At 41.6% G+C, this 62,485-nt stretch overlaps 2 protein-coding genes across 3 annotated transcripts; one reads left to right on the forward strand and one right to left on the reverse strand.

Moving 5' to 3' along the window:
* Positions 1-581: 581 nt before the first annotated feature.
* Positions 582-10,758, forward strand: LOC130111153 (gonadotropin-releasing hormone II receptor-like). 2 transcript variants are annotated; one of them, XM_056278205.1, is made up of 4 exons: positions 582-874; positions 5,104-5,700; positions 8,735-8,939; positions 9,650-10,758. In XM_056278205.1, exons 2-4 carry the CDS (start codon positions 5,152-5,154, stop codon positions 10,171-10,173), a joined length of 1,278 nt encoding a protein of 425 aa, XP_056134180.1. In that variant the 5' UTR covers positions 582-874; positions 5,104-5,151; the 3' UTR covers positions 10,174-10,758. The 2 variants fall into 2 exon arrangements, with proteins under 2 accessions (XP_056134180.1, XP_056134181.1); XM_056278206.1 differs by having other exon boundaries at positions 582-870.
* Positions 10,759-18,403: 7,645 nt separating this feature from the next.
* Positions 18,404-59,399, reverse strand: wdr93 (WD repeat domain 93). Its single transcript, XM_056279291.1, has 15 exons — positions 59,166-59,399; positions 58,757-58,976; positions 56,334-56,398; positions 54,271-54,349; positions 54,086-54,171; positions 53,721-53,805; positions 26,703-26,889; positions 26,185-26,255; positions 25,524-25,610; positions 25,203-25,334; positions 20,001-20,217; positions 19,611-19,671; positions 19,235-19,391; positions 18,750-18,936; positions 18,404-18,530 (listed from the first exon to the last, which is right to left on the reverse strand). The coding sequence occupies exons 1-15, from the start codon at positions 59,397-59,399 to the stop codon at positions 18,404-18,406; spliced, it is 1,995 nt and encodes a 664-aa protein (XP_056135266.1).
* Between the last annotated feature and the right edge of the window lie 3,086 nt (positions 59,400-62,485).

Consider the following 62,485-nt stretch of genomic DNA (forward strand, 5'->3'; position numbering starts at 1 on the left):
TTTGGTCGTCGTGAGTGTAAATGAAAACACACACACACACACACACACACACACACACATCTTCGACAACAGCGGTTGTGGCAATACATGTGCAGGTGAGCGCGCAGGAAAAGCATGCCAACGGGCGCGGGACCACACGGCAACGCGTCTGGATTCAGACACGTCGCTGGAGTCCGTCAGCCAATTAAAGCAATTAGGCCTGCCCGGAGGCGGAATGATCCAGTTACAGAGAAGCCGCGGGAACAACGGATCTTTAGAGTTACTTAGCAGCCCGGGTTAGGCTTTCCTGCCTACAGACTGCCAGAGGTACAGCATTTTAAAACACGCAACCCATCAGTGTGCGGGGCTACAGCACAGCCTCGCGTGTCAGTCGATCAAATTCATATGCAGCTCAAAGCGCCACGCGTGCAGCTGCAGATGGATGTTATACGCGTCACGGGAGACACCAATGCGTAAAAATTGGAAAAATGGGGGGGCGCAGCGGTCATATTTTCAGAAAGTATGATTCCGTCGGAAAGCCACACCCCGAGGGGTTTATATTGCGCAGTTCCGGACCATCAGCAGAGGCTCGGACGCGCACACAGGACGCACAGCGCAGCCGGAGGGGAGGGGGCACCGGCGGGATGGAGAGCCCCGCTAACACCGCTCCTCTCTCTCTCTCTACACGCGTTACCCCGCAGCCGCCCCCGAGCGCACGAGTCATCCGCGCTTGCCATAAGAAAACAAACAAACAAACAAACAAACAAACAAGCGCGCAGCTCCGGCGGACCGTCGCTATTCTCGTGACTTTGAGAGACTTGACTTTCCCGGACTTGTCGGTGCGCAAACGGCGCAACTACTTGTGATCTCCTTCTCCAACTCCATCCTATTGTAGGTAGGTACAGTACAGTGTTTATTTGTATTCATATATATATATATATATATATATATATATATATATATATATATATAATACATACATATTTGACAGGGTGTTGTGTTGCTGTAAATCCCACTGAGGCAAATTTGTAATTTGTGAAATTGGGCTATACAAATAAAATTGACTTGACTTGACTTGACTTTAAAGTCTTGGTCAGAGAAACCTAAATAGAGGCTTGTTCAGGCAAACATAGAAGATGGTGTCCTGTCCATTTTTCTCTATAATTTCCTACTTTAGCCCAAACGTACAGCACACACAGCCCAAGCCCTCGTGCTAAGCCTGACCGGCGCCTTGACAGGCAGGAAGACGTGTCACAACGGATCAACACACTTCCTCCCTCTTAAGACTGCATTTTGTTTGTTGGGGTTAGTTATTTGGAGTATTTAGTCCTATACTGAAATGTTGGAATATATCTGGCACTCTGGGGATGTTTGATCATGAACTTCTCCACTCTGGACGCTGTATTTTTTATTTTCTTTCTCTTTATTTTAATTTTTTGCCTACCAAAATAACCAGACTAACTGTGATCTGAACCTGAGCATAGGCAAAATAACCAGACAAACTGTGATCTGAACCTGAGCATAGGCAAAATAACCAGACTACCTGTGATCTGAACCTGAGCATAGGCAAAATAACCAGACAAACTGTGATCTGAACCTGAGCATAGGCGAAATAACCAGACTAACTGTGATCTGAACCTGAGCATAAGCAAAATAACCAGACTACCTGTGATCTGAACCTGAGCACAAGCAAAATAACCAGACTACCTGTGATCTGAACCTGAGCAAAGGCAATAGACTTAAACGGGGCATCAGCATGGTGCTCTCTCCCTGCATAACACCATATCACGTCATGTGTTTTGCTTGTATGCTCTTGGGGTTATGGTTACAGTGTGAGTGTGTGTGTGTATGTGGGGGGGAAACATGATGTTGGCCCTTGGTGGCACATGAGAAAAACGTGGTGCAGGCTAAGAAAGAAACCCTATAGGCATAGATTTACGTGTAGTGCGTTTGCAGACCGTGTGCACCGGAATGCCTTTAAAGCGCCACCGACTACCGCTATGCAGTCAAAGACTCACAACGACAAGCAAGCGTCTCCGACGTCTGTTTGTAATTCTGCCTCGACAATAACGCAGTTCTGGTTGAAAACTGCCTTAAATGTAGCACGTTGCCCCGAACTTCTACAGAGGCCGCATGATCATTACAACCATGTGGCACTGAGTTCATCATGGGGGACATGAGGGCTTGTCTTCCGGCAGAGAGAAGGGCAAAGGGTGTCCACTGTTGTGGGATATGCCTGTTAGGTGACCTATTTGTAATATTCATTAAAAGAAAAGAGGGGGGCTTCAGTAAAATTACCCTGAAAAGCCTTATTCATAAACTAGAAGAGTACACACTCAGTAGAGTGCAAATCCCCGCCAGGCGTATCTCCCCTTATCCAGGGCTCGAATTAAGGCACCAAAAAAACAAAAAACAAAAAACAGACAGACGAGGATTTAGCACTCAATTGTGGTATAAAACAGGGTTTTCAAATGTTTTGAATCACCGCAACCACGAGAGGTCCTTGACCTTACAGTCACAACTGTGCAACATTGTATTAGGCTGACAGGCTCAGCAGTACGCGAGATTAGCTCCGGACAGATGCACGCGCACACACGGACAGAAACACCGGTGCTTTTCTTGCCATTATAAGACTTTTGCACAGCGCCCAGGTCGATTGATCAGGAAATATGGAAAAGAGTTTTTAAATATGCAGCACTCAAGCTAAAACATTTACCTAATAAAACGTTTTGCCTGTCAGTCTGTGGATGTGCAGCCCCCTAGACGGACCGTCTCACGCATGCGACCAAGTCTAACATGAACTTGCACTTTCCAAAAAGAAAAGGTTTCCTATGCCACTATTTTGGTCTAACCCTAACTCTGTCTTTATTTTCATAATATAATAAAGCTGGAGAAACTGTTTACGCTGGCTCATGCCGGACTCACATCTACAGTTGACTCAGATCGGGCAGCGACAAGAACGTGCAACACTTCCTGTTTTGACTGCAACCCAGAGGAAGTTGTTCCTTTATGACTTAAACATTTTTTTTGTGGATTGTCAGCATTATTTTATTAACTTTTTTTAATCATGTCGCTGGCCGATCCGAGTACGCCGTACATGTGCGTCGCGCATGCGCACCTTTGACAACGCAGCGACAGAGAGCAGCGTTGGTCGAGCGAGAGAGAGAGAGAGAGAGAGAGAGAGAGAGAGAGAGAGAGAGAGAGAGAGAGAGAGAGAATGAAGAGGGGGAGCGGCGATAGCGAGAACAAACGATTCGATGATTTTGAATCATCGCAACCACGAGAGGTTCTTCATCATACACTCATAACTGCACAAATTTTTAGGTTGATAGGTCCAGCAGTTTGTGAGATTACACACACACACACACACACACACACACACACACACACACACACACACACACACACACACACACGACCAAACGTATAATACAAGTTTATAGGTGAAACAGTGGTCTTCTGTGAGTAAATGTGAAGGAATGAGCACTGCTGGGCACTTTTACAGTAAATTATAGATGACCAACATGCAAGGCCAGGATGACGTTTTGAAATGTAATCCATCAATGGTTATTGATCACCTGACTAAAACTGTTATTTAGTAACCAAATCTGTTAGGCAGCAGCATCCATTTTACTCTGATTTAAATTACACCGAGTTACACTTAAATTATTTCCTCTTCAGCTGTTGGACCGGATTACAGTATACATGCCTTCGGGAGATAAAGAAAAAAGGGGCCAATTATTACGCTTTGCAAGCCCCAATTTGATCATCGCCTCGTTGTCAACAGTAATAACCATTAAGTGCAATTACCTCGAATTAACCAATAAGACGTTTGTGCCTATCAAAATCATAATAAGGTTATTCAGTTTAAACGTGTTCCGTACCAACTGACCGACCCACCCATTAAAAATGATCCATATTCTGATGACTGCAACATGTGATCTACTCGCCAACTACTGACAACAACTAGCCCAACATGTGTTTTGTGAGGATACAAACATGACAAAAACCAATTTAGCATCTTAAATTTAGCAGCAACCAGGCCTCTAATAGGTTGAATGTGAAGCAGTTTAGTATGCGAAGCTGAACTTGAGTCATTTCCTGTCTGATGAAGAGCACTTCATTCAAATTCTCCCTCATCTGCTGTGGAGGGATGACGCATGCCCCATTAGCCGCTGTCATAACTATCATTGACTGTCAGTAGGAAGACTGCAGCTCCTCTTCTATGGAAATCAGTCGCTTCGACTGGGATCTTATGAAAATGACCATTCTTCCCATGCATACCTGTAATCAAAAATAGCTTATTTCACAACAGTTTATCCTTGTCAATCAACCCCCCCCATTGTTCTCATCTCATGTGTCTTGTTTGTGAAGTATCTTTGTAGTATTCATCTTAGAAAACTGTTACAGAATTTAGATATTAATACACAGTTATAAATGTAGTTAGCTGAAATTACTGTTATAATTGATTTGGCGTAATGGACAAAAATTAACTATTGGAAAACACATTGTGTGAACTATTTACCACAAACATAGACTACTGAGTAAAGAGGCTGAATATGTATGTATGTATGTATATATATATATATATATACACACACACACACACATATATGTGTGTGTGTGTGTGTGTGTGTGTGTAAATAAATAAATAAATAAATAACACACACACACACACACACATATATATATATAGTGTCGTCCCCCATATTTCCTTGTAGTTATAGCTATCAAGTAAATTATTCATTCAATAGCTTTTATTTAACAAATTACTATATTATTACAATATTACAATAATAATTATAAGCACTACAAATACAACAGCCTGCAGACACTGAATTAGTTTGCTTATTGTCATATAATTAAAATGGTTTGTGCATCTCCCAAGTTTTCACACACTGTTGGAAACTGTTCCTTCTTTTCGCCTCACCGCTCAGTGAGGTGAAAAAGAAAGGCGTATACACATGCTGTACGCTTATTACTTCCTCATGATAGGCAATTATACTATTCATTCCTGCCATGTATTTCAGTGGTATGTGTGCGTATACATGTAGATGTGCGTCCACTTTTTGACATGACTCACATTTTTCTTCTTCTCTCTTTATGCTTCGCCACTGCAAACAGCATCGGCCTTCATGAGGAGAATGCTACCTTCCGTACAACAGCTGTAAAATGAATGCCACTCTCCATCAACCCGTCGTGACCATGTATCTCCAGACAAAAGCATCTGTCATGAATTCCAGCTGCAACTGGTCATGGCCTCAAAGCAACGTAACATCAGGGGGCAGTGCTATGCAGCTGCCCACATTCTCCACGGCCGCCAAGGCCAGAGTGATCATCACCTTTGTTCTGTGCGGCATATCTACCTTTTGCAATCTGGCTGTATTATGGGCAGCAAACAGCAACGGCAAGCGTAAATCCCATGTCCGGGTGCTGATAATCAACCTGACGGTGGCTGATCTACTGGTGACCTTCGTTGTGATGCCCGTGGATGCAGTGTGGAACATCACAGTCCAGTGGCTTGCCGGGGACTTTGCCTGCAGGCTTCTGATGTTTCTTAAGCTGCAGGCGATGTACTCTTGTGCCTTCATCACCGTGGTGATCAGTTTGGATAGGCAGTCGGCCATCCTCAACCCTCTGGCTATCAACAAGGCTAGGAGGAGGAACAGAATTATGTTGACTGTGGCATGGTGTATGAGCGCTGTGCTGTCAGTCCCTCAGGTAAGGTCAGGCAGCTCAGCTGGCAACCGAGGCAGGGGGGTCAAAGCACTGCGTGGCTTGTCTGGTTCAATTAGAATAAGGGTTTAGTGTTAATGTGCCGTAGAATTCCTTTAGCTTGGCAAACTTTTCACGAAACGGGGAAAAAAGTTGTATTTTTCATATCAAGATCGACACAGTACTGACTTTTCATGATGCATTTTTCAAAGCGTTGCTCTGGTCATAGGGTCCAGACCCATTTTCCCCATATGGGGGACAATGCCGGCAGTTCATGACAAAAGAAGAAGAAAAAAAGGGGCAAAAGTGGATGTACAAGCTTTGTAGAGGTCACCAAAGTTATGCTGAAGCAGAGCTCCCTGTCAAGAAGGTATAGCAGATATGAAGAAAATAACGTAAGCCTCAAACTGGTGTTTTGATTGTAGCGGAGACCTTTGACCCTACCTGAAAAGCCCAATTTCAGTATATGATTTGCACATGGGTGCCACGAGCAGTCCTTGGTTTATCTGCCAAATTGGTTCGTATAAGTGCACTCATTATGTCCTTCATGTGAAGGTTGAAAAGCTCAAGAGACTGATTCTTAACACATAGTGGGAAAAAGGTTACATAAATCTCTATACAGTGTGTTCTGTGTATTATTATTAGCCTTTCTTTTGGATGTGGCCCCAATGCCTGTCCTCCACAGAAGAATCAAACGTCTTCATGCTACATGATGAGTAGAGATGAATTCTCATCTCACAAACTGTTGGACTTCCTCAAAGCAAAGTCCCACCACGTGAACCATTCATATGATTCTCTGAAGGCAGCTTTATATTTATGAACACCACCAAATCGCATTTAGAGATAAAATACTTTGCTGAAAACAGAAATAGGTGAATTTGATGCAAACTTATATCAGTAACCGTTTATTACCTTAACTTTTCAGTTATTTGTGTTTTGTTTACACTTCCAGATGTATTGGTAGTCACTGTTTTTATTTATTTTTATTCCCAATTGTACCTGGCCAGTCACGCCGCTCTCTGAGCTGTCCCGGTCGCTACTCCACCCCCTCTGTTGATCCGGGGAGGGCTGCAGACTACCACATGCATCCGCCGATACGTGTGGAGTCGCCAGCCGCTTCTTTTCACCTGACAGTGGGGAGTTTCGCCAGGGGGATGTAACACATGGGAGGATCATGCTACTCCCCCCAGTTCCCCCTCCCCCCTGAACAGGTGCCCCGACCGACCACAGCAGGCGCTAGTGCAGCGACCAGGACACATACCCACATCCGGCTTCCCACCCGCAGACACGGACAATTGTGTCGGTAGGGACGCCCAACCAAACCGGAGGTAACACGGGGAGATTCGAACCAGTGATGTCCATGTTGGTAGGCAACGAAATAGACTACTATGCTACCCGGACGCCCAGTCATTCTTTGTGTGTGTGTGTGTGTGTGTGTGTGTGTGTGTGTGTGTGTGTGTGTGTGTGTGTGTGTGTGTGTGTGTGTGTGCGTGTGTATTTCCAATTACTAAAGAAGCTGTCCCCTGATTGTAGAGACAAATAGATGCCACCGTTCTCTAACAGAAATACTTTGTGGTATATTTTACACTTTTGCTAGGCGTAAGTCTCCTACATCCTTTCCGATCATTTTACCCTGGAACATACGTATGTACCTGCTGCTACTACTACTACTTTCAGCTGCTCCCATTAGGGGGCGCCACAGCGGATCATCCATTTCCATCTCTTCCTGTCCTCTGCATCTTCCTCTATCACACCATCCACCTGCATGTCCTCTATCACCACATCCATAAACCTCCTCTTTGGCCTCCCTCTTTTCCTCTTTCCTGGCAGCTCCATCTTCAGCATCCTTCTCCCAATATACTCAGCATCTCTCCTCCACACATGTCCAAGCCATCTCAATCTCGCCTCTCTTGCTTTGTCTCCAAACCATCCAACCTGAGTTGTCCCTCTAATGTAATCGTTCCTAATCCTGTCCTTCTCCATCACTCTCAATAAAAATCTTAGCATCTTCAACTCTTCCACCTCCAGCTCTGCCTCCTGTCTTTTCATCAGTGCCACTGTCTCCAAACCATATACTAACATAGCTGGTCTCACAACCATCTTGTAAACCTTCCCTTTAACTCTTGCTGGTACCCTTCTGTCACAAATCACTCCTGACTCTCTTCTCCACCCACTCCACCCTGCCTGTACTCTCTTCTTCACCTCTCTCCTGCACTCCCCGTTACTTTGGACAGTTGACCCCAAGCATTTGAACTCATACGCCTTCGTCACCTCTACTCCTTGCCTCCTCACCATTCCACTGTCCTCCCTCTCATTCACGCATAGGTATTCCATCTTGCTCCTACTGACTTTCATCCCTTTTCTCTCCAGTGCATACCTCCACCTCTCCAGGCTCTCCTCAACCTGCACCCTACTCTCACTATAGATCAAAATGTGATCCGCAAACATCATAGTCCACAAAGACTCCTGCCTGATCTGGTCCGTCAAGCTGTCCATCACCATTGCAAAGAAGAAAGGGCTCAGAGCCGATCCTTGATGTAATCCCACCTCCACCTTGAACCCATCTGTCATTCCATCCACACACCTCACCACTGTCACACTTCCCTCATACGTATCCTGCACCACTCCTACACACTTCTCTGCAACTTCCTCATACTACAATACCACGGCTCCTCTCTGGGCACCCTGTCATATGCTTTCTTTAAATCCACAAAGACACAATGTAACATATGTACCTGCTGCTAATAGGTAGAAATTATATTAAAAAAAAGCCTTGTTTAAAAAAAATCATAGAGAATAAAAATTAATCTTGAATTACCTCAGGATTTTTTTTTTAAACTTTAAAATTCCTTCCAGACTTGCAGGTTCTTAGCCAACCAATTTTGATAGCAGTAGATTACTTAGCAGAAGCAGAACATGAGAGGCTAAGATCTTTAACTTGATGGACAGTAAACACCGTATGACATCATGACCCACACACGCAAGGTATGACCGGTGGCGGTGAACATGTTTTCTGAGTATAATTCATTCCCGTCCTCAGATTTTCCTCTTCCGTAACGTGACCATCACCCATCCAGAGGACTTCACTCAGTGCACCACGCGCGGGGGTTTTGTCGCCCACTGGCAAGAGACGGCCTACAATATGTTCACGTTCTCCTGCCTGTTCATGCTGCCCTTGGTGATCATGATCATCTGTTACACCAGGATCTTCTGCGAAATCTCAAAGCGGATGACGAAGAACAACTGTAAGTTTGCACTAAAGTTGACGTGTCAGGGATTTGATCTCAGTATTGTCTTTTTTCCATGTATGGCCGCTGTTTTAAATGTGTCTGAATGGAAACTTTAAAAGGAAAGCATGTTGTTGTTCTTTGCTTTTTTAATTCGCAGCTACAAACACAAAAGATGGACTAGCAAGTATCTACAGACTGTATTGGATTGTGAGAGATAAAAGAAAAAAAATAAATGTAATGTTTAAGAAGCTTACTCTAAAATAAACAAGCATAAAAGCATCCCCAAACGTTTCTCCTCTTTTCAAAATATCCCGGTCATCATAAAGAAAAGCTTGTTTCCACACTTGATAAGACTACGGGGAAACAAATCCCATCATATCCGAACGACTTTCCCTCAAAGGCCTGGGATGAAGGGGGGGGGGGCATAGCCTTACCTAATTTTATCTATCACTTGGTCTACTGTAGTCAGAAGCTTCTTAATTGGACAAAACCCACATCAGATGAAGGCCTTAACTGGGCTGACATAGTCATTCCTCAATTAGCTCACAGCTTCCTCTTTTTCTGTGTTGTGTCCTTGTTTTTTAAAAATAAAAATTGTCGATCACAAAAAAACCAAGTACATTTGCCACATCATACACTATCTGGGGGGCAGGACATAAATAAGTGATTTATTTTGTTTTGTTTTGCTGTGAGCCATCGATAATAGATATCTCTCATTCTTTTAGTGTCTTCAAATGAAGTGCATCTGCGGCGTTCGAAGAACAACATCCCCAAAGCGCGGATGAGAACTCTGAAAATGAGCATCGTCATAGTCATATCTTTCATCGTCTGCTGGACTCCATACTACCTACTGGGCCTGTGGTACTGGTTCTTTCCTGAGAACCTGGAAGGCAAGGTCTCTCATTCATTGACCCACATCCTGTTCATCTTCGGGCTTTTCAATGCCTGCCTGGATCCAATCATCTATGGCCTGTTCACCATTCATTTCCAAAAGGGGCTCAAAAGATACTACCGCAATGCCACCAGGATGTCGGATCTGGAGAGTAGCACGGCTATAACGGGATCTTTCAGATTTAATGCCAATTCAGTGGTCTTGAAAAGACAGTTGCCTACTGCTGGCCAGAGCAGGATGGGACCGTGCAGTGATTGCACTGAACCAGAGTCCAAGTCACCCCAAAGCAGCCACCCAACAGAATGCAGGGATGCTAACAGGGACCCTAACCAGTCCAGTATGGACAATATACTGTAATACGATGGGTAGAAATCAGGGCAGATCTGAGCCAAGAAATGTCGATCCTGATTATGTTACTGTGTAATTTATTACGTGTTTTTGATGTAGGGTCGTTTCTTTCTTGAATAATGTTCACCTGTTGGTTTATATTAGACACCAAATTGGTATGTGTACAATCGTGTTGTATGTGAAAAACTGAAATCATAACCACCTACGGTTGGAACCTACATTCTTTGTCTTAACTGTAAAGGGGGGAACTGTTCAAATTACTATATTTAAATATTGCATAAAAGCAACATAATGTCACAACATCACGTAACTGCAATTTCAAAACAAATGTGTTGATGCTTTCTAAATGCTAAATTTCGGTTACCTTGAATTTAGTGTAATTCGTGGTGTTCTTAGTGTTGCCAGTTTCAGAGTACTAGATTGTTTTAGGAGCTGTTGAAGTCAGCCATATCATGGTTGACTCATAACGAATGACTAAAATGTAATTTGTGTGCCCTGGCTACCTGGAGCAGGATGAACTGACACCTCCATGAGAAATGAATAAAAGCCCGCTCTTCAAATGGGCTTGAAATGTAATAAATCCTACATAAAAGACCTGAATTCTAAGGCTGTAGGCTCTGATTCAGATGTGGGTATATATCAGGGATCTCAATTTATCCAAGTCCTTGAAGACCTAAATTACTGCCAAGCAGGAGATGGAGAGCAAATGTCATTTTCACTGGATTTCTGTTAGATAAGAAGGATTAGATCAAAACCTAAAGAAAACATTTAGTAAACATATGCCTCTTGACATTTGACTTTCTGGGATTTGCCTCTTGAGTAAGATTTGGTTTGAGTTATGTTAAAGATATCAACCAAGGTGTTTGTGTTTCTTTCATATGTCTTATCAAAGTGGAGACTAACTATAGTAAGTATAGTAAGAGCGGCACGGTGGCCCAGTGGTTAGCATTGTTACCTCACAGCAAGAAGGTCCTGGATTCGAACCCCAGCCCATCCCTGGTCCTTTCTGTGTGGAGTTGGCATGTTCTCCTCGTGTCTGTGTGGGTTTCCTCCAGGTGCTCCGGTTTCCTCCCACCATCAAAAAGACATGCATGTTAGGGTTAATACTCCTGTCTGTGCCCCTGAGCAAGGCAATGGAAAGAAGAACTGGAGTTGGTCCCCAGGCGCTGCAGCTGCCCACTGCTCCTATACAATAGGATGGGTTAAATGCAGAGAACAAATTTCATTGTATGTTAAGCACAGTGATAATAAAGTATCTTCATCTTCATCATCATCTAGATGAAAAACACCAAATATGAAACCCAGTGGCTTGTGAAATGCAGCTGTAATAAGTGTCAGATAACCCTTCTGGCTTTGTATGGAGGACTATCTGAGTCACATGCTAGTGCGTCCACATGCCAGAGCCAAAGTGGACTGGAATGAGAAAATGCCAGTACGAAATCTATCATCTGTTTCAATTGTCAAATCATCTCTCGTTCACTGCCTTCTTTCCAGTGTGAGAAATAATCCCATGGCGTGCCACGATCTCAGCAGACATCTGTAGGACAGGTCATCAAAGTCCAGATGAAGCCACTGAGAATTAATCTTAGACAATTAGACAAAAACATTTGCAATTCATATGTGTGAGCTGCCAGTCATGGATGTAACCTATGAGTGTCTCAGTTGAAGACACACTAATCGAGCTTCTATTTGCAGCAGACTCGACCCAGCCAAAGAAAGCGTTGCAACAGTCAATCATCTCCTGTTCCTCCTCTCCCTCTGCCTTCGCATGTATATTGATGTAAATTTGTTTGTGTTATTTTTTCCCCCAATGGAGCTGAGGAATAGTCATTTTAAATTACATTGACTAGTATCTTTTATATATATATATATATATATATATATATATATATATATATATAAAGGGGGAGGGGAAAAAAGGGGGAGGGAAAAAAGGTATATATATATATATATATATATATATATATATATATATATATATATACCTTTTTTCCCTCCCCAATTGCACTTGGCCAAATACCCCACTCTCCGAGCTGTCCTGCTTGCAGTGCCACCCCCTCCGGCGAGCCAGGGAGGGCTGCAGACTACCACATGCCTCCTCCGATACACGTGGAGTCGCCAGCTGCTTCTTTTCACCTGACAGTGAGGAGTTTCACCAGGGGGACGTAGTGCATGAGAGGATCACGATATTCCCCCCAATTCCCCATCCTCACCCCCAAACAGGGGCCCCGAATGACCAGGGGAGGCGCTAGTGCAGCAACCAGGACACATACCCACATCCAGCTTCCCACCCGCAGACACGGCCAAATGTGTCTATAGGGATGCCCGACCGAGCCGGAGGTAACACGGGGATTCGAACCGGCGATCCTCATGTTGGTAGGCAACGGAACAGACCGCCATGGTACCCGAATGTACCACTGACTAGTATCTTTTACATAATTACTTGTAGTATACTGTGTGAGTTGATATGTGAATGATACAAACATTAAAAGCCTATGATGACTTTTTCTTTGTGTATTGGGTCTTCATATGGAACAAATAATTTGACATCTACAAATGGGCAAGATGTCAACACCAAATTAAAAAGGCGGTAGATGAGCAGATGCAGACTTGGTTTATTCCTTTCCCTTGATTATTCGAGACGAATTACATTTTGACAATATTATATGACGTGGCTCTGTGCAATACAAATGGCCTGCCTGTGCTACAGAGCTTCTGAGTGGTGTGAGGTATTTGTCGAATTTAAAAAAAAAGAAACAAAAACAAAAGCAAAAAACAAAGCCTTTTAGAAATGATTGGTTCCAGGTGCATATCAAACACAGGTTCTCTTCCATACAGAGGCACCCATCAGTGGTCAGACGTGATCAGTAAACAATGACTCACCCACCAGCCTCATAACGCCAACCAATCTCTCTCGCTCGCTTGTTCCCTATTCTCCGTCTTCGCCTTCTCCTCCATGGCTCCTATAAGAGATGACTCAAAAGCCCAGAAGAGGAGCACTGGTACTGTGGGACACCTGGGTCGCTTCCACCACAAGTGCCCACTTAACGGAAGTGGGCCACTCCATCAGAAATACTACCTCAGTTGATGTTTCTGCTTGCAGTTTATGATCTCTCCTGCTTCGGCCTGGGGCATCGATGGAGGCATTATGGGAGTCTGTTCTGTGTGTACAAGGGGAATGAATATTAATCAGTATCCGACAGTGCCAGAGAAATGTAAAGTCCAGAGTAAAAGGCATACGGGCTCTTGCCTTTTCCACTCATTTGCATTGTAGGTGTTTATTGGCTAGGGCTTACAATGGCTGAGGACAGGAAAGGCAGTATAAGGTTTTTGTGGTGTTCCGTGGTGATGTGGTTTCATCTTGGACTAGCTGAGAGGAGCAGGGTAAGGCCAGGAATAGCTGGCAGTGTGCCTCTTCTCCTCAAAAGGAGGCAACGTGGCTCCCTGAAGAAATTCCTGCAAGCTTACTGATCTTGCTCATGGGGAATTTTCGACTTTTAAAAATCTTGTGGTTTGCATACAAACAGGTGGCAAAGATTAGTGGCCAAACCATGTGCTCTGAAAATGCATAAACTTACCCATGCTTCTGTGTTTTTTCTTCTAAGATAGAAACGGCCCGGCTGATGAATTCTCGGAAGTTCATCATTCCCAGATGTGATTTGATTGTGATGAGATATTTAATGAGGAAATGACCCTTCGTCCATGGCCAAGCATTCGACATGCTGCCTGATGTGAATATCAATAGGTTAACCCCTGTCGCCGAGATTATTTTCAAAAGAGTAAGCATCAAACTAAATAGGCCATGGGACTGTAGGGCACAGAGATATTGCTGTGTTCAGTTAAAATGCTAGATTATCTCTTTTATGCAGTGCAGGTTTCCTTTCTCCTTTTACATAGCTGGAGACTTAGAGGAGCGGTTTTGGGCCTGATTAAAAAAAAAGAAAGCAAAAAACTGCAAGGCTGGTCCAAGCATAAAAAATACAAATGAATGAATAAATACTTCCTGGAATCTGCTTGCAAAATTCCACTTGGCAAATTGCATGTCAGCATTTGTTTCGGGCGCAGGAACATCCACCATGACTGTATTACAGCAGTATTCAGATGAGACAATTTTCAACAGGAAACAAACAAGTGCTCATATTACTAGGAACCATTTCCAGGTCAAAATTGCTCAAGTGGCACAGGCTATTTATTGTCACACAGAGAGAGGGGGAGAATAGATTCAATGCCCATTTTCCACTTCAGCCTCTTAAATACTTAAGAGCCAGGTGGTCCTGCTTGCACTGACAACATTAATACCGGAGAAATTAGTTATGACGCAAGGTTTCAAAATCTACCTACCAGAATCCATCCTTTTTTGATACGTCTAGAATACATCTATTTAATTTCCACAACATCACAAATGTTTCTTGATGAATGCCAGGGTCACCTGTGACATGTTTTTCCTTGCACTGATGAGTAAATGTATGTGTTTATCAAACACAGTAAGAAGGTACTTAATGAGGCTTGCTCGAACCAATTGCTTAGTTTATCCATGAAGAATATCAGGATTACTTTACTAAGTAAAGGATTACTAAGGATTACTAAGTAAACCCCAGATACAGAACACTAGTTCATTGTGGAGGCTTGGTCCTAATTCATCTATGCTGATACAGAGGTGTTGAATCCATACTCTTTAATCCGTAATCTGCAATCTCTCCTAAACTGTAATTCTAGCATCAAAATCAAAATTTTCTTCCCTGTAAAGTGACTTCCACAAATCAATAACCATGCCATGAATATGAGATGAACTTTAACGCAACAAAGCAGCTTTTCCTTGACTTATAGTTCATTGTCTTTTTATAATACCTGAATATAAGGTATTGTGGGCTGTTATACCAATGATTGTGTATCCCATTTTGAATCTGTGCAGATTATTACATTTGCAGATGACAGAACAGTGGCAGGCATGATAATGCATGGTGATGAATCAGCCTACAAGGCTAAGGTGGGAGCCTTAGTGGCGGGGTGTAAGGCAAATAACCTGGTTTTAGGCGGCATGGTGGCCCAGTGGTTAGCGCTGTCGCCTAACAGCAAGAAGGTCCTGGATTCGAACCCCGGGGTTGTCCAACCTTGGGGGTCACCCCAAGTCGTCCTCTGTGTGGAATTTGCATGTTCTCCCTGTGTCTGCGGTGGGTTTTCTCCAGGTGCTCCGGTTTCCCCCCCACCATCAAAAAGAAACATGCATGTTAGGGTTTATACTCCTGTCTGTGTCCCTGACCAAGGCAATGGGAAAAGAAGTGGAGTTGGTCCCCAGGTGCAGCATGAAGGCGGAAGCCCACTGCTCCTAGCTACACACATCACAGCTCGGATGGGTTAATTTGCTGTAAATTAATTTCCCAAGAAGATTAATAAAGGAAACTTAACTTAAGTTAAACATCGCTAAGACAAAAGAAACGATAGTTGATTTCCAGAGGGGTAATGAGGTCCTCCCTCCATTGGTCATCAATGACCAGATAGTGAAGAGGGTTGACACTTTTAAATGCCTTGGCACCACCATATGCCACACACTGAAGTAAGTGAGAGGTCAATGTCAGCCACAAGGCCCGCCAGAGGATTCACTTTCTGTGCCAGCTTAAAAATTTGGTGTGCCTGAGGAGGCAATGCTGTACTTTTACAGGGCTACTGTGGAGTGTCCTCACTTTCTCAGTCACAGTGTGGTACGGTAACACAACTGCCCTTGAGAGGGTGCAATTGGAAGGAGTGCTACGTTTAGCATCTAAGATTGGCTGTGACCTTCCCCGCGGTCTCCTCTGTATGTGAATAACATACCAGATGCAAGGCGCAGAAGGTGATGGCGGACCCCTCTCACCCTGCCAGGTCCCTCTTCAAACCCCTCTGCGCGGGAAGGAGTCTTAAGTGTTGGACATCTCGCCTCAGGAACAGCACATATCCTGAGGCTGTTTGATACTTAAACTCTGACACACAAGCACCTGTAGTAGCAAAGCAAGCATTAACCAACAAGTACCTGCACAAAGCACTTTAGGACTATTGAACTTGATCATCCTTGAGAAATACAGTGCTTTTTTACATGCTCTACCATGAGATACAGAAATACTTTTGCAATACTTCTTCATCAGCACCACACCATTTCCACATCTGTGGCAAGACACCTCTGACATAATCATCTAACTCATCAGTTTAAATCACGTATCACTTGTTAGGATACTTAACCATTCCATCCATTATCCGAACCACTTATCCTGCTCTAAGGGATGCTGGAGCCTATCCCAGCAGTCATTGGGCGGCAGGCAGGGAGACACCCTGGACAGGCCGCCAGGCCATCACACGGGGCCGACACACACACACACACACACACACACACACACACACACACACACACACACACACACACACACACACACACACGTTCATACCTAGGGGCAATTTAGTATGGCCTTTTCACCTGACCTGCATGTCTTTGGACTGTGGGAGAAAACCCATGCAGACATGGGGAGAACATGCAAACTCCACACAGAGGATGACCCGGGACGACTCCCTAGGTTGGACTTCCCTGGGGCTCAAACACAGAACCTTCTTGCTGTGAGGCGAAAGTGCTAACCACTGCGCCACCGCACCTCCCAGGATACTTAACCTGGTGAGCAAATTCCATAGATGGTACCAAGCTAGTTTTTAATGTGTATTTACCCACAGACATTGAACCTACAATGTTAAAACAAATGGACCAATTAAGTTGCATCTGAGGGTCAAGACAAACCAAACAATTACGCCTGATATCCACCATCCCATTGTGTGCTCAAAATGCAGTGTCATTCTCGGTCAGAGGTTCACAGCTTTTGGTCAGGCAAATACTTCTTGTTGTCATGAGTGCTGAGTATACTTTGAGGTGGGTGTTTTATTTGGATTTCCCCCATTTTTCTTCCCAGTTCTACCCAGCCAATTACCCCACTCCATTCCGGTTGCTGCTCCACCCCCTTTGCCAATTCGGGGAGGGCTGCAGACTACCACATGTCTCCTCCGATAAATGTGAAGTCGCCAGCTGCTTCTTTTCACCTGACAGTGAGGAGTTTCACCAGGGGGACGTAACGTGTGGGAGGATCACGCTACTCCCCCCAGTTCCCCCTTCCCCCGGCCTGATCAGAGGAGGTGCTAGTGAAGTGACTGGGACACATACCCACATCTGGCTTCCCACCCGCAGACAGCGCCAATTGTGTCTGTAGGGACGTTCGACCAAGCCGGAGGTAATACGGGGATTTAAACCGGCAATCCCCGTGTTGGTAGGCAATGGACTAGACCGCCACGCTTACCCAGACCCCCGGTGTTGTGTAATATTAATGGAGTCTGACATCTCAGAGACTGTAGCTATAAACAAAAAAAACACAGGAAGCTTTTTATGTGTCTGATCCCACATTTTACTGAGCAGGGTAAAAGGGTTTTCGGGTACTCTGGTCTCTCCACAAGGGACTCACTGCAGAGTGACTTAAAACTGACAGATCGGATTTCAATTAGGAAATTACTTTCTGCTCTTATAAGGAATCTGGAAATTACTCTATTGGGTACTGGATCCGCACTAATTGAATCATGTCTTTTGATTATATTTGATCTTAATGGATTCTATTTTTACACAAATTCTGTTGTTAGTGCATGTGACTATTTAAGTACACTTTTTAAATAAACTATTATGTGGGCTTTTGTCAGTGACATTGATGTGTGTTTGTAATTCCTGCCTTCTTGGCATTGTCGCTTGCAAAAGAAATTGCTAATCTTAATTAGAATGTTTGATAAGAATATAAAAAGAAAATTTAAAGTAATATACACTATATGTATAATATTCTTCACATTAAAACAAAATATATTATATATTTTAAAGAGAGACGTACCAAAAGATGTTATCCTGCTTTGAGGCCAGTTAATTTAATGCAGAAGAAACACACTGATTGACAGAGGAGCCAGGGTGCATTTCATATGCTTTAGTCCCAACAGCAAATAGTACAAATGATTTGCGAGGACTGACTAGAGAGAATGTTCAGTAAATACAGAGAACACCATGGGGCTGAGAAACACTGTGGCGACATTGTGAAGGAAATGATGAAGTCTTTGTGTGGTGGATCCAAGGCAATCAAAAAGTAGATCACCTTCACTTGCATTGAATCTATCATTCATCCTCTCCAGTCTCTAAAAAGAAACCCATTTTTCTTTGAAATGAAGCTTTTTTTGCACAGATGTAGTCTCTGGAAACTTATGCATCTTGGCTGGCAGTGTTGCTGTCGTGTTTCTTTCTGGCCCGTTGGACCGTCACAGTGTGCTCCTGGAGCTGGCTCCATGTATGAGTCACCGCTTTGTTCCTTTCATCCCCAGACAACACTCTTCACATTATACAAAAACAACAACAAAAAAAGATGTGAGCACTTCATACATTTCTATAGCTGTTGTTTGTGGTTTGCCAGTTTGAGCTAGGAATCAACAGACAGGGAAAAATCACGAAACCCATCTGTTGTGCATTGTAGATAAATATGGACATCAGTTGGCAAACATAACATTTTCAAATGGAGAGGTGAGGGAATAAAGTCACTGAGAATGCAAACCTTTGCTGGAGGTAGAGATTGCAAGCTTCCTCTAATGTGGCAAAACTCATCCCTTTTTGTTGGCTTGGGAGGCCTGGAAGTTCAGCTATGTACGGCTTAGTGATGGGATGCTCTCCAAAATGGAAAGCGAAGAGTTGATTCTGGCAGTCCGCTACCATAGTGGCGTTGTTGCTGGGGAGCTCATCACCTGAAGAAAAAATGCAAATTAAGGAATTGATTACTTGTTGGCCTAATTTGGGCATTTAACTCATGTACTTACAAATTCAACTCATGTAAACTTTAAAAAAAAATGTATGAATGAATAAATTAATCCTAAATAAACGAATCCAGTCAGACTCTCAACAGACACCCTAGTATCATTGATATGTCTATCAGTGGTTTGTTCACAAAATTTTGATCTGAGTATCAAAATGCCTCTTGGTCTATTTCTAAGATCAGTTCTCTGTATGCGAGCATGAGTTAAGAGTAATGTGTTGTGAATTAACCTTGTATGAATAGACATTGCTGTTTAGTGTCCAGGGTGTAAACAGGATCCCAGGGAGTTGCAAGCTGATGAGTAATGGGAGGACTCAAATAGCACACAGTTGTTTTGTTGAGGACATCTTGGAGGAAGATTTTTCCATTTTTTTGTATCACAAGAATCTGATAAACCAAAAAGACAAATAGGACAGCAGAGACCAAATGGACAGAATAGACTTTTTTTTTTGCAATACTGGAACTTATAGACAGCATTTTCTTTTTGTGCTATATTAAACCACCTATTGCACGAGTGACTGCTGAAACACACAGCAACATAAATAGGCAAGAACATCATCCAATGAAAAGCCAATTTTGAGAAGCAACAACATGATTGTCTCTTACCAAGCCCTGCAGGAAAGGCACTGATGCAATGACTGTGGGGAGACCTCCAGAGTCACGTGGCCTGCGAGGTAAAGAATACAGGATGTGTGAATCTATTTGTAGGAAAAATGCAGGTGTTTCTAACTACACTTGTGAAAAATAGCTGCCATGAACTGATTTGGTCCAATTTGTTCTCCATGATTTTATTTTCCACGAAAAATCCTCTCTTGAAGATGAGATTGGTAATGTATGCATTAAAAACAACGGGGAGGAGAAATAATGAAATACTGAGGACTGTTGAATATGTTTGCAGATGATAGTGATAAAAATGATTTTACAATGACAAATTCGGTCTGCAAACAGTACAATAATGGCAATGTGATACAGGCTTTCATGTAATAATCTGGTGACCTTTCAGTGAGCTGCACAGCACTAGACCCTGCTCGGCGACCCGTGGTGAGAATGTGGATTGCTCCACTCTTACATGTCACCAAAAGGTGGACTTGAGCTGCTGTGAGAAGCTGAGAGCATAGGGACTCCTCATCTGACACAGGCTTGCAATCAACAAACAGCATCCTGGTGAACGTGCTGTCAGCTTCTGACACTAAGACAGCAGACAGCGGGAGCCCTTAAGGAAAAAGAGAGAGTGATAAAAAGAGTCATTCCAACAACTGAAAACTCGCCCATATCAGAAAACTTCAATGAACACAGATGGCTGCAATACTTCTGGCAGCTTTTCAACTCAAGTGTCTGCGTGGGTGGGGAGGTGTATCTGTGTGGCTTTTCAGAAATTAGATCTAGCCTCATTATTGCTTATCAGCTGAGTTTCTCTCAAAGGGATCCTAAAAATACCTCATTGCTAATTGAAAGTGGAAACTAGACAGAATTCAGTGAGCCGTGCTTTGATGTGCACGCAAGTGTTGGTGTGGTATTTAATAAATAATAATACAGGCACAACTCCCTATGTTATTATATATAGATACTGGGAATTGGATGACTGGCTCTGCAGCGTTTGTCTGGTTTGCTAGATGGCAATGTTAATTGAGAAAATTTCGCGCTGCTGTTATAATTGGAAGTAAACTGAAAAGCAACAATGGCTTGTTAGCAGTTTACCAAGAATAGCAGGAATCCCAGAGAATGTAAAAATCAGGTGGATACAACAGTGAAAAATGGACAGCACCTTTCATCCTTAGACCCTCAATTTGTATGAAGGAAAAATGCTACACGAAAAAAAAAGCCTTTTCTGAAAAAAAAGAAAAAAAAAAGAAAAAAGGAGCTGTCCATCTATCTGCTGGGGGTTTAGAGCTAACTAGAAAGACTACCTTAACTTTGTACTGAGATTGAGATCCTCCCAGGGAGAAGGTATTGCAATTAAGCATCAACAAAGCTAGTCAAACCATAATGAGAATAGGTAGGTTTTTAATTTAGATCTGAAGAAACCTAATGAAGAAATCAACCCCTTTGATGTCAGAGGATTATTTATTCAAAGAAAAGGGGCGTGGTAAGAAGATGTTCCGCAACCTGTTGAGTTCTTTTCTGGCTCTGGTACCTGCTTTGCTTTGTCTTTATATAGCCTCAATAAAAAACACTCACGCTTAGTTGAATAATTTAGTATATTATTTTTAATATATTGATTGTATAGTGAAATACTAAATACTAACTTATTGTAGAGCGAAATCAAAAAGCATAGTCCTAAACTAATTATGAGCTCGCCAACAACTATTTCTAAATTGACCTGAGACAAAGTAATATTTCTACAGCGTCTAGACAATATTGTAATCATATGGAACTTAGTTTACAGGCAAACCATGAACAGACTACTATTCTGTAGGGTGGATGACAAACATGACAAACAAGCCTGATAAACAAGCGGACAACATTTTGTGAAACTAAGATGTAAATACAATAGACTAGAATAAACTAGCCTAGACTTGACCAGAATAGATAAAACTTTACTGTCCAACCAAGTCTGGAAATTTGTCTTTGGTCTCATCTCAGGCAAACCCCAACAATAAAGGCAGTAAACACAATTTTAAACCTTATCAAAAACATATAGACAGTGAATAGCATTTAAAAAAAAAAAATTCCCCCTTTGTTCTCCGCAGTTATACCCAGCCAATTACCCCACTCTTCCGAGTCGTCCTGGTCGTTGCTTTACCCCCTCTGCTGATCCTGGGAGGGCTGCAGACTACCACATGCCTCCTCCGATACATGTGGAGTCGCCAGCTGCTTCTTTTCACCTGACAGTGAGGAGTTTCGCCAGGGGGACGTAGCGCGTGGGAGGATCACTCTATTCCCCCCAGTTCCCCTCCCCCCTGAACAGGCACGTCGACTGGCCTGAGGTGCTAGTGCAGTGACCAGGACACATACCCACATCCGGCTTCTGACCCCCCGACATGGCCAATTGTGTAAATAGCATTATTAAAACCATACATAACACACATAGATATACACAGTTCATATGACGTTTGTTCATTAAACTTCCTGTGTTGGGGGACACAAGATCTCTTACAGATGTTGTCTTATCAATGTACTACTGTAAAGCATCTGGCGTTGCATCGTTATAGCCAGCTTATATTAGTAGAACAAAAAGTTGTTGAAATACCATAATGTGATATTAATGCCTACTCTCAAAAGAAAGTATCATTAAGCACGGGCCCGGAGATAACGTCTGTCTGCACCACAGCCGGGGCTCTCCAGTACAGAGACACGATGATAACAATGGTAATTGAGGGGAACAACCCATTTATTAAAAACAAGCACTTGTTAAAAAAAACAAAGACAAGATGTCTTGCAGAGTCTTTGTTGAGAGCTAGGCGGGTCCTTCGTCACTACGGCTTTAGCTCTCTCCCTGTCCCTGGTGTGTCTTTGTTTTGGGTGTGAAGACATTTTATCTGCCCTGAGTTAATTAGACTAACTCAGTATGGCTGGTTCATACCCCGCTCCTCCACAATGCCATTTCCATCTTCAGAATGCAGGTCTCATAGCCCACTTTAGTCAAACACTAATACAATAAAACGTGTTTTCTTAGGTCTGCAGCTCCTTTGTATAGTCGGTTTAGTCCTAAAATTCATTATTTGCAAATTGTCCAAGCAAAACCGAGCACAACTGCTCCTACCAGGTGAGATTGGGGGTGTGTATTTTTACTTGGAAGGTGATGGTGGTGGTGGTGGGGTTTAATTGAGTCTGGAGGTTGGAGGGAGCGTCTGCTTGTCCGTGCGTGTGTTATCCATGCAGTATAATTTCTATGCTCACAATTACACATATTTCATGTACTAAGGGCTTCCAAAGACTTGCATTTGGTATTCATACAGACCTGTGAAGAAATAGCAGTAGAAAGAGTAGTACAGGAGAATAAAAATGCAAACAGGAACTGACAGCTCGGACAAATCAGTTTAATGCCAAAATGTCCAGTTGAAACAAATGCCTTGGAAACGTGTAGAGTTTAGCTGCCAAGCAGCTCCTTCCCAAAGGACCCTTAGATTTGCTTATGTTTGCCATAGCTGTACGGTGACCATAAGCAAACATATCCTCTGATGTAAGTACTCTGAGACAGAACACAACTTTAAGAGGCGAAGCTTCACTAAAACCAACAGCCAAATAAGGCTTTTTAAATGTAGCAGATATTATACTGGTTTGACCAAAAAAAACAAGCATATAAGGACAATAGTTATATGCTTCATTAAAGGAAACCCTCAATGGCAGGGAAAGTGCTCAACAAACAAGGAGCAAAATAATCCAGTGATTCAAGTAACTCTTTAATAGACAGTACAAGCATGTTTCATGCTATATACAATCATCAGCTGTCACTAGTCACTACTTGGGAATTTTGCCAGGACATATTCCCAAAACCATCAATGGTGTTATAAGTGCTCAACTAATGAGGAGCGGAGCGGAATATTCCGCTGCTCATTAGTATTGATTTATATATATATATATATATATATATATATATATATATATATATATATATATATATATATATATATATATATAAAGATAGATGTAGGAAAAAAACAAGCCTGTTTTGTGCGTCATGCACTCATCAGCTGCCAAGTTGGCTATACAACAAAGAAAAGGAAAAAAAACAGCGAATAAATGCTATGTTGCCTCGCACCACGCCCCTAGTTGTGGTACACAGCAACCAATGGGAGGATAGGAAACATTTGAAAAATAACACCAGGAACATTACAACCAATGAGGGAGGGACTGGGGCTCGTTTTGAAAAAGTAAAGGCTTAAAAGGCCGGTGCAATGCACACACGTTGAAGTGAGTTACCCCCTTCAATGTGAAGTGCTTTGGATGCCTAGAAAAGTGCTATATAAATGTAATGATGATGATGATGATTATTATTATTATCGAATGCGGAATAGATATTATATTTCACATTCTATTTTTCTTAAATGAACGGCAGAACAGGAGAGCCGAGCACATAATTCTCTCCCTGCCAGTACATAGCCTCTCCAACAGCAAGCCCTGTGTAGTGCCTCCTCGTGGCAACACATGGTAACTGGGTACACCTCGGACCCTGGCTGAACTACAAGGGACTCGGAGGAGGTCTGGGCCCCTAGACATGTGGTACACATGCCCACCGGTGTGTGGATATTCCCTGATGCCCACCAACCAGCCCCCAGCTATGGGTTAAATAGTGCCACTGCCTAGTGGATACCTCGGGAGTGGAATAGGCTAGGTAAACCCCTACAGAAAATCACTGTCTACAGTGGTGTTGTTTTTTGTTTTTCTTGCCCTTTTGTATCTGTTTAAGTGGGAGAGTACTGCTGGCATCGTGTTTGGCTGCCGTTTCTCCCTCTTGTAGCCCCCCTCCACCTTCCTATCCATCCCTGTATGTTTGTGGTATGTTTATCTGTTTCACCCCATTTATGGTAAAGTGACTTTGAGTGTTAGAAAAGCACTGTATAAGATTGATTTATTATTGCTATTATTATAAATAATTACTCCTTTTGGCTCTTCGGATTGTAATTATTTAAGATAATTAGATTATAGGCAATTTTTGCCATAGATATGAAGATGACTATGTATTGGAAATCACTTTCATGGCTCCTTCACTTTTTTCTTGGACGTTCACCATTTTCCTGGACAGAATACGGCAAAAAGCAACAAGACAGATGGGAAAAGGATGACATATGGCTCAGATCAGAGATGAAACTCAAATGATCCTCTTGGGAAGATTAACCATAGTCATGACAAATAAATGCATTGGAACTATGACAAATCTAAATCAAATAATCCTTTACAGACTTAAAACTAAATGTTGATGTGCTACTTCACATTGCTGCCTGTTCCCAATAAGAAAAAAGAACAAATTTAGAGAGAAAATGAAGTTGCTAAGACGGATTTGAAACCAACTTCCTTTAAATTGATGGTATGCACTTTGACCCACCAAACCAAAGCGCCAACCAATTATATTTTCTGAACCCAATCCAAACTTTGTAAATAGCTTAAATGTTTAATGAGATCTGGGTTTTTAAAAAAAAAACTGAATCCATCCTTTAAACTACAATGGGAGTCAGAGTTAATAAATTCTCAGTATTATCTAACCCATACAGCAGACTGGTAAGAGTTGTGCAGATTGCATACTCACTGACAGCTCACCTAGTAGCCTGTCCCAAACGGTCACCAGAGCATCGTCAAGACCCAGAGCTATGTATCGGGTGCAACTACTAACAGCAGAACAGAGGATTTCCTGCGCATTTGGCCACAACACATCTGGTTTAGGAGCTGCATCTAAAGAAAGAAAAGAGAAAGCACATTGTAAGATGCTAACCACTTATGTGTGTGTGTGTGTGGGGGAAGGAACACAACAACTATTAACAACAGACTGCTGATAATTTACCCCCCAAACTGGTTACTTTTTTGAGATGCGAGAGAACCTCCCACAAAATAACCCTTCAGGAAATACTTTTTTTTTTTTACCAGGTTTATCCTTCTGTACTCTGCACAGCGAATATTGGAAAAGATTATGGCTGCCACTCCACCATACACAGAGGGCAACAGCTATACCTGCTGAGGAAAGGTTGAGAAAAAAGAAGACATTCAGAAGACCACCACCACTCACTACAGGTGGATAAATACATTTAGAATTAATGAATAGTGGTTCATAAAATAGATCAGGGAATTTAATAAGCAGGGCTATACCTTGCAATCACAGTGGTATCAATGAAAAAAAGCAAAACCTATTTTCTATCTTCGAAATGCATAAACCTTCATGCAAGTAGAAACAGTACTGATGAAGTTCTATGAGACTCAGGGGGCAGTGTGTTGTTGGGAATAGGAATGTTAGCAAAAAACTTGGCCGCTTGGCACCAGCTGACACCAAAGGTCATCTAGCTTCATGGGTGCTGTACTGTAATTATCTTCTCGTTGAAGGGGGACAAACAAAATGAGTGCTTCTGAACAGCAGAAAATAATTTACTAAAGTGGATACAATGCAAATTACATGTAGGGAAGGAGGCAGTTAGTATACACAGAATGACAGCCCTATTATAAATGATAACATGTCCACTTAATTCAGCATTAAAATTTTAAACACTGGGACACCATTACCCCATCCCACCAACTCTGACCCATGACAAACCTGGTTGGGGTTTGGCTTCGCTGAGACCAGCAGATAAACCACACGGCAGAAGGAAGTGCTTAGTGCAATGACTAGAAAAGACAAAAGAGTTCAAGTTGTGGGAGAAATATTCAGTTAAAATTATATTCCATAAAACCTGTACAAGTAAAAAAGTCTGTAAAAGTCATTTTACATGTAATAGTTTTAGGGACATATTTAACGTGAGACCAATTTAATAGTTGAAGCACCTTTGTAAATGAAATGCTTGCTTTGCCATTATCTTACAGTGGCTATACACTCAACACTAAAAGACAGCATTTTCTGTAACAACACTTATTACACGTGCTTAAAATTTAGACTATAACTGCTGTGGCTATTGACTGTAATATTATTACATCCTCATTATTACATTATTCAAAACTAAAATCAACCGTCTGCATTTTATTCGTCAACTTCAAAAGATAAAATGCATTAAAAATAGAGTAAAAGGCAGTAGGTGAGGATAAATATTGATATTATATTTGAAATCTTTAGTGTACCTTGGGCTCTTATCTATTTCTTTTGTTTTGCCATTGTTCACACTAAGGTATTTCCTGTATGTAGATCTAAACACAGCATCCTGTTCCTCCCACTGATGACTGCTGATCATGTGGTTCTGCCCAGAACGGATCACATGGCCACCGTTGGTCTTCTGCAAGACCTCACATGGGCTTCTCAATGTTGTCCCTGCAAAACAGATTCTAGTGTTGGGATATTGAGATTGCTTTGCTCTCAGTAGGCACCAACAGTCTCATTTGTCTGAAAATTGTGTGCCATATTACAACATGCATGCGCGATAATCCAGTTAAGAAAATCAAAGAAAGCTGAATCAGTTCTGGACACAACGTTTATTGAGATACGTTTCATCATTCATCTAAGTGACCTCTTCAGTCTAATCTGATTGCAGGTATCCCCACCCTTATAAACAATACAGCTGCATAACGACCGAAAACAACGATCCGTTTCATAAGCAAATAGGCATGACCATTAACTAGTTTCACTGGCCATGTGTACTAGTCACAGATGATTTGGGAATGTTTGCAATCACAGCATTGTAAAACGGCGGGATAAACTCTTAGGCCCCCTCTTTGATTCAGGGATGGTCGTTGCCTCTTCACATGGATGGCCTCTTTTACATATGAAACCGATCGTTGATTTCGGTCGTTATGCCACTGTATTGTTTAGAAGGGTGGGGATACCTGCAGTCAGTTTAGACCGAAGAGGTCACTTAGATGAGTGATGAAACGTCTCTGTCAATAAACGTCGTATCCAGATGAGCTGATTCAACTTTCTTTGAGATATTACATTAACTGTTATTTTTTAAAAGAGGGAAGAGAAAGGGAAAATTCTGTCTGAAGTATTTTAAACAAGAGATACAGTCAACAGTTTACAGTGCTACAGTAATGAATATTTCTAAGCACAATGTAGTTTTTAGCGAATATCCGATAACCAATAATTTCCACGGTCATTTTGGCCGACATCAGCACTGATATCGATTTTTTTCTATTCCATTGCAATACAACCGTGGTTCCACCAGTGGAGATTTCCTAATATTATACTGTTACTATGCAGAGCTCTAGAAAACACTGCTTTTTTTTAGTACCTGTCCTGATTTGTTACTAAACACTAAACTGAACACTGTTTCCAGGTGCCTGCATTCACCGAGGGAGATGAGCACAAATTACTTCAACTTCATTGAGAAAACATGTAACAATTGCTTTGGCCTAACATTTTCAAACATCTTTGCTCTTACATTTTTCTTGAAAGTTTATCTGTAAAATGCCGATGCTCACACGGTTGCTTCAAGAGAAAGCAGTTTTTCATAAATATTAAAAGGAGGAAATCTGCTCCCTTCAGTCATACCAAAAGGCTTTGTCACGTTTTTTTTTGAAACGTACATAAAATTTGATACCAACTTTATCTACACAGAGTAGGTTAGCGAGTTTTTACTCTCATATTACATCACATATCACGTGACGGTGCCGCGGCAGCGTTATTATTTTTCCCACCTGGATTCCGGGAAGACCCGCCCCCACTCTATCTCTGATTGGCTAACCCTATCCCTAACCCCACCCTAACCCTAACCTTAACCAACCTAACCAACGGAGGCAACGAGTACTAGCCAATCAGAGGCAGAGTTCCCGGAATGCGGGTGCGGAAAAAAACAAGCGCCGCGGCACGATCTTCTCGGGGTAAATATTTTCCCGGCTAAGGCCCTCTTGTCGCATGTTTAGCGCATAAATAGGTAGCTAACGTTCTGCCCGTTTAAAAAGATCGCGAAACAGCCTTTGTGGCAAAATAACGTTAATATTATATTCTATTTTTTATAGATAATGAAAATAGTATTGTTAGTCAGTTTGTTAGTCAGTCTATGTCCTGGCTAAATTACTGCAACGTATATAATACGTGAAATTCTGTATGTAGCATTCGCTGCCAATCAGAGGACGCAATAACTTAATAACCAATCAATCGCTTGTTGCTGTGTGGCGTCACGAATCACTATGTTAACACTGGGTATAAATAAAGCTGACAAAACTCTAGTCAGAAAGGCACGAACTGAGGAAGCCTCTTGGATGAGGGCGAAACGTCATCACGGATATATACCAAGTCCAGTTGCACTTGATTCAACTCCTTTGGATAACCATGACCTGGATGACTGAGAACATTCACAGACTTAATGGGTTTTAGGGTGATTTGAGGAGATTCAGATTGTTGAGATTTGATAATGCTGAGATTTGAGACTTCAGACTGAGGAGATCCAGGCTCGCCGATTCTATAATGATAGCTTTCGGTTTGATAATAACTTGATTACAGACAGACTTATACGGACCGATTTGTGAGTAAAGACAGCTTTCGAGGGAAGATCTCAGGGACAAGATCTTGAGCGTAAGTAAACGTTACTGAATTGTATGAATGAATTAACGTTAATCTTAGTTATGATAGCTCGCTTGGACTAAGCTAAGTAACGTTAATGTTCACGTTTTGCTGTCGTAGCTAACGTTAACATAACTTTATATTGGCTTGTTAGCTTCCCTTCATATCTATTGTCTCTGATCTAGCTAATTTAGCTAGCCGACTAACGGTTAGCTGTCTAGTTTTTACCAGTTTTGGACAAATGAGAAACACGAATCAGGGTAAAAGGTCTTGATAACTTGGCTAGCTGGCTAACGGTTAGCTGGCTAGCTGTTAGTGTTACCACGTTATCTAGCTAACGTTAACTCTACTCGTGTTTTCTTAATTACCGACCTAGCTTGCTGGCTTCCCCGGAGATCTAAAGTGAGCTAACTTACTGTATTAGTATCAGTCTCTGATCTGGCTAACTGGGCTATCAGGCTATCGGTTAGCTGGCTAGCTGTTACCAGTTTTGGATTAACGAGAGACACAAATTAGGGCAAAAGTGCATATGCTTAAATTCGTCCCAAAAGGAAGAATACAACTTAATCACAGACAGTGTGGTGGCCAGTGTTACAGAGAAATTGCAATCAATCAATAAATAAATAGTAAATGAGACGAGGATCCTTCAAAATAAGACTTTTATTGACACCAACAAAGTCTGAGTCGGGTCTGCAGAGTGACTGAAAATCAGACAAAAGTCTCCTGTCTTTATACCATTTACAAATCTAGTGAACAATCTATTTGTGTCAGTCAATGCCCTGCTTTTAATCACGGACCTTGTTGATCAGGACATATTGGTGGAGCAGGAGCCTCTCTATCGACGCAAGGATGACGTTAGGATGTCTTCAGTCATCCCCCTTTGACAGTCTAATGGTTGTCTTGATAGCTACTACTACTGTTTTCTGCATTATAATGGTTACACTTACATAATGGAATGTGACTTATCCTACTTTTAGGCATAAACACGTTTATCTTCTACTAATGTTCTGTCCTAGTTATAGGGCCTTGTGCTACTTGCCACATGAAATGATCACATGAAATGACAGATAACCAGATTTGTCCTTACGTAATACCATAACAGGTATGAGGGGCCATAAAATTACGAAAACACGAGTAAAATCACTGGTAATGGTAAAGAACATGATTTTGAGAGGAATAACCTCATCCCAGACCAGTAGTTATAGGCAAGTTCAGACAACCTCGCCCCACAATGAGCGCTTGTGCGTTCCCAACCACTGGTCCAGGGTTGGTTATTTGCCAAGCTGTTAATGGTAAAGAACATGATTTTGAGAGGAATAACCTCATACCAGACCAGTAGTTATAGGCAAGTTCAGACAACCTCCCCCCACAATGAGCGCTTGTGCGTTCTTTTCCCTTATTGGATGCTATGGGTTGCTGAAGGCTTTTGTGTGACTGTTAATCCAGAGCTACCTCAGAGTCCGAGTGCTTACTGGAAAAAGATTCAGAGGCGTGAATTTCGCTGAACTTCAGCGCCATACAAATGTAATAACGTTAACGTTACAAACAATAAATAAATAAATCTCAACAACAACACACAACTCTCCTTCTTATGTCCCTACACTGGCTCCCAGTAGCTGCTCGCATCCAGTTTAAGACTCTGGGGCTAGCCTACAGGGCAGTGAAAGGAACAGCTCCTTCCTGTCTCCAGGCCATGGTCAAGACTCCGTTGCCCAAAGGCCACTGCTGCCGATTGACCCGGTCACAGCTCTTTTCTGTCCTGGCCCCACAGTGGTGGAATGAACTCCCCACTAATGTCAGGACAGCGGAGTCGCTGCGAATCTTTCGGCGCAGGTTGAAAACTTGCCTCTTCAAGAACTACTACCCTGTTACTTGCTCTTAGCACTTATTGTATTCACTCATTAAAAAAAAATCTCTTTCTTTCGCTTTTACTTTAGCACATGTTTTGTTTTAGATGCTTGTTTAGAGAGAGGATGCACTTATGACCTCTGATGACTAGACCTCCTGATTTCCTACGTGAAATGCACTTATTGTAAGTCGCTTTGCCTAAAAGCGTCGGCTAAAATAATGTAATGTAAAAAAAAATCAGACGTTGATTTGTAGACATGTATAATACAAGTAATGAAGTACATTCTATTCTATTCTATGAAGGTCATAGTCTGTGACCTATTGCATCTATTAATGTTGACAAATACTTGTCCTGTACATATTTTGGTAGCACATTACAGTTTCATATTGTTTTAACATTTTGATTTTTGTCATTTTTTTATGGCTAGTGGACACAATGGAGAATTTTAGGTTTTTTGAGGAGGTACAATTCTACCTTGAGAATGGTAGCTACCACCACTACACCACCAAGGCAGAGAACAGTGAGAGCAGGAAGAGTAGAGTCAGGAAGGCTGCCAAGATGTACACGGTCAAAGGTAGTAGGTTATAATAAAGTGTAACCACGCCATGAATAACGCTGTAATGAAATTATGATATTGAAATATATTTTTACATTCAACCATGTATTATTAATAGTGGCTTTCCTTTTTTTCACTAGAAAACCTCTTGTACTATGTGGGTCCCCAAGGACGGAAGCGTCTGGTTGTGTTGAGCAATGAACAGAGGGAGAGAGTGCTCAAAGAGTGCCATGACAACCCAGGTTCTGGTGGACACCATGGAAAAAAGAGGACACGGGAGAAAGTTACCTCAGCCTATTACTGGCAGACAGTCAAGGACGACGTTGATAAATGGGTAAGACTTGTGTTGATAAATGTGTTTGTGAATATTGCGAGAATTTATTTCAAATATATTATCCAGATATGATCAGTGAAAAAAATGTTCATTTAATTGTGTGTTTTGAATAATTTAAAGGTTGAGGAATGTCCCCAGTGTCAACTTAATAACACCATGAGAACAGTGGCCCCTGTCCTGCACCCCATCAAAGGTGTTACCCAGCCATGGACAATCATTGGTGTGGATTTGATTGGGCCCCTGCCCACCACTCAGGACGGTTACAAGTACGCCCTAACAATGACGGACCTGTTTACCAAATGGGTAGTTGCGGAGCCTGTCCAAACAAAACACGGAGCAGAGGCTGCAACCCATATCATTGACAAGTTCTTTGAATTTGGCATTCCCAAGAAGGTGATCACAGACCAAGGGAGGGAGTTTGTGAAGGATGTATGTATTTGTATTTTTAGTTCTCTGTTACTGGATATGATTAGTGTTTGTTAGTAATGTATTCATCTGTTGTTTCAGGCTAACACTGCCATATTCAAGGTACTGAAGGTGAAGCACTGCATGACATTGGCCTACCACCCCCAAACGAACAGTCAAGACGAACGGACGAACCAGACGTTGAAGAGGCAATTGGCAAAATACGTCAGTGACACACAAAGTGACTGGAAGGACCATTTGAAGTCTATTGTTTGTTCCATCAACAACTCCGAACAGGTCAGCTTGAGTGTTGTTGTGGGATACTACACAAGTAGTTCTTGAAAATATGTGTGATATGACAGATTTTCATAACCCATTAAAATCTATTTTGTTAGGCATCCACGAAGTACACACCATTCTTCTTGATGTTCAACCGGCACCCAAACATGCCTGAAGTGCTGAATACCGATCCGATAGGTGAGGACTTTGTTGTCGGTGATACGGTGACACGTCAATAGCTACTGTTAACACTGCCCTATCCTATAACACTGTCCACTCCTATCTTTTACTCAAATCGCCGCAGGTTTAGGATCCATTAATAGCGGCCGTCAATTGCTATTGTTAACACTCAGCATTCCACTTCACAATTGACCCAAGTCTGTCTTTCCTTTCATTTATACATGTTAAGGGCTTGGGGAGTTTGTCTGGAGAGATTACAGAAAAGCAAACCCAAAGAGAGACACAATATGTGACATATATACTTAGTTAAGCCTCTTACATTTTTATTTGCCTTCAATCGCTTGCCTTCATATATGACTATCTATACCTAATGACAGTGCAGCATATGTTAATCTTGATATTCCTTCAGTCTTTGAGAGGAGAATTCGGCCCCTTAAAGATAAGTCACGTAAGAGCCACAGATTGAATTTTTGTTTAGTTTTGTTAATTATTGGATTGAAGTTAGTGTTACATCTTTGGGATTCTTTTTTTATCTATAATGATACCTAAATAAGTAACCGAATTTTTAACTTGAATATTGGAAATTGAATCAACACAACAATCTTTGATAGCTAATAATTCACATTTTTTAAGATTTAAATGAAGGCCCGAAGCTTTAGTAAATTGTTCTATAATATTAATAGCTAAAGGTACTTGGGAGCTGTCTTTTAGAAATAAAGTGGTGTCATCCGCTAGTTGACTAATTACAATAGTTCTATCAGCAATAGAAACACCTTTCAGATTACTACACTTAATATGGTCACATAAAAGTTGGGCGAGTAGAAATAAATATGGCGATATCGGGCAACCTTGACGAACGCCATGTTTGACCTCAAACCTGGAAGATGACCCATATTTAAGCTTGATTGAACAGTTGGCATTATTTTAAAGGGTTTTAATTGTGTTGCAAAAAAAGTCTCCAAAACCAAATTTCTTTAACGAATGAAAGAGAAAAGTATGTTCCACCGTGTCAAAGGCTTTAAAGAAGTCTAAGAAGAGCAAAAAGCTGTTATCAGAAATGAGGTGTGAGTAATCAAGTACATCTAAAACTAGTCTAATATTGTTGGTGATGTGTCTATTAGGCATGAATCCTGATTGTGCTTCATCAATTATGGAATCTAGAACTTTCTTGATCCTTCTAGCAAGAATCATGGCCAATATTTTATAGTCATTATTTAGAAGAGAGATTGGGCACCAGTTGTCAATATAAAGCGGATCTTTGCGTGGTTTAGGAATTAATGTAATTAAACCTTGAGTCATACTTGCAGGTAAACAACTGGATGATAGGCTTTCATTAAACACTTGTAGAAGAAATGGTGCCATCTGCTGTGAAAATGTTTTATAGAATTTAGAAGATAAGCCATCTGTTCCCGGAGATTTGTTATCCTTTAAATAATTAATATAGTTGCTAACCTCTGTTAGTGATAAGGGGAGATCACAAAGATCTCTTTCAGAGTCTTTAAGTCGAGAGGTATGCTGTAGTGAATTCAGGAACGTTTGAGTATTATCTTCAGAGTATTCAGATGTGTACAGGTTTTTATAAAAAGTAGAACAAAAATCAGATATTAGTTTTGGGTCATCTGTTATATTATCATTAATTTTTAGTTCATTCATGGTATTAATTTTGCACGATATTTTTCTAGTTTGAAAAAAAATGCAGAGTTCTGTTCATCCTTTTCTAGCCATTGTGTCCGCGATCTAATAAACGCTCCTTCTGCCCTTCTTTTATAGATCACATCAAGTTTCCCTTGTGACTCATACAATTTAATTTTGTCTTCTTTTGTTAAGGCGTCTGGTGAAATTTGAGTAAAGAAATATCTGTGATAATGTTCTGTTCTTCTAATTTCCTAATTTTGGCAAGATTACTTCCGTAAATCCTAAAATATTTCGCTGATTCATACTTAAATAGCTCCCAGTTTAATCTGAATGAATTATTTATTTTTGCCTTATCAAAGTAAAGCGTTATCAATTGTGAAATTTTCATTTTAACTTCCTCATATTTAAGAGAGTTGTTCAATTTCCAATATTTGGCTTTGCAGCTTTTATCAGAGGGAAACAGATTAATTGATATGTAGATAGCCTTATGATCACTTAAGGGTCAAGGGATAACATTTGCTGTGATATCTTGTTCATTAAAATGTTTGGAAACTAACCAAAAATCTAAACGAGAAAGCCTTGTGTTTCCTTTGTTCTTCCAAGTGAACGTTACCGTATCTGGGGATTTGACTCTCCATATGTCTACTAAATCATATCTTTCCATAAAAGATTTAATAAAATAGTTTCTGTTATTATCTTGTGTAGGTGGCCATCTATCTATAAGTGGATTCAAAGTTACATTAAAGTCTCCTCCAATTATTATTTGGGAATTTGGAAATTTAGTGAGCCAATGTTTAAGTCTATTCTCTGACAGTAAATAATTTAGAATTTTCTAAATTAGAGTTGTATCCATACACATTAACAATAATCAAAATAATTTTATCATAACTGACAATTTGACAGATAAAATGTCCTTTAGGATTTGTGTCTGTGTAGGATGTCACCGTTATATCTATTTTTCATGATTAAGACACCCGCTGATCTTTCTGAGCTGTGAGAAAACCATAAATCGTTACCCCATTGGGCTCTCCAAAAATTCACATCACTTGCGATTGAGTGAGATTCTTGACAGAAACAAAAATCTGTATCGAACTGTTTCGAAAATAAAAATAATGCTTTACGTTTTGTAACATTCCTTAACCCCCTGGCATTTAGGGAAACTATAGACAAAGAAATTCTTAAGATAAGAAAACTTACGAAATAATACTGAACAAGTAGTTATGACCTGGTACGCTGAGCATTAGTTGCACTTGGAACAGTCAACATAGTAGGTGACAATATAATATAAATTGAGCAAAATATGGGTGTCCTACATATTTTAAACCACTTAGTTTTTCAAGCTGTTTTCTATAAAAAAAATCAGTAGGATAAAACATTGTAAGAAACATTGTAAGAAAAGAATGCAAAATAAATGAGAGTTCAAGTAGGCTCAGTTCCCCCTGTGATGAAAAGTCTAACAGCACACCAGTTTAGAGAGTCAGGAGACTGAGCTTTGTTGGACCTGCAAGCCATGAAAAAGACTCAGTTGGAATCAATCATGTTTACCTCAGGTAATTTCCTGTCCATTGATGAAGGCTCGTGCACCTACATAATATGCAGGTTTCCCCTCACTTCGTGCCTTCTGCACCATGGGCCACATCTTCAGCCTGGCCTCCCTGACGAGTTGAGAGAGATCTTCAGCAAAACGAAGCCTGTTGTCACGCAGGAAGGAATGATTTTTTGCTGACTTCCACACAGCATCTCTGTAGGACCTCAGGGAGAATCGGATGATGATGGCTCTTGGAGTGGAGCAGCTTTGTGATGGTTTTCCAAGACGATGGGCAACATCGATAACATCCGAGAGCTTGTTCTTTTCCTCTGGAAGGATATTCTGGCAAACCACTAAAGCTTTTTCTTTCACATTTTCGGTTGAGTTTTCAGCAACGCCATAAAGCTTCAGGTTCCAACGTCTTGAGTAGGACTCCAGCTCGCGCACACGTGTTTGAAGAATGGCAGCTTTGCGCTCTTCCTCTTTAAGACGAGCTTCAACATTTGACACTTTCTTCTGTGTGTCTTTTACTTCACTGCATGTTAAGTCTATTGTTTTTGTCATCCCTTCTATCTTCAGTGTATTTTCGTCGATTTTCTTAAAGAGTTTTCACTCACCAGCCTTTCAATAGAGTCGGCTCGCTCATTTATGAGTTTGGAGAGTACGGAGATGACGGCGTTATCTTGGGATGTGGACTCTTCAGTCTCATAAAGAGCTTTTTTGCAGTAGGGGACTTGCATGGAGTCCCAGGTAGCGGAGGAGATTCTTCTGCCATAGTGACCGTTACTGGTTCTACGGAGGGAGCGTAATCATGGCATTGTGGTGGACACGTATTGGGGACAGAATTCAACCCAGGAACTAAGGGTTAAGTCATGGTTGCCCTGGCAGGTTAACGCAGGGTTAAGTTATGGTTGTCCAGCCAGTTTTCTGGTTATTCTTGCCACCTCCGCTAAGTCGAGCTGTGGGTTTTGTTTGTCTCGCTGATTTACCGTGGATTAAAGAAAGTTGCCTACACGGCTAAAGTGTGAACCTACGGTCTTCCCCGTTACTTCGGCTCTACAGCATGAGGATATAAGCACGTTACCCGAGTGGACCGCAGGCGAGGGGACTCTGCTCTTTTGCAATCTTTTCCTGTCTCGACTCGACATTAAGCTGCTTTCAGTCGTTGAAGAAGTTCTTCCGGTTGTTGTTAAAGTTATTTAAAGGACAACTTCTTCGTTTTTCACCAGATAAATCGTTTATTGTGCAGGAGCTCAACAACCGACGACTTAATCGGCAGCCATCTTGGCGTCGTCCTCCTTCTCCGCCTCCGTTGGTTAAGGCAGAGCCCTAGAAAGAGAGAGTTACGTCAACTCCGTAGACGGCAATGGGCCAATTATTTAACAGCAATGGCGGATCATGGGAGCCCCGGATAGTTCCAAACAGTGCGACCCGGGGCAATAGGATTTCTATAGTGAAGGTATGTTTCTCGCATTAATCAAAGGTTAATTTACAGGTAAAAAGCCACAGTTGACATTTTAATGATGACCATTTTACAAGCACGTTTGAATAAAATTAACGATGTAATTTAAAGCGTGATAGCTCGTCAATGTTCCTACACATGCGCATAGAATATGTGTCACGTTGGAATATATTTATATATAAATGAAAAAATCTGAAAATATTGGTTAGTAGTTACCAGATATCGCGGCTAAGCAGTTAATTTAAATGACCCGCCAAGCTTCGTTTGGAACTATTCGGCGGCTACATGAACCACGTGACCCTCTCGCGTTCTGACCCCTCATTGACGTAACTCTCTTTCTAGGGCTCTGGGTTAAGGTTAGGGTGGGGTTAGGGATAGAGTTAGCCATCAGAGATAGAGTAGGGGCGGGTCTTCCCGGAATCCAGGTGGGAAAAATAATAACGCGGCGTGAGCGAATTTTTTTTTGCCGAGGATGAATCCGGAAAGTTCCCGCCCTCAGGCGCTAGAATTGGCCAGATATCCCTGTCAGGCAAGGCCAATGCGAACGCGCAACAACCCTAACTAACCCTAACCACGTTTGCTGGCTAACTGTTAGCCATTAGCCACATTTGCAACCAAGCTAACTGCCAATTTAATTAACGGGGTGTGTACGGCAAGCGAATATTTTTGCCCTAGGATGAATCCGGAAAGTTGACTGACAGGCAGAGTTGGTCAATCCTAGCGCCTGAGGGCGGGAACTTTGCGGATTCGTCCTAGGTAAAAAATATTGGCCTACCGCCACAACGGCAACACATTCGCCATGTTGGAGGACAACGGCTCCAATCCATAGGATAATGTTCTTACTGCGCGATGCTAGACGTTTTCTAAACAGTTGGAGTGGACAGAATTTGTTTCAAGATTTGATTCATACAGAACAGCCGTCGTGGTTCGATATATTACAATGGTTAATTTCTGCGCTGTTTTTGGTTGTTCCAATCGAGCAGACAGAGAGCGGAAAGGTCCTACTTTCGCTTTCCAAAGATAATCATCCATCAAGATGAAGAAACTCGGAAGGCTGTCAGAAGAAAGGAGAATAAAATGGATATCGAGGATAAGTCGGGAAGATCTTACAGATGAAAAAATAGACTATGCAAGGGTCTGTTGTGACCATTTTGTCACTTGCAAGCTTGCATGATTGATGATCTTACTTTAGGCCTTTTTCTTTGGTTTTGTGCGTGAGCTTGCTATGCGATGGAGGGGCCCTCCCCATACTGTGCATAACCTTGCAAGTCAACTTGAAATTTAGTTTTTTTTTTGCCTAAGTATGTACTAGCTGTATGTACTCCCTGCTACTTTTGATTGGCATGGGGCAAAATTCTGCCAAGTCTTCCTCCCCAAGACATACAAACTCCTTGTTTCATGCTTTCAAATGACACTGCTCTTAATCATTGCGAGCTGCTCATATTAGATGGTTTTATTAATTTCTTTACTATGTTACAGGTAAACCATCAGCTCTGTTGATGAAAGAAGACATTGATTGGGCTCCATCACAATTACTTGGCCATCAGAAGTTCAGGTCTGGTTCTGTTGAATGTTTACAAGAACGTAACAGGAGAAGAGAAGAGAGAAAAAGAAAACGACCCCTATCAACGTGCACTGTAACAGCCAAAGGAGATACTGTCATTGAGCAGCAGCAGGGATTTCAAGAGGCTGGCATAGAAAGCAACAGATTTAATGAGTCATCCTGCCAAACAAAGTTAACAATGAAAGACGTCTCCAACATGGTCGAAGATGTGAAGAGAACAACTGAAGAAATCTCTGACCGTAAAAGAAATCTTCTGGCATTATCCTTATCAAAAGAGTCATTTCAGAATGATGATAAGAGGGTGTCGTTTTATACCGGCCTACCCAACTTCATAATAATGATGGCTGTTTTGGATCTTTTGGAGCCACACATAGTAGTAACTGCGAGGAGCTCTCTTGATAAATTCCAACAGTTCCTGGTATTTCTCATGCGATTGAGATTGAATTTGACATGTGAAGATCTAGGTTATAGGTTCAATGAGTCAGCATCAACAATTTCTAGAATCTTTCTTAATATCTTGGACATTGCATCAACAAGATTAGAATTTCTCGTTAAATGGCCAGAGAGAGAAGAGCTTTGGAAAACTACTCCCATGACATTCAGGAAACATTTTAAAACAAGAGTAGCAGTGATCATTGATTGCTTTGAGGTTTTTATAGAGAAACCAGCCAGTCTCCTTGCAAGAGCTCAAACGTTCTCATCATACAAGCACCACAATACAATAAAATTCTTAATTGGCATCTGTCCTCAAGGAGTAATAACATACATATCCAAAAGTTGGGGTGGTCTGGTCAGTGATAAGCACCTGACAGAGCACTGTGGTATATTAAATAACTTACTACCAGGGGATATAGTACTTGCAGATCGGGGATTTGACATTGAAGAAAGCACTGCACTATATCATGCAAAAGTCAAGATACCTGCTTTTACAAAAGGGAAAAAGCAGCTTGGTCCTTTAGAAATTGAGGCAACAAGAAAAATTGCATCTGTCCACATCCATGTGGAGCGTGTTATTGGCCTAGTATGCAGAAAATTTACAATTTTACAAGGAATTTTACCAACAGACTACTTCAGTAATAAGGATAGTGCTGGTATGACAGCAGTGGATAAAATTGCCTTGGTTTCTTGTGCATTGACAAATGTGTGTGACTCAGTATTTCCTTCAGACTGATACAACTTTCAAGTTACAGTGCATCCGGAAAGTATTCACACCCCTTCACTTTCCCCACATTTTGTTATGTTACAGCCTTATTCCAAAATTGATTAAATTCCTTTTTTTCTCATCAATCTACACAAATACCCCATAATGACAAAGTGAAAAAAGTTTTGTAGACATTTTTGTAAATTTATTAAAAATAAAAAACTGAAATATTGCATGTACATAAGTATTCACACCCTTTGCTATGACTCAAAATTGAGCTCAGGTTCATCCTGTTTCCACTGATCATCCTTGAGATGTTTCTACATCTTGATTGGAGTCCACCCCTAGTAAATTCAATTGATTGGACATGATTTGGAAAGGCACACTATATAAGGTCCCACTGTTGACAGTGCAAGTCAGAGCAGAAACCAAGCCATGAAGTCAAAGGAATTGTCTGTGGACCTCCGAGACAGGATTGTATTTAGGCACAGATCTGGGGAAGGGTACAAAAAATTTCTACAGCTTTGAAGGTCCCGAAGAGCACAGTGGTCTCATCATTCGTAAATGGAAGAAGTTTGGATCCACCAGGACTCTTCCTAGAGCTGGCTGCCTAGCCCAACTGAGCAATGGGGGAGAAGGGCCTTGGTCAGGGAGGTGACCAAGAACCCAATGGTCACTCTTGACAGAGCTCCAGCATTCCTCTGGGGAGATGGGAGAACCTTCCAGAAGGACATCCATCTCTGCAGCACTCCACCAATCAGGCCTTTATGGTAGAGTGACCAGACGGAAGCCTCTGCTCAGTAAAAGGCACATGACAGCCTGCTTGGAGTTTGCCAGAAAGCACCTAAAGGACTCTCAGACCATGAGAAACAAGATTCTCTGGTCTGATGAAACCAAGATGGAACTCGTCTGTGAATGTTCTCATTCATCCAGGTCATGGTTATCCAAAGGAGATGAATCAAGTACAACTGGACTTGGTATATATCCGTGAAGACGTTTCGCCTCTCATCCAAGAGGCTTCCTCAGTTTGTGCCTTTCTGACCAGACCAAGCTAGTCTGACTGGCTGGTGATGAGAATTTATCCTCTAGGAGTCGTTGTCAGAGCTATTGACATGCGTGGCTCTTTGTGATCCGATGTTTACCAACGCCCGTCGCTAACAGAGCAATAGATATGAGTGGCTCTTTTGTGTACCGATGTTATGGCCGCGCCCGTCGTTATCGGAGCTATTGATATGTGTGGCTCTCCTGTGCTCCGATGACGGGCCCGGCTGACATCGGAAGTTTAATATCTCAAGACTTTTAAGTTATAGCAAAAAAATTAAACCATGAATGTCCCCTATTCAGAACGCTATTTTAAAACAAGCAATAAAATAATGGTCAATTTTATTGTTACATTGGACCTTAAGGCAGTTAAACTATTGCAGTTTTAATCTTCAAATTTTACATAAATAGTAAAACTTGCCATTTACCACAAAACACTTTTGATCTTGATACTGCTGACATCTGTTAATAGCTTAGTTTTACTTAGTTTTTTTCCTTCCTTTTCTTAAATTGTTCTAATTTTCAACAATCTGGGCAAAACCACTTCCCACATGGAACCTTAATAATGTCATTGGTCATTGTGTCTTATATTTATATTCTCAGAATTGATCAGCTATAGAACTTTGCGACTAGCTCAGGAAGCAGACATTTTTTGAAAAATAAGGTGGCCTTCTGCACAGCTTTAGCTCAGAATTCCTGGTCTGAAAGAGTCCTTTCAATAAATATGCCGTTTTCTGTCCAAACTACAAAGTCACTATATTTTTCTTCACTGCAAACTTTTATTTGGCTTTGAACTTGGTAATAATATGCATGATCTCTAGAAAGTTGCATTTCACCATGACCATTCTTTATCAAACAATCCCTTTTCATTTAGACCAATGCAATTGGAAACTCTTTGACACAGAATGGACATTTAACTTCAACACAACCTTCACAATAGCACCTACAATTAACAACACATCTGGTGAAACACCAATGAATGGATTTTCTATTGAAATCACAAAGCCAGACTCCCAAAGCAAAAAATATTCATGCTTCTCAGACATTAATTTACTATAGGCATTTAAGGCAAGCTTTTCATGATCACAACCCCACCTTGTTTGCTTTGATGTAAATTTGAAGCTTTCTGAATAGCAGATTGGTGGTGGTGTTTTTTGTATAAAATAACTGGTGATTGAGAGGGCAAGTCAGCATTTGTATGACAACATGCCTTCATTACAGAGGCAGATATTCTGCCTGCTTTGTGAGAAAACCATCTATGCGAGGATGCTGGCGTCCTGGTGTCATTTTCAACCATCTCTACCTGCTCTTTTTTAACACTTATCTCGATTTTCTCACAATGCTTCAACAGATAACTGAAATTCATGTGGAAGGTATCTGGGTCAGTTCTGTCATAACAGTTGGATAGTTTCTTGCTAGTGGCTTTGGGCGATACTGGTCAGAATAATGTGACACAATTTGCAGAATTGCTGGCATGCAGTTAATTTTTATAGAAGTTATGGACCTGAACTGCAGAGGATTTGGGAACAGTGCTGTTTGTCGTTTTCTTGACATGATGTGATTCAACCAGCAACTGCTCTCCAGCTGATTCAATTCTCTTATCCAATTTATTTTTCTTTGTTTTTGGTGATGTAAAGTCCATATCACTGACAGGACAGGATGGAACACGATTAAGGGATGGTGGGAGCATCCAGTAAGCCTTTTCCCCTGTTACAGTCTTTGAATCTTGAATTCTAACAGCAGCCTCTACATAAAACATCACTGATGCAACATGTGAACAACTTTCACCTAGCCCTGCATGTAGTTACTGTGGGCTGCCAGAATTTTCCCACTCTTTTCACAAATAAGCCAAGGGTAAAGAGGTGTACTATTCATCCTTTGAGAATAAAGAACCTAAACGATTGAAAAGTGAAGTTTATTAGGATGCAATAAAATGTGTCTCTTGAAAGTAGTCTTGAAATTCGCGGGTCTTGAAATTAATACCAAAAAGTACCTATAACTATATTAATGACATTTAAATTACAAGCAGTTGCTAATTGTAAGTAATTAGGCTGCATGTTATACCTGCTTGTTAATACGTTGAAGTTCGTCAAAATATTATGTTACTAGAAGAACCCCGCTACAATGTAGCGGTTTGGTTATCCACCCGTCTAAATCTCCCTCCTCTTCATCCTGCCAGCTAACCGCCTTCCCCCTGCCCCTAAACCTCCCCCCAAATGCTCAGAATCATCTGAAATGCCGAGAAAAGTGGGTTACCCCCCCACTCCAACTCCCTCCCCCCAAATGCTCAGAATCATCTGAAATGCCGAGAAAAGTGGTTTTTGGCCATTTTTAGAAAACGCATATTTTGCATAATTATGCATAATTATTATAATTATTTTAATTTTCTGCTATTTTTCTTGTCCTCTCTGGAACAATACCTACCACCTCCAAAAAAATTAGGATCATAAGTGCATTTTTGCAAAAATGCATATATTTTGCATAATGCCAAAACATTTCTAAGTCCCAGAATTTTTTTTTTATATAGGTGAAAAAATCAAAGCTGCTCAGAATCATCTGAAATGCCGAGAAAAGTGGTTTTTAGCCATTAAAAATGCATATTTATGCACAATTATGCATAATTTTAATTTTCTGGGATTTTTCCCTTACTCTGATATACCTACTACCTCCAAAAAGAATTAGGATCACAAGTGCTTTAGTTTTCGGTCCCGCTATCTACACTAACTAACTAACACACACACACACTAACACCACACACACACACACACACACACACACACACACACACACACACACACACACACACACACACACACACACACACACACATTACGAAAATATATGAGTAGACGAGAGAGGACCCAAAAATATTCAGAGAATTATCTCAAGTTTGGACTCCCCTTTAAAGAGACTGAGGACATTGAATTACCAGTGTGTGTCATCTGCTCTGGCATGCTGTCAAACGAAAGTCTGAAGCCATCACAGCTGCAGTGCCACTTGGAGACAACCCCTGCACACTTGAAAGAAAAACCAGTGAAATACTTTCAGGCCCGTCTCAAATCTCTCAAAGGCCAACAGACATTGATGAGACAATCAGCTAAAGTTGGTGAGCTAGCTTTGAAAGCCTCTTATCAAGTTGCTCTTTGGATGCTCAGAACAAAATGCCATACACAATTGCAGAGGATTTAATATTGCCTGCAGCCAGCGATATGTGCAAAACAATGTTTGGGACTGACGCGTACGTTAATAAACTGAAAAGCATTCCGTTGTCGGACACAACCATTGCTCGCCGTATTGATGACATGGCATCTGATATGAGAGTGCAACTAGTAGAGAAACTGAGGTTGGCAGAGGCTTTTGCATTACAATTGGATGGATCCATGGACGTTTCAAACGACGCTCAGCTTTTGGCGTTTGTGCGGTTTGTCGACCAAAATGAAATGCAGGAGGAATTTTTGTGTTGTACGCAGCTCCCTGAATGCGCAACAAGTTCTGACATTTTCAAAGTGATCGACGTTTTTTTTCAGAGAAAATTACATACCCTGGCCAAAATGTATTGCGATGTGCACTGATGGTGCAAGAACCAAGCTGGTGTAAAAAGTGGACTAATGGTGCTTGTTCAAGGCGTGGCTTCCCAAGTGACGTGGACGCATTGCATGCTACATAGAGGAGTCTGTCGTTGCCAAAGAAATGAGTGCTGAATTGTCAGACGTCATGGACTCTGTCGTGAAAGCTGTCAATGTTGTCAAGAAGACTGCTTTGTGAACACGTTTCTTTTCCTCTCTGTGCTGCTGCTGCAGGAGAAGAACACACTGCGCTACTTAACCATTCTGGGGTTCGATGGCTTTCGCGTGGAGCAGCGCTGTCACGCGTGTTTTAAGTTACGTCTATTCGGGAGTTTTTACTTAAACTGCACAGAGCTGGTTGCAAATTTCAGTGACAATGTCTGGGTGACTAAACTTGCATATCTTTACAGACGTTTACTCTGAGCCGAACGCAGACTCAACAGCTCTTTGCAACGCCGCATTACACATGCCCTCCAGCTGCATGACAGAATGGAAGGCTTTCTGAAGAAAATCAAAAGGTGGAGGGAGCGAGTCAGGGAGGGCATGTTTTCCATGTTTCCATCAGTGGATGAGTTGGGCGATTCTGCAGTGCTCTCGCCCCACATAACACGCACAGTTGTTGCACATTTGGAGGCACTCGAGGGTCAATTTGGGAAATACTTTTCTGAGACTGACTCCTTGCACAGGGACAAATCACGGATACAGCTTCCATTCAAAGATCATGCAGCAGATGGCTCAAACGTGACAGTGACAGAGGAGGATCAGCTCATCGAATTATCCACTGACAGTATATACAGAAACATGTATTAGACAAGGGGCGTCCAGATAACATAGCGATCTATTCCGTTGCCTACCATCATGGGGATCTTCAGTTCGATCCCCGTGTTACCTATGGCTTGGTCCCTAAAGACACAATTGGCCATGTCCGCGGGTGAGAAGCCAGATGTGGGTATGTGTCCTAGTCACTGCACTAGCGCCTCCTCTGGTCAGTCAGGGTGCCCATTCGGGGGGGGGGGGGCTGGGGGGAATAGCGTGATCCTCCCACGGGCTACATCCCCCTGGTGAAACTCCTCACTGCCAGGTGAAAAGAAGGGGCTGGCGACTCCACACGTATCGGAGGAAGCATGTAGTAGTATGCAGCCCTCCCCGGATCAGCAGAGGGGGTGGAGCAGAGGTCGGGATGCCTCGGAAGAGTGGGGTAATTGGCCAAGTACAATTGGGGAGAAAAACGGGGAAAAATCCAAAAAAAAAAAAAAAAAGAAAGAAAGAAAGAAAAGAAACATGTATGAGACAAGCGCACTCATCCAGTTCTGGATCTCTTGCCAGAAAGATGTCCCACAATTGACAGCAAAAGCAATGAGGAGCCTTTACTTTTTGCAATGATATATCTTTGCGAGAGTGGATTTTCCTCCCTTACCTACCTGAAAAGCAAGTACAGGTCAAGACCGCAGCCTGGGGCTGATATGGCCCTCTGCCTGACAACCTCCATCTGCCCTAAAATAGACAAGCTGTGTGCTGCTCACCAGGGTCAGACCTCTCACTAAGGTAGGAGCTGTGCCATCCGCACATAAAGTTAAGCTTAATGCTTCATTGTCCCTCCCCCATTAAAATTGTGAAATTGTATATGTAAAAAATGTCAATATAGAATTAAAACATGTTCTATAAAACACCCCACTGTTGTAGATCATGTTTTTATATTTTTATCATCCACTTATTCAGTTCACTTCTGTACAAGTAATGTAAGTCAATGTGCATTCTTGATTTTCCTAAATAAAACAAGAATTACTAAAAACATGTACTATAAATATATGAATCTGTCAGTAATTATTTTAATGGCTTAGCATTGTATACACCATTACAAAGTACTTTTATACATGGCACTATAGGCCACCCTACACATTGTTTGCACGGTTTAATAAGCAAAACAATTTATACGATATGTGATAGGGAGTCCCTCCGCCATGTCTCTATCAGCCAAGGGGTTCTTGGCCTGAAAAACGTTGAGGACCTCTGCTTTACATGGTCTAAATTAACTGAGACATTACCATTAGAGTCCATCAGGCCTCTGGTGTCTGCAACAGGATTTTATGTACAACGCTTCACTATCCATGTGACACTAACATTTCCCGCCAGTACACCAGCAACTATAATAGGCAATAGTGAAGGATCTCAAGTTAGGCTGAATACATTGCTCTCTATATGTATACTAAATGTTGTTTGTCCTTCTTTTTATCTTTTTATTTTTAATCATTTACCTTGTCTAGTATTACTGGTCTGAGAGTGATCAAACAAAATTCCGTTGTATGTATAATGACAATGAAGCATCTTATCTTACCTTAACTTATCTTATCTCAAACAGCATGATAACAACATCGATAACAATTCACCCATCCATTATCCAAACCACTTATCCTGCTCTCAGGGTTGCAGGGAATTAAAAGTTAATATATTAGCATCAAAAAGTCATCACACAGCAGCAATCATTGGCAACGCTGTCTTCGGGAGGGGGGCGGAGTCGGCTTGTGTTCGTCATGTGAATGCGTCTCTGTGTGTGTCGGAAAAACAGTGGTTCGGCTTGGAGTCGCCTTGTCACGAAAGTGGGGAGGCGTCTCCTTCGAGACTGCCGGCCGGAGAGATGCAGTTGGCGAACGCATGCAATACGAGGGTGGGTGTTTGAATTAAAATAGGGATCAATTGGCCACTAAATTGGGAGAAAAAAGGGAAAAATCAGAAATAAATTAAAAAAAAAGTCATCACACTGAGCTTTAATGATCACACCGCTTGTAGTGGGAATTGAATCTACGATCCTATGTTTGGGGGACAGTGTCACACCAGAAAGGCAACCCCTCACCCCTTTTGTCACATGACAGCAAGCACAACGACTTAAGAGAAGATCCCACACCCATGCTTGTCATGTGACAGAATAAAAAACATAGGGAAGAAAAAAAGAAGTGTAAATAAAATTAATCTCTACTTACTGTGTAGATGGAGGAGCCTCTGACTGAGGGACAGACTGAGTTGCGGGTTATGGCCCCCAGGGTCCCATCACCCTTTACCACCTCATTCTGGAGGATACTTATCAGAGCAGCAGGATCCGGTGAGAAATGCACTAACTTTGTTGGCCCATAAAATGTTTTGTCTGCAGTAGTTATCTGTTTGGGAAGGTGAGACATCACAGGGGCTCTACTGGAAGGCTGATTTCCTTTAGGCTTTTCTGTTATTTGGGTTAAATCCTCATTGCTCTGGGATATGATGGGCAGATTGCCTTTTCTTGTTGCCAAGTGCTGGGCAGTAGAGAGTTGAACTGCAAGATCTACGGCCAACTCTGAAAGACGGGAGCTTGTAACGGCACTGGATAGTTTTGTGTTTATGGTCTTTTCATGTTGGGTAGTTTGAGTACCAATCTTTGATGAAGCAGATGTTGGAGGCTTTTGATTTCTAGATGCTATTCTTGCACTCCTAGGTTGAGATAAATTGAAAGGCTCAGGTTTGGGACATGGTTTCTTCGTCTTTGCTTTACCCTACAAAAAAATTGACAAATTGTGAAGGAAATAACAACAATGAAGTGATTAAAGAGAAATAAATTCATTGACATCAGCAGGAAGGGAAGGGAACACACAGCCAGGAGTTTCTCCTCCCACTTCTTGTGGGACTGCACAAACTCCATGGGAGTCTTCAGTTGCAGGGACTTTGTGAGCACAGGAAACCGAGTTATACTTGGTTTTACAGGAGGCTTTTGGCTATTTTGTAAGCATCCTGGGTCATGGTTTTCAATATGTCGTTTGGAGAGCTCTGGCACAGACAGGTATTTAGAATGCTTGGGGTCTGCAGGTATTCTTTTTATGTTCATTCTTCATTCTGTGTCGACAGAATGAGTTGATAGTTAACAGAATCAGTTAAAGTAATTAGATTTAACTTATGAATAAAAGCTTGTAGAAAAATGAATTGTTCCCCAACCCAATCATCCTACCTATTGTGGTCACTGTCGATTTTGTTCTTACTATGGTGACACAGGACTGGTGAGGAGTCCATAGCGCCAAGATATGAGCAATAACTTCTGGACAGAAGAAGAGCTTGTAACAATAAAAAGAGTAAAGATAAATATTGGACTATCTGAAAAACAGAGCATTAATCCCTGCATAGCGATGAACAAGACATGAGTGAAGCCGAATTATGGTACATGCACGCACCACTCTAGAAAAAAGTAGTCTACTTGCAAAGGAATCCCTTTTAATTTGATTTGACATTAGCATACCATCTGTCGGTCTGTCTTCCTATTGACATAGCTAGGAAGAACGCGCTATCAGGCAATACATTTGAGTATAAAAAAAACAAAAAAACGACTTTTCGGCAAGTAGGCTTCAAATATGCAAGTATAGTGTGGTACATGCACCACTTTTCAGGAAAACAAAAAGCAATGGCATTTGACACCAGCAAAAGACCCTCATTTTCTTTTAATTACAATGCTACTAACATTGCCATGACTAGCAATCCAAAGCTATTAAAGAACTACAACAAGCAGGCACGAAACTGAAGTTACATGCTGCCAAAACGTTTGTAAAATATTTTATACACAAATGCAAATATTGCAAAACGCAACCCTGTTTAGCTGCCTTTAAAAAAGAATTAATAAGTTTTTCCAAATCTCTAAAATGTATGAAAAACAGAAATGCCCAAAAAATTATTCTTTGCATTTGAACAATTTAATGTAATTTAACCCTGGAACATTGTTTTGTCCTATTCTGTTTTATTTCTATTTATTTATCTTTTTAATTTACTATTTCTGTTTCTGCTTGGGGCCATCGGGATTCGGTCTGGTGCCCCCGGGTCGGAAGCGCCCGGCCCAACCGGGTGAGCTACACATTCACATCCATAGCAGCAGCCTCCAGACATCATACGGATCTACACACCCCACACCCCCCCCAGAATATCCAATCAGATTTCTAAAACTAGCTTCCTTCCAAAAATCAAGTCCACACCTCCCGGCACACCCAATCAGAACACAACACAACACCATTCCATGATGTCATGACCACAGGATAGGACGATGTACTCTTGGGGGACGAACTAACCCTAACCCATCCCCCAACAGTCAAATGATGGATGTTGGCCATTTTCACTATCTACTCATATATTTTCGTAATGTGTGTGTGTGTGTGTGTGTTAGTTAGTGTAGATAGCGGGAACGAAAACTAAAGCACTTATGATCCTAATTCCTTTTGGAGGTGGTAGGTATTGTCTCAGAGACTAAGGGAAAAAATCCCAGAAAATTAAAATTATGCATAATTATGCATAAATATGCAAAATATGTATTTTCTAAAAATGGCTAAAAACCACTTTTCTCGGCATTTCAGATGAGTCTGAGCATCTTTGATTTTTTTCACCTATATAAAACAAATTTTCTGGGACTTAGAAATGTTTTGGCATTATGCAAAATATATGCATTTTTGCAAAAATGCACTTATGATCCTAATTTTTTTTGGAGGTGGTAGGTATTGTTCCAGAGAGGACCAGAAAAATAGCAGAAAATTAAAATAATTATAATAATTATGCATAACTATGCAAAATATGCATTTTCTAAAAATGGCTAAAAACCACTTTTCTCGGCATTTCATATGATTCTGAGCATTTGGGGGGAGGGAGTTGGAGTGGGGGGGGGGTAAACCACTTTTCTCGGCATTTCAGATGATTCCGAGCATTTGGGGGGAGGGAGTTGGAGTGGGGGGGGGGTTTAGGGGCAGGGGGAAGGCGGTTAGCTGGCAGGATGAAGAGGAGGGAGATTTAGACGGGTGGATTACCAAACCGCTACTCACTCATATATTTTCGTAATGTGTGTGTGTGTGGTGTTAGTGTGTGTGTGTGTGTGTGTGTGTGTGTGTGTTATTTAGTGTAGATAGCGGGACCGAAAACTAAAGCATTTATGATCCTAATTCTTGTTGGAGGTGGTAGGTATTGTCTCAGAGAGTAAGGGAAAAATCCCAGAAAATTAAAATTATGCATAATTATGCATAAATGTGCATAATTGGCTAAAAAACACTTTTCTCGGCATTTCAGATGATTCTGAACATTTTTGATTTTTTCCCCTAAAATGTTTTTCTGGAACCCCCCCCCCCACCCCTTAACCTGGAAAATGTGACCCTCTCCCCCTTTAATGTTATTGTGTATGCAATGTCATGTATGTGAAATATACTTGGTTGGAACAAATATTGGCCTCAAAGGGGCAGTTAGGGCACAGTTAGCGACAGGTAGCAAGCAATTAAAATGCTCTGCTGTGATTGGCTCTGGACATGTCAGGTGATATGTTATGTGGCCTGCTATTGGTTGCTGTGAACGTCTTCTACTCATATATTTTCGTAATGTGTGTGTGTGTGTGTTAGTGTAGATAGCGGGACCGAAAACTAAAGCATTTATGATCCTAATTCTTTTTGGAGGTGGTAGGTATTGTCTCAGAGAGTAAGGGAAAAATCCCAGAAAATTAAAATTATGCATAATTATGCATAAATATGCAAAATATGAATTTTTCTAAAAATGGCTAAAAACCACTTTTCTCGGCATTTCAGATGATTCTGACTATCTGATTTTTTTTCACCTATATAAAAAAACATTTCTGGGACTTAGAAATGTTTTGGCATTATGCAAAATACTAGAAGAACCCCGCTACAATGTAGCGGTTTGGTTATCCACCCGTCTAAATCTCCCTCCTCTTCATCCTGCCAGCTAACCGCCTTCCCCCTGCCCCTAAACCCCCCCCCACTCCAACTCCCTCCCCCCAAATGCTCAGAATCATCTGAAATGCCGAGAAAAGTTGTTTTTAGCCATTTTTATAAAATGCATATTTTGCATAATTATGCATAATTATTATAATTATATTTTAATGATCTGCGATTTTTCTGGTCCTCTCTGGAACAATACCTACCACCTCCAAAAAAAATTAGGATCATAAGTGCATTTTTGCAAAAATGCATACACACACATTACGAAAATATGGGAGTTGATTGCTTCCAAGGGAGTAATGTTCTAATGGTCTTTCATTATAGAAACGTTTTATCGTATTGGCGCCCTCTTAAGATGTTAGTTGGCACTGCCTCTAATCGCTGTAAACGTCACTCTCGTTCCTTTTCTCGTCATCGGTGACGAGAGTGATGGGTAGAATATTTGCTCCGTCCCTTTTGGTGAATTAAAATGTTATAAACCACTTAAAATATGATTCACGCGTATAAAGTATTTTATGAATGTATATACAATGACTTGTGATGTAGTGTAATTGTTATAAGTGCCTGCTCTAATTGTTTTATCGAGATAAATGAATGGTGTTCTGCAACTTTGCTAGCTAGCTTCTACAGGCTCGCTAGTTACCTAGCAAGTGTCAAATCTAATTTGCTTTACGTGAACAGGGGCTGGAGCAAGATATTAACAACACTGTACCAACGGATTGTTCTTTTTGTCGTCAGGTATGTTATACTGTTTATACTGTGCAAATGTATTCGTTGTATTTAAAGTCAATTTTCTATGCTACATACAGATAAGTTCTAGTGACTTGTATCCTAGCCACATGGGAATGTGTATGCATACGTGTGATATTAAAGAATGTAGTTAATTTAAAAAACTACGATCATGCTGTATACCCCTTAACACTGTACTAACGGACTGTTCTTTTTGTCGCCAGACGCAATAAAAACACGTGCATGAACCCTTACAACCTGACGAGTCATTTGCTGCTGCACAACACGCAGACCAAAGACGAGGGGCTACACTTAATCGTGAACAAACAATTGCAATATTTTCCTTCACATTTTTCACACTGGTGTCTTTGACCCATCTTTCTAGAACCTGGTTGTACGCTTTTGTAACTCTTCAGATCGTCAGTATAGGGGCTCGGGTTGAAAATTTAGTAGTTCACTATATCTGGGTATGATGTACAGTATGTCGATATACAGTATATGCTGATGAATATCCCTCATATACTGGGGTATTCATCAGCATTTGACGTCCACTTATTCTTCGGGATAGTGTAAGGGTCTAACATACCGATAAGTGCGAGTTTTTCCCATACATCTCCCGTTGGTTTTTCCATCTAAAGCTTGTACAGAATTCTTGATCGAAGCCATCGCGGGATTGCATGAGATTGGCCTAACAGCCGATAATCGAATCTGATCCTTTGCGCCGTTAGGCCAGAACTTTGTAAAATTTATTTTGCAAACTTTTTTTCGAAGAGTCGATCACAACAGTGATGTTTTATTTCCACACGTTTGTCCGATTTTCGCTTAGAATTTCATTCTTGTAAACACAGATCGACAATGAGAACTGCAATAGTGGTTGCTAAGGTCTAGCTGTCCTCCAACACGGCGGAGCTGTTCGTTGTCATGAAAAAGTCACGTGATTGAGAATAAAGCATAATCCCATTGGACATTGCAGACATTTCTTTTTATCCCGCCCCCCCCCCCTTTCTCCCCAATTGTATCCGGCCAATTATCCCACTCTTCCGAGCCGTCCCGGGACGATATCTGTCCCAATACCGATAACGCCCCCTGCCCCCCTTTTGCCGATACCGATAAGCTGATTGATATTCATGCACCCTTCTCTGCCGATCCGGGGGGGGGGGGCTGCAGACTACCACATGCCTCCTCCGATACATGTGGAGTCGCCAGCCGCTTCTTTTCATCTGACAGTGAGGAGTTTCGCCAGGGGAACGTAGCGCGTGGGAGGATCACGCTATCCCCCCGAACAGGCGCCCCGACCGACCAGAGTAGGCGACCGGAACACATACCCACATCCGGCTTCCCACCCGCAGACACGGCCAATTGTGTCTGTAGGGACGCCCGACCAAGCCGGAGGAAACACAGGGATTCGAAGTGGCGATCCCTGTGTTGGTAGGCAACGGAATAGAGGGCCACGCCACCCAGACGCCTGCCCAATAACACATTTTTAAGCAATTATTGGCCGATACCGATAAACTGACTGATATATAATGCACCCCTAAATACTTCCACATCCAGTCAGTCACGTATGGACCTACTCACTCAAAGAGAGGTAGAAACAAACAAAGGCTCAATGTTCTCTAAAATCACACTATTCCTCTTATTATCATGTCTGTAAATGTTTACCTGCTGGTATTTTGGGTGGGTTAATTTTCAGGGCAACTGCAGTTGGAGACCATTTCACATCTACACTTCCAGATTGGTTCTGTGCCTAAGGAAGAAACGCAGACCGAAATTAGCCAATTGCAACTGTCTAAAAATACAATTCATGCTAGTTCCTAATCGAAATACCCTCCAACAAGGCGGCGATTTTTAGAGAATAGCATGTATTTAATTTGAAACTAAAACGTTAACTTTTATAAAAACTGCACTAGAAGCTATGAATCAAATGGGAGATGATGACCCTAAATTTCAATATTAGAGGCTAATAACACGTAAGAGAGTAATCCATAGGAATGTTGAATTTACATTGACTGGTTGAATAACAATACCTGATTTTGTGAAACTGCCATCTGTAGCTCTTTCAGCCATGCTTCTATGGGAAGATGGTAGACTTCAAGCCAAAGAGCCCCATTACCTGATAAACAGTTTTAAAGTCAAGGAATTTCATAGTAAAATAATTCTCTTTAAAGAGAATGACTATCACAATGAACCCAGCAGAAATTAAAGACCTTACAGCTGATAGTCGCTGCTCCATAATGTCCTCCTTTGGATAGTTCAAATGTCGTGCAAATACTCCTCTGGTTAATATTTTCCTAATAACATGAAATGTTTTTTTAGTCATTGTTTTTGTTTTTACTTTTTTTGTACATAAAAATGACAAAATGTGAAAAAGACTTACAGTAGAAGTGCTTGTTGTATTTGAAATGTTAAAGCCACTGGAAAGGTTATGCTATAATTGCACAAGTGTCTACAAAGAATGTGAATTTAAATACATTTTAATTAATTAATTCGATAGATATAGTATTTATTGTCCTACGGGAAATGTTTTCACAGCCAGTACATGCACAGAAACATACAAATAACTGCACTTCAACATACAGATATACATAGATACATAAACATGACATTCATAAACACATAGCATTCACTCACACTCACAGATAAATCTGACTGTGGATGGAGATGGGGTTCAGTCCAGTGAGGGGTGTGTTTGGTGTGTTAATGTCCAGTTCTTTTGTCTACATTCAGTTGGAGGCAGTTGTCTATGCACCATCGAATAAAATGAGAAATTGATTGTTGATAGACTGTGATGGATTTATTCTCATTAAGTAGTCCCAGTATGGCAGTATCATCAGAGTATATGTAGTAAGTGGTGATGGGTAAAGGGCTGATGCAGTCGTTTGTGTGGAGTGTAGAAAACAGGACTTAGGACACTGCCCTGAGGGGCCCTGGTGTTGGTGAGGATGGTTGATGATGTTACTGTGCCTATTCTCACAGCCTGTGTGTGGCTAAGAAGTTGTGGACCCAGTGGGTGAAGGGTGGAGGGATGTTGAAGTGGTGGAGTTTCTTTTTTTTTAATCCCCCCCTTTTTTTTCTCCCCAATTGTACTTGGCTAACTACCCCACACTTCCGAGCCATCTCAGTCCCTGCTCCACCCCCTCTGCTGAGCCGGGGAGGGCTGCAGACTACCACATGCCTCCTTCGATAAATGTGGAGTCGCCAGCCACTTCTTTTTACCTGACAGTGAGGAGTTTCGCCATGGGGACGTAGCGCGTGGGAGGATCACGCTATTCCCCCCAGTTCCTCCTCCCCCCCAAAGAGGCACCCTGACCGACCAGAGAAGGTGCTAGTATAGTGACCATGACACATACCCACATCCAGCTTCCCACCCACAGACAAGGCCAGTTGTGTCTGTAGGGATGCCCGACCAAGTCTGAGGTAACATGGGGATTTGAATCGGCGATCCCTGTCTTGGTAAGCAATGGAATAAACTGCGGTGGTGGAGTTTCTTGGTCATCTGGTGGTGTTGAATTGTATTGAAGGCAGAGCTGAAGTCGATGAAGGCAATTGAAGCAAAGTTGCCAGGTGATTCCCGATGTTGGAGGAGGGAGTGGAGGAGACATGCCACAGCATTCTCTGTCCCCTGTCTGGCCCTGTAGGCAAACTGATATAGGTGCAGTTGTGGACTTGCAGCTGGTAGGATGGTGCGCAGGATCAGTTTTTCCAGGCATTTCATGGCTATTGGGGTGAGTGCGACCGGTTGGTAGTGGGTGGGTTCAGAGGGGCGGGGTTAGATTTTTTTATATGACACATAACTGTGATTAATGTGATATAATATACATGTGTATGAATTGAAGCCAATAGACCAGAAGCTTCCCAGGAAGCACAGGAAAAGCATGTGGAATGCAATTAGGGTGATATGACAGTTAACAGAAGAGGGACAGGTGTGCCTACACTAATGACTACTTTCTTCAAAGATGTTTTGAAAGAGCTGCAGACATAAAGGGTGGTACATAGTGGGCGCAGTGGCGGCCCAGCCAGTTAAACACATAGGCCTGATCGCAACGATCCATGTTCGAATCCAGTAAGGTCCTTTGCTGCAAGTCGTCCCTAATGCTCTGTTCACTCTGGTGTTTTTTGTCTATCTTTACTGTCCTGTCTAATACTAAAGGCTGAAATGTTAGACATATAACAAAAAGAAAAAAAGAAAGAAAAGTTGCACACAGTGATGGGAAAGACATCTATCTTCCAATTAAGGTGCGATAAAAAGGGTTCAGTATCCTTGACTATACGTACCGTCTTGTTAATAACTTTGAGGAGGTGAATGATTTCAGCATGATATAAAAAAACTCTGGCAACACCTGCAATGATAAAGAAAAGAAACTAGCTGTTATATGGTTTGGAGACAGTGGCACTGATGAAAAGACAGGAGGTGCAGCTGGAAGTGGCAGAGTTGAAGATGCTAAGATTTTCACTGGAAGTGACAAAGAAGGACGGGATTAGGAGCAAGTATATTAGAGGGACAGCTCAGGTTGGACGGTTTGGAGACAAAGCAAGAGAGGCAAGATTGAGATGGCTTGGATATGTGTGGAGGAGAGATGCTGGGGATATTGGGAGAAGAATGCTGAATATGGAGCTGCCAGGGAAGAGGAAAAGAGGAAGGCCAAAGAGGAGGTTTATGGATGTGGTGAGAGAGGACATGCATGCGGCTGGTATGACAGAGGAAGATGCAGAGGACAGTAAGAGATGGAAATGGATGATCCGCTGTGGCGACCCCTAACGGGAGCAGGCAAAAGTAGTAGTAGATGTACACACCCATCTCAATGCAAGAGGGGAAAAGGTGTGGGGGGGGTGAATAGGAGGCCACAGATCTTACACACAACAGGTTACCTTATGTAATTCAGTGGCTATGCAACCTGTTCTATGTGGATAAGACATAAAGATCTCTTAAAGTCAGGATTACTGAGCATAGATGGGCCATTAGAAAGAGAAACCAAAACAACCTGATGGCAGCCTATTTCATAAAAGCCGGTCATCATTTGGCATGTTTCAGGTTATGGGGGCATTGAGAGGTTAGACCCACCACATAGGTGGGGCTGACTGGACAACATGTTATTACACAGAGTGTTTTTGGATAAACACTTTGAATACAGTGTCAAGTCAAGTCAAATTTATTTGTATAGCCCAATATCACAAATAACAAATTTGCCTCAGGGGGCTTTATAGCAACACAACATCCTTAACATCCTGTCCTTAGACCCTTGCATCAGATAAGGAACAACTCCCTAAAAAAAAAAAAAAAACTTTAACAGAGAAAAAATAGGAAGAAACCTCAGGGAGAGCAACAGAGGAGGGATCTCTCTCCCAAGACAGACAACGTGCAATGGATGTTGTGTTTACACAATTTACAGAATACAACATTGAAAGAGGGTAACAGAATTATAACGGAATTATAAAATATATGAAGGATATGATGAGGAGGATGCCAAGCAGTGTCCAGATGCCGCTGGAACAGCCCAGGACCCGAGCCACGCGACCACCATCAACATATAGACAAAAAAACCACATTAGTCACATGTCTGGTGAGAGAAGGATATAAAATTGAAAACGGATAACAAAATTATATGGATTTATAAGAAATATAAAAAGAAAATGTGATGAGAGTGACGCCAAGCAGTGTCCAGGTGGCGACCAACTTCACCATGGAGACCTGGGAGGAGGACAGACTACATGTGCACACAGGGGAGACTCACGTCACAACATTCACACACACAGCAGAAGAGAAAGGAGAAGACATCATTCAGAGAGAGAGAAAAGACATGTGAGAGAAGAGAACAGTTTGCAATAGTCAATAATCTATACGCTATAATCTCGTCAGCGGAACAGTGCTTGGTAAATTTATTGAGACAGAAACTGACCCACCATGCAGTACAGGTTGTGAAGCACTCAACTTAAAGGCAACTGATGGTACGCTAAGGCAAAAAAGACCAGTTTTAAGTTTGGGTTTAAAGGACTCAACAGACTGATTGTCTAATGGCAGCAGGCAGGTTATTCCACAAGAACGGGCCCCGATAGGAAAAGGCCCTGTCACAAGCTGACTTCTTTTTAACTTTGGGTACACACAGAAGCCCTGTATTTTGAGAGCAGAGAGCTCGAGATGGAATGTACGGTCAAAAATGGCATGAATTAATATTTTGATGCATGACCTTTTTTGAAATAAGGTGACATGTTGTGTGTAGGGTCTGTGGTATCCTGTTGACCCCCCCCCCCACACACACACACCTTTTTTTCCCTCCTGTACTGAGACGGACTTTATGATGGTATTTCACCTAATGTTCTTCCCATTTTCGACAATTGGGATGTTTACATATTGTATATTTTCAATATCCTATATGTATATTTTAATCTTCTGAGAATGTATTATAGCTGTGAAACCCAGTGTGTGTCCATTTTTTTTGTCATGTGTCTCAGGGAGTACACCTTTTATGTGTACACCAACACACCTGTTAATCTAAATTTGTGTATCTTGACAAAGGTCCTCTGAGGCTAAAACATCGATTTGATAAATTTATACTTTTGGGCACATTCACAAAATATGAAAAACACCTTTTTTGCAGTCAATTTGAGGTATAGTAGAAGCATCAACCTCAAGTTCCTCAAAAGATGACTTTTTCCAAGTCTCGTTATCCAGCATAGCCCACAATGGCTCCTTTACCTACCCATGTCATCAACAGTGCCAAGTAGATAGGCTCTCTCACTCATGGAGGTGATTTGAATGGATGTGATTTCCAGGCTGTCCTCTAGCCATGCCGAGACACAGATGAGAGAGGACACACAATTCACGGACAGGCCACAGGAGTGACCCATACCAATATATCTTCCATCCTCTGAGCATGCCAGGCAATTGGGGCTCTCTGGAAGCTGATTGACAAGTGACAACTATGAAACAAAAGTCAAAGTAGCTCTCTTTTGGCAAACATTGAGCTGTTTTGCAGATACCTTTTGTCACAGGAGGTTATCGGTTTGGGGGGAAAAATCGATTCATTTTTTTCACATTAAGTTTTTACTAATATGGTTGTCAAAAGTCCAAGATAATAAAACTGGGGATATAGTATCTTGTGCTTTCACCTGTGTAGCTCTAGACGGCTCCAATGTAGGGGGTTTCTTTTTGGATTTCTCAGCTTCCCTTGCTGTTTCCCTCTTTGAGACGATGTCCCAGGCGATGTCGAACAGGCTGTCCAGGATCTTATTAACCATTCGAAATGGCTGAGGCAGGTGATCCCTTGGTTCGACGGGAATCACCAAAGAACTAACATCTTCATTCTCACTCCAGTCATTATCCGAGGGCTCTGGGATATCCATAAGATATTTTATGATATACAGCAGACACCCTATTCGAGGAAAATATCTGGTTATTTCTTACCCAGCAGTTGCCATTCTATGTATTAACTGCAAAGTTAGGGCAAAAAAAAGAAGAAAAAAAAGAAGACAGTCACAACGCTGTAGGACAGTGAAATCAGTTCAGACATCAGTTAACAAGGCTAGTGTGGTAGGAGGTGAGAAAAGGTAAATCACACACTAAAAGACATACATCCCGGACAGTCTTTAATATTCCCCACTGTCTACCTTCTATTAATATAGCACTTGAGTGGATGACTCGTTAATTTAAGTATAAAACAAGATATGACGTATTTAAACAAGGTGAATATTCCCATGTGTTATAAGGAATGACAATTTCGGCGGCTAATCAGAAAAATGGTAACTGATTGCATTTACAAAAACCTCGTATATTCATTATTATACTGTCCAGAAAGTATAAACCCTAACCGTGTCTTTACTCCATCCATGTATTAAACCAGCTGATTTGGGAAACTAGTCAGTGCAATCTGATGGTTTAGTACATGGGTGGAGTAAAGACAGAGTTTTTACTTTCTGGACCGGGTTTTTCCACCTTATCACTTCAACATGCATTACCGTGCTCTTGAGCTAGTTAATTAATGTATTGTCGTCTCCCTGCTCTAATGTGGTATTCAGTGTATGGTAGGCGCTGTACAAAAGGTGAAAAAAAATCTAATGTGGGACAATAAAGTGTCTATCTATCGAAGCCTAAGTGTACTATTTGTTAGAGGCCTCTGAGAAAAGTAGTTAAGAGAAGCACGATGCAGCTGCTGTCATTCGTTATAAAGCCGATTTAACTGCTCCTTCAGCCTTCACTGACAGCCATACAAGAGGGGCGGGCTATTAAGTTAGCGAGCAACGGCTAGCTGTCTTTTAGCCACCTAAAACGTAAACACCTGACCAAACCTAGCGTAAATAGCCGACGCGTTAAACGCGCATCATGTGAATAAACGAGAAGTACGGAGATGAAAATTTGAACTTAACTTTGGTAGACTGAGTTACGATTATCACTCGACCGTTGCTCGCCAGCCTCACCTGAACACTGCCAAAGTTGAGCGTTGTCCTGTACCCGCAGAGCGCGCGTTGACCTGGCAACTGAAGCGGTGGCGTTGTCAAGACAACAGACCCCTCCTCCACCAGGAAGTAGTCGTTCAGTACGTCTCAGTAAGTCAGTCTATCAAACTTTACACGTTTTTACTTTACAAACTTTTTACTAATGAACATTAAAACGCAATGCAAAATAAGCTTTACATTAAGTGAAAGTGCACAGATAGAGGGTATTTGTAAAAGAAGACAACAGGATGTATGAATACATAAACAAATGATAATAATCATAAATTAAGACTTGATAAAGTAGAGTGAAGGGTAATATCTATGCATGTGGCCCCACTTTGAGCATAGGCCGCGAACAAAGGCTGTCCAGGCATCCTGGTCCTGGGGGGTAATATAATACAATGCCATAAATCAAAATAAAACTGGATAAATTAGAACAGACAGAAATGATCAACAGCTATAACCAAATTGAAGCACAATTAGAAAGATGTGTTTTGAGCAAAGCTTGTTCTTGGAGTGGCTGTTTTCAGTTCTGGTGGGAGACTATAACACGATTTAGGGACCATATCCACACAGAACGCCGCTTCACCTTATGTAACTATTATCATGAATGTTGTGACTAGGAGTCATTTATGGAATATGGGCAAAGAAGTATAACTGATAAACACAGTTCAGTGCCGATAAATGTTGTTGCGTCTTTCTGACATCTTATCTTTGTCTTACAGGCATGTTGATCAAGATGATTTAGCAATTTACACAATCGTGTGGTGTATTTCACTGTATGTGAGGTTCTGTACAAAGGGTGAAAACAAATCTCCTCTTTAGGACAATAAAGTATCTATCTATCTACACAGATGCACCTGATAAGGCAGAGCATGGTTTGAATTATGTAACTGTTGGTCAGACCTTCTCCTTTTGTATCAAAGAAATGTCAAAGGCTGAGATTAGTGAGCCTCTTAAATATTAAAATGGAAATGTAATGAATTTGTATTGCATCTAATCCTTTTAATTTTAAAGTAAAGATATATATAATAACAAAAACCTTGTTTTGTTTTTTTCATTGTCTTTACACAGCCAGTTCTAAGTATGTATAGGTTACTTTCCAACAGAACAGTGGAGATGTTATCAAACTGATGGCTCTGTGAAAATGTTTCCCAAATTTTCTTTTTTTAAATTTCACAATGCCATAAACCTCGACCCTTCAAATAATGATCAATGCTCTTTGCAAATGAAGAAATATATATAAACACTGTGATCAAATTTGCATATAGTCAACAAGATGCACCCCCCCCCCCAAATAAAGAAATTGAACAACAACCCAGAAATGCAACCAGGGAAAGAGATAGCAAAACAAGATCCATTACATGACCAGGGATCTCAGGCCTGAATGATTACAGCCCTGTCTCTCTTACCTACGTGGTCATGAAGACTCTTAGAGGCTATATTGTAGTTTTCTTGTAGAGAAAACAGACCCTGGATATAGTGGATGTGGCCTTCATTTCCTGATATGACATCTTGATAGCCCTGGGACATGGATACTTTGTACCTGATCTAATGTAGGCCAATGACCACCAGTTGAACACCAACTTCTTGACAGACATAAGACAGCATGGGAGCCTGTAAAGGGACACATCAAACACACCGACCCTCAGGATTGGTGTTTCTCAGGGGTGTACATTCTCTCTTCTGCTTTACTCCTACTACACCAATGACAACACCAGAGAGGACATCTCCATTAGGCTCCTGAAATTTGCCTATTACACAACATTGATTGGGCTTATGGTGACGATAAGCATTAGAGTTGGAGGTCAAGCAGCTGTAGCAATCTGGAGCTCAGTGCTCGTAAATCAGTCCAAATGGCTTTTTTTTAACTTCAGGATGAATCACAAGGCACAAGAATAGCATCCTCCTGTCACCACTGGTGATCACTGACCCCCCCCCCCCCCCCACACACACAGCTATGAGTCATTTAATTTGAAGCATGCCAACTGGGTCCA

This window comes from Lampris incognitus, chromosome 4, assembly GCF_029633865.1.
Source record: "Lampris incognitus isolate fLamInc1 chromosome 4, fLamInc1.hap2, whole genome shotgun sequence".
Lineage (NCBI taxonomy): Eukaryota > Metazoa > Chordata > Actinopteri > Lampriformes > Lampridae > Lampris > Lampris incognitus.

What these genes read in the sequence shown, in the direction of transcription:
- LOC130111153 (XM_056278205.1), top strand. Translation starts at nt 5,152, where the DNA reads ATGAATGCCACTCTCCATCAACCCGTCGTGACCATGTATCTCCAGACA. An exon ending in CTGTGCTGTCAGTCCCTCAG is followed by an intron (nt 5,701 to 8,734) that starts GTAAGGTCAGGC and finishes TCCCGTCCTCAG; the next exon opens with ATTTTCCTCTTCCGTAACGT. An exon ending in GCGGATGACGAAGAACAACT is followed by an intron (nt 8,940 to 9,649) that starts GTAAGTTTGCAC and finishes TCATTCTTTTAG; the next exon opens with TGTCTTCAAATGAAGTGCAT.
- wdr93 (XM_056279291.1), bottom strand. Translation starts at nt 59,399, where the DNA reads ATGGATATCCCAGAGCCCTCGGATAATGACTGGAGTGAGAATGAAGAT. An exon ending in CGAAGCCAAACCCCAACCAG is followed by an intron (nt 25,611 to 26,184) that starts GTTTGTCATGGG and finishes TTTCCTCAGCAG; the next exon opens with GTATAGCTGTTGCCCTCTGT. An exon ending in TGCCTTTCCTGCAGGGCTTG is followed by an intron (nt 19,392 to 19,610) that starts GTAAGAGACAAT and finishes TTGGTTTATCAG; the next exon opens with ATTCTTGTGATACAAAAAAA.